Here is a 71,777-nt window from a genome sequence, read left to right on the forward strand (position 1 = left end):
CTAAATCATTTGTGCCAATTTGATTATGCACAGTTATGACAAGAGAGAGAACTTTTTCACTTCTTGTTGAATCTGATCCCATTCTCTGAGTTTCCAAACTAAGCCGTAAATATACTGGTTTGCATTCCAGCCATTTCCCGGTCTCCTTATGGGTTCAGTTGTTTCATAGGAAATGTACTTAACATTTCTCAACTCCTCCAATCGTCCCATGTAGTTTAATATCACAGCTCTCTTAGTAATGTACCGTTAGTCCACATCGTCCTAAATCAACTAGCGCGACGATTCCGCCCGCACTGATTTGTCAGTTGAGGGACTAGCATCGCGTAGGAGTGACGTACGACAACGGTTAGCCCATGTAAGTCACGAAAGCGAAAGTGCATGAAGACTGTTTTCAGAGTTGTAGTTTGACTGGTTGGAGAGGGACACCGTAGGTTTATCCAGCTTATCCAGCTCCCACAGAAGGTAAACGTTACATAACTCCCACTAAAGAATTTAAGCAACTTCTCTGATCAGCCGGTGTTGATGGCATTCTTGCCTGGAAAGGTGTCACCTGCGTGTATCGCGGAACGTCTCCATGTATATAGCTACAGTCACTAGAATGATCAGCTCTTGAAAACACACGCCAAACTCTTTGGGACGGTGGCTTTTCATTGTGCGCATGAAATGTATAATGTCCTGTTTGTGATACTAGTTCAACAAGCTACAGTATGTTGCTGCGGATGTCAGTGGATGTCTCTCTTGTTGCAGGAACATGGGAATAATGTCAGTACAAGGAAAGGCAGATAGACTCATACCCTAGTGATGGAATTTTAAAAACACACGAGATGTACACTGAGTGTACAAAATATTAGGAACACCTTCCTAATATTGAGTTACACCCCACCCCCTTTTGCCATCAGAACAGGCTCAATTCGATTAAAATCCTTCTTTAACCTGTCTCCTCCCCTTCATCTGCACTGATTGAAGTGGATTTAACAGGTGATATCAATAAGGGATCAAAGCTTTCACCTGGTCAGTCTATGTCATGTAAAGAGCAGGTGTTCTTAATGTTTTGTCAACTCAGTGTAGGCCCCTATGTCTCTCACTCTCTTTCTCTCTCCCTCTCTCTTTCTCGCTCTCTTTCCCTCTCGCCTCTCTCTTTCTTTATCTCTCCCTCCAAAAAGGTACAATTGATTTGCATATTTTAAATATATGCATATTTGGTTATTGTTTGGTATGGGTTAATGAGGAAAAATCAGTTCATATAACATAAAGCACAGTTGATGTTATTGTAATGACTTGTGTAAATTACTCTATCCTTTCTCCTTTCTCATTGATGTTGCTGACTAAAAAAAATTAAAGCTCTATATTTGATAAAAACAGATCCTTTTTTGATATTGATATGGTGCATGGATATCTATATACAGTTAGGGAACATAGACAGGTTTTGGGTCTCGTACCCTGCTCTTACCCCTTTTAGTGTGTCAACTGAACCCTAATTGGTTTGTGCTTTGACGGTAGTGGTTCTTTCAACTACCAAAAACTGAGTGGTGGAGTTGAGTGAGAATGGATGAGTAGGTGTCTCTCTCTCTCTCTCTCTCTCTCTCTCGCTCTCTCTCTCTCTCTCTCTCTCTCTCTCCCTCCGTCGCTCAGAGGACACAGTGAGGATTAGGATCTGTTGCCGTCTTCAGATTGAGGTCAATGCGATCTGTCAGGTGAGACTGTAAAAGCCCCGTAAGTACCTTAGAGATCCCACACCTCAATGGAGAAAATACAGTATCCTCAATGTGTTCCACAAGCGTGAGCTGACTATTGTATGTTGTAGAGCCCCTGTAGTCTTTCACTAAACGGTGATGTCAGCCCTGGCATGAAAGGCACAGCTGAAATACAGTGAGCCTCTAAAGCGTAGGACAGTGAACACAGCAGTAACTACCCCTGCCCTGCTATAGACCAGACTAGTGTTTCTACAGACGATAGGAGCTATAGGTGAGCTTCTCATAAACAAGTGATAACATGCTTCATGAACCACACTGATCAACTGTACACCTGGTTCCCTCTTTCTACCTCACCCACTACTTACTGCGGCCTTTTACTCCTCCTGGAACACAGGCCAGTGGGTAAATAGATGTCTTTCTATCTCCCTCACTCTTATCAAGGCAGCTGAGGACAGAGTAGACAGATAAGCACTTGAGCCGATGTGCATCTTCCGCTGAGCACAGCAAAGTCCCCCTAAACCTCAACCTAAAAAAGGTTAGGTCACTCCTACGCCCATGTACCCCCCGGCCTCCCGCTCCCTTTCCCCCTGCCCCAGGAGTCTCCTGTCCTTGTGCCCCATTGGCCATCGCTGATCAGGTGGACAGAGGATGCCCAAAATCTTCCCTAAGACTCAAAAACACGCCATCATTCGCCTCTCCCGCGTTCCTTGGAAGCAGTTGACGTGCCAGCTGCGTATTTGACGGCGCCAGTCGGCCCTCTAGACGATCAGCTAGGACCCTTTTCCCCCGTTTCTCCCCCCGTCGTTTGGTTTTGAGCACTACAGGGCCGAAGCCGGCGTGTGAGGATGGGGGCCGGAGCGAGTGCAGAGGACAAGCACTCCAAAGAGCTGGAGAAGAAACTCAAGGAGGATGCAGAGAAGGACGCCAGGACAGTCAAGCTGCTGCTGCTGGGTAACATCTGCATGTCTGGTCCTCTTGCCCTCTGCTCTGGGGAATGGCCTGGGTTGAGGGTGTTCTATGGGGTGTCTCATCATGACCTGGTATCCTCCAGACTATACACAGTGTATGACGTGTAGACTCTAAGGCCCTATATGACTGTCCAGTGATTGGCTTGTATCTTATCTGGTCAAAGGTCTATTGTTTCCATAGCATGTGTAATAGAAATGTGAACATGTTGTGAAAAGCAACCTTTTGACCCTAAGCGTATAATCCCATGTTTATATTGATGAGTAGACTATACTGTGGATGGGGATAGAGATTGTTTTTTCCTCTGCCGTTTAGCTTTGACAGAGATGAGAAGATAAAGTCCGTGGTATTTTTTATTTGTATTTATTATGGATCCCCATTAGCTGCTACCTTCCTGGGGTCCAGCAAAATGAAGACAGTTTATACAATTTTTAAAAAAAACATTGCAATACATTCACAGATTTCACAATGCACTGTGTGCCCTCAGGCCCCTATTCCACCACTACCACATACCCACGGTACAAGATCCATGTGTATGTGTGTGTGTGTGTGTATGCACGTGGCTGTGCCTATGTTTGTGTTGCTTCACAGTCCCCGCTGTTCCATAAGGTGTTTTTTAATCTGTTTTTAAATCAAATTTTACTGCTTGCATGAGTTACTGTAGTACTGTACGCCTTCCATGATCTGTTTTGGACTTGGGGACTGTGACGAGACATCTTGTGACATGTCTTGTGGGGTACACATGGGTGTCCGAGCTGTGCGCCAGTAGTTCAAATAGACAGGTCGGTGCATTCAACATGCCTCTCATAAATACAAGTAGTGATGAAGTCAATCTCTCTTCCACCTTGAGCCAGGAGAGATTGACATGCAAATGATTAATATTAGCTCTCTGTGTACATCCAAGGGCCAGCCGTGCTGCCCTGTTCTGAGCCAATTGCAATTTTCCTAAGTCCGGTGGTGTTGAATAATTCAGATGTGTAGAAAGAGACAATGTTATCTTGGCTCTTGGTATTATATCATTCATCGTTAATCACCCAGTAACAGTTCCAACAGCCTGGTCTCATAGACTAGACGTAACATAGTAAATGCAAATCCGGGACACTCAAATTAGTATGATAAGTTATGTTTGGTATGGTTACATAAGACAGATGGTTAAGACAAAAACGAAAGCAAGCTGGTTGGTCGGGGTGGACGGGTGAGCATATAATGCGAACTTCCAGCAAACCAAATGTTGCGAGTTCAAATCTCATCATGTATAATTTTAGCTATTTAGCAACTTTTCAACTGCTTACTACTTTTTAGCTACTGTTAGCTAACTCTTCCACTAACCCTAACCTTAAGCCTTAAGCTTTAACTGAACTCCTAAACTTAACCCTAACCCCTAGCCTAGCTAACGTTAGCAAGCTAGCTAACGTTAGCTACCTAGCCACCTAGCTAGAATTCGTAATATATCATATGTTTTGCAAATTTGTAAGATATTATACGAATAGTAATTCTTAATATATCATACTAAATGGGTAATGGACATTCACAAATTAATATATACAATACGAAGCGTAACAAATCATAATAAATGGAGTCTCGGATTTACACACAGAATAATAAGAAATGTTCTGAGACCAAGTTGGTTCTAAAGATGGTCTGAGTCCTAAACCAAGTTGGATTATAATTTAAACTTTACCAGCCTTGTAAACACTATTTTCATTGAAGAGATAATTACACAAATTATTTTTCATGATTTTGTCTTTATTGGGGATGAATCAAGGGAAGTGTCAACAATAATAGGATTACTATGCCAAACACATTTACCCTCTTGTAGACATTTGCTGAAATAATTGACTGAAACTGCTGATATTCAGAGGCACTACATTTTGCATCAGCAACATTGGTGGGACTAAGCATCGGTCTCTATGTAAAGGCCAGAGGCCTAGCTTATCCACCCCTGGCTGTCACACTATTGTTCTAAACACTTTGGTAATTAATCACCTCAATCTCCCGGTAATCCTAAAACAACAACTGTTGCATTACAGAAGGTTTAACCTCACACTACTGCACACACACATGCCCTACAGCCTAATTACCCCCAAGGCAAACCTATTATAGTGCTACTGACCCCAACGTCCACCCTCAACATAACACCCTGCACCAATACTGAACTAAGGCCTAGATTCAATCAGATCAAGTGTTACCCTGCGATAGCAAAAAAAACTAACTCGTAGTGGATATTTCGGAGCATTGGAGCTGTCGAACTGGTGAGCAGCTGCTCTTGCGATCATTGACACGAAGACACTCATTGACACGAAGACACGCCAGCCCGGCTCTCGTCGGAAGTTCAGAACGAGAGAGTGGAGACTACACAGAAATAACGATGCTTAGCATACAAAACCCGTTCATTTCCATTGAAGGACCATGTCATGAGCAAGTGGAACACATGCAGATTCCAGGTGGTGCTGCTGACATAACAACATTCGGCATGTATAGGACTCTGCGCCCAGTTGTCACATTGACACTGTCCCTGAGGGGCCTCCACAACTCATAGAAACTCTAATAGAAAGTAAAGTAGTGAGTGTTTCTCACTGGCCCTGCAAAGAGCAAGCAATGCAGATACAGAAGCACAGTGGCTAGGAGAAACTCCCTAGAAGGCAGGAACCTAGGAAGAAAACTAGAGATGAATCAGGACTTGAGGGGTGGCCAGTCCTCTTCTGGCTGTACCGAGTGGAGATTTAAGAGAACATGTGGCCATTAAGGCCTGATCATTTTTCAAGACGTTCAAACGTTCATAGATGATCGGCAGGGACAAATAATAACCATGATGGCTATAGAGGGCGCAGCAGGAGAGTGAGTCATACTATATCTCCGTGACAAAGTTCTTCCTGTCATCAGCTTTGGAGGGGCTTAGGAGAGGAGTAATGAGCTTGGTGCCCTTGTGTGGATCATCTGTGGGTCAGGGCACACACCGATTCAACGGAGGGGACCATAACAGGGCAGGAAAGAAAACGGAGGGAATAGTAGGAGAGGAAAAGAAAGGGGGAAAGTGAAATGGAAAAGAAGGGAGTACACTTTGGGACCTGTCACTCCAGGTCTAAAATAGTCTAACACTGCGGCCCAGTGGACATCTTTGGTACTGTAAATGTGAATCCTGCTTCCTATATACAGACTGATCGACACACTCCCAAAACCTCACCATGCAGTAGATCACTGTCTCTTACCACAGGCTGCCATTTCTATATACATACCTGAGATCTAAATAATTGTATTGCGTGTCACTAACCCCCCCACACACACTTGTGTACAGGTGCTGGAGAATCAGGAAAGAGCACAATCGTCAAACAGATGAAGTGAGTCTGGTGACACTATTGTACCCAGTGCAATATGTCATAAAACATATTGGTGTCTCAAAGGTCAAACGTCAACTTTATCTGTGGCTGCTTGTCTTCTCGCAACAGAATTATCCATCAAGATGGTTACTCTCTTGAAGAGTCCATGGAGTTTGTCACCATCATCTACAGCAATACCCTTCAGTCCATCATGGCGATTGTAAAGGGTATGACTCAACTCAACATCGGCTACGGTGACACCGCTCAGCAGGTAGCTACTGAACACCGACTGTCTACAGTACACTGTTCAGACAGGTGGATTATATAACATACCCAAGCCAGGCATCATATTGTTTGGGATGTGACATAAAACCCTTTGACAAACTGAGTACAGTGAGCATGATGTGTGATTTTGGTACTTGTGTGTGTCTGTAGGACGATTCCAGGAAGCTCATGCACCTGGCAGACACCATTGAGGAGGGTTCCATGCCCAAAGAGCTGTCTGACATCATCATCCGGCTGTGGAAGGACACTGGTATCCAGGCATGCTACGACAGGGCCTCTGAGTACCAGCTTAACGACTCCGCTGGATAGTAGGTTTACTCTCCTGGACTGGACCGACCCCATCCCTGTTCCCTTTCCCCCCCATCCCTGTTCCCTTTCCCCCACATCCCTGTTCCCTTTCCCCCCCCTGTTCCCTTTCCCCCATCCCTGTTCCCTTTCCCCCATCCCTGTTCCCTTTCCCCCATCCCTGTTCCCTTTCCCCCATCCCTGTTCCCTTTTCCCCATCCCTGTTCCCTTTTCCCCCCTTTCCCCCATCCCTGTTCCTTTTCCCCCATCCCTGTTCCCTTTTCCCCCATCCCTGTTCCCTTTCCCCCCCGCATCCCCCATCCCTGTTCCCTTTCCCCCCATCCCTTCCCCCCCATCCCTGTCCCCCATGTTCCCCCATCCCTTTCCCCCCCCATCCCTGTTCCCTTTCCCCCATCCCTGTTCCCTTTCCCCCATCCCTGTTCCCCCTTTCCCCCCATCCCTGTTCCCCCCATCCCTTCCCCCCCATCCCTGTTCCCTTTCCCCCATCCCTGTTCCCTTTCCCCCATCCCTGTTCCCTCCCTTTCCCCCCATCCCTGTTCCCTTTCCCCCATCCCTGTTCCCTTTTCCCCCCCTCCCTTTCCCCCCATCCCTTTCCCCCCCCATCCCTGTTCCCTTTCCCCCATCCCTGTTCCCTTTCCCCCATCCCTGTTCCCTTTCCCCATCCCTGTTCCCTTTTCCCCCCCATCCCTGTTCCCTTTCCCCCATCCCTGTTCCCTTTCCCCCCATCCCTGTTCCCCCCATCCCCCCTTTTCCCCATCCCTGTTCCCTTTCCCCCATCCCTGTTCCCTTTCCCCCATCCCTGTTCCCTTTCCCCCATCCCTGTTCCCTTTTCCCCCATCCCTGTTCCCTTTTCCCCCATCCCTGTTCCCTTTTCCCCCCCATCCCTGTTCCCTTTCCCCCATCCCTGTTCCCCCTTTCCCTTTCCCCCCCCTGTTCCTCCCTGTTCCCTTTCCCCCCATCCCTGTTCCCTTTTCCCCCATCCCTGTTCCCTTTTCCCCCATCCCTGTTCCCTTTTCCCCCCCCCATCCCTGTTCCCTTTCCCCCATCCCTGTTCCCTTTCCCCCATCCCTGTTCCCTTTCCCCCATCCCTGTTCCCTTTCCCCCCATCCCTGTTCCCTTTCCCCCCATCCCTGTTCCCTTTCCCCCCCTGTTCCCTTTCCCCCATCCCTGTTCCCTTTCCCCCCCATCCCTGTTCCCTTTCCCCCATCCCTGTTCCCTTTCCCCCCCTGTTCCCTTTTCCCCCATCCCTGTTCCCTTTTCCCCCATCCCTGTTCCCTTTCCCCCATCCCTGTTCCCTTTCCCCCATCCCTGTTCCCTTTTCCCCCATCCCTGTTCCCTTTTCCCCCATCCCTGTTCCCCCCCCATCCCTGTTCCCTTTCCCCCATCCCTGTTCCCTTTCCCCCATCCCTGTTCCCTCCCTTTCCCCCCCATCCCCCTTTTCCCTTTCCCCCCCATCCCTTTTCCCTTTCCCCCATCCCTGTTCCCTTTCCCCCATCCCTCCCTGTTCCCTTTCCCCCCCTGTTCCCTTTCCCCCCTGTTCCCTTTCCCCCCCATCCCTGTTCCCTTTCCCCCCATCCCTGTTCCCTTTCCCCCCCCCTGTTCCCTTTCCCCCATCCCTGTTCCCTTTTCCCCCCCATCCCTGTTCCCTTTCCCCCCATCCCTGTTCCCTTTCCCCCATCCCTGTTCCCTTTCCCCCATCCCCCCTTTCCCCCATCCCTGTTCCCTTTCCCCCATCCCTGTTCCCTTTCCCCCCTTTCCCCCATCCCTGTTCCCTTTCCCCCCCATCCCTGTTCCCTTTCCCCCATCCCTGTTCCCTTTCCCCCATCCCTTTCCCCCATCCCTGAAACCATTACCATCATATCCACATAAACAAAGGACTGGTTTTCTAAGACTAAAAAGCTCTTTCAAATTGAGAATCTCCATTGAGAATGCTTTTTAGTCCAGGGCCCCTGACTCTGTATCTGGGAAACTAGCCCTAAGAGCTTTGGACCTCTTGCTAGACTTTTATATAGATACATCGTTAATCCTATATTAGTGTGTTGATGAACCAGGCGAAGGAAGGAGGTTGTTCCTCTCTCTGTGTCCCACCTAGCTATCTGAATGACTTGGAGAGGCTGGTCCAGCCTGGATACATCCCCACTGAGCAGGACATGTTGCGATCAAGAGTAAAGACCACTGGTATCATAGAGACCCAGTTCGGCTTAAAAGACCTCAACTTCAGGTGAGGCTGGAAACACAACAAAGTCTGCATTAATCCCCATTGATCAGAATCCCCAAAACACTGAAAAGCAACATTTCTCTTTAAGTAATCCAATGAGCTCAGATGACAATAACATTGTAACAACATATTAATTACATTGTAATAACATTGGCGAGCAACACAGTGACATCTGCAAGCGCTCCCTCTCTCTCTCCCGCAGGATGTTTGACGTGGGCGGCCAGCGCTCAGAGAGGAAGAAATGGATCCACTGCTTTGAGGGAGTGACCTGTATTATCTTCATCGCTGCTCTGAGCGCCTACGACATGGTGCTGGTGGAGGATGACGAAGTGGTGAGATACATTATCGTCACATTGTAGACGCTAGATTGAAGGAGCCACTGTTGGAACGAAGTGAAGAGACGCCACGATCAAAGAGGGTAGATTGAGGTAGTGACTGTGGCACTGTTGTAGTAGTAGTAGTAGTAGTAGTAGTAGTAGTAGTAGTGTCGTGGTCAAATGAGCTTTTGTGAGATCTCGGACAGATGAATTGCAGAGAAATTTGTTTCATAGGCGTGTTTCATGCAACGCAATCCATTTGTCCCTCTTTTTCTGAATGTGGTTCTCTCATGTAGAACCGAATGCACGAGAGTCTCCACCTGTTCAACAGCATCTGCAACCACCGCTACTTTATTGCCACCTCCATCGTACTCTTCCTCAACAAGAAAGACGTCTTCACCGAGAAGATCAAGAAAGCTCACCTCAGCATGTGCTTCCCCGACTACGACGGTGGGCTCACAACAGCAGATCTGTCACTCAAGCAATGTTCTCTTTGGAACATGCCTTTTTTCCCCTCTCTATGTTCTTTTGATGTCAGGAGCCATGTCAGAGCTCAACTATTGCATACTGTGTTTGTCATCCATAGCCTAAGGCAGCTCTGATTTCTGTTGAGTCTTTTGACAATATAGGTATTATTTCCCTAAATGTTGTTGGATTCCCTGTAGGCCCCAATACCTATGAGGATGCTGGCAACTACATCAAACTCCAGTTCCTGGACCTGAACTTGCGGCGAGATATCAAGGAGGTCTACTCACACATGACCTGTGCCACAGACACAGAGAACGTCAAGTTTGTGTTTGACGCCGTAACCGACATCATCATCAAAGAAAACCTAAAGAGTTGTGGTCTCTTCTAAGAGCCACGCCGTATAGGTGAGTGGAACTCTTCTGGCCTAGACTATGATACTGAGAGATTGTCTGCCTCTGGGATGGTACTCTGCCCATTGAATCACAGAGCCCCGTAGTTAACTGTAGTTCACCCGGAAGATAGCTCACTAGGAATTAGCACGTCATTTCTCTGTCACTCCCCCCCAATGGCCCACGCCGTCTGTGATTTCCACTAAACACTCCTCTGTTTCAGGGTGTTGGTTTACCCTCTGAATCCTATCCCCTTCCCCCTTCAAACTGCGGGTAACAATCTCCTCAAGAAGACCGGACGAAGGAGACCAACACAGCGACTGTCTCTGGAAGCTGCCATTCACAAATTATGATACTACACACACACACACACACACACACAGACATGAATTCATACAAAACGCAGCATCATAACCAAAGACATTTAAGTTCATTTGAGACCTGGAAAATAGGTGTACTGTCAAAGTAAGAGGATCTATACTATACAGATTTATGTTATAAGTCAATCATAGTCAAGCTATCGTCCTTTGTTAAATGTCTTGAATAGGAACTCCTTTTCCATTGCAGTGCTATGCAACCTGTAGTTGAAACATCGGCGCCTGTCAGCAGAAAGCGCTTCTTCCCCCAGACAGTACATTTGAATAGGTGTAAGGCAATGTATCATCTCTATGCTCCAGTAATTGGCATAAAAAGCTATAAGAGATGGCCTCATCACCTGCAGACATATTTCAACTTGCGTGACAACAAGTTACAAAACCCATTCATCAGCAAAAATGGGTTGTATGTGTAGAACAGATATTGAGCTGTACGTATAGTGGGCACAATATGAAAGACCTCAAGCTACATACAGGAGAGGACCAATGACATGAAATCAGACCAATTCATTCTTATATGTCAAACATCACAGAATTGTAAAGTTGAGGGTAACTTGTATCTAGAACTATTTCACTGATGAGCGACTGTAGTAAAGATGCAGTATTTTTATGGATATAGCTTGGTCACATACTAATTTGAATACCTTGTAAGTCTTTGGGCCACATTCGGTACAGAAATAAAACATGAAATGTTCATGTGAAATCAGAAATTAAGTTAAAAGCTTCTGTAGAAAACTAACCTCTGAACTAATTACTAAATAAATTCACCTCAATATTGTCATGTTCTGTACTTTGCATTTATTTCAGACTATTTAAAAAAAAAAAGAGATTTCTGACATGAAGAGAAAACCCATTGTTACAACATGGTCTGAACTGTAGAGGAGAAAAGCATTAGTACAAATTCAAGACGGCCTAAGAGAAGAATGGTTCAGTCCTGATTCGTTTATCAAAAGACCAAAATAACTGAGACGGTTCGAAGACAATGGAGGGCAAAAACAAGATGTCAAGAAGATCATCTTTAACAAAAACCATCGAGAGTTCACTCCCAGAAAAGAAACATGACATTTGTCAATCCCTGAGTTTCCTCTCCACATACAGGAACTTAAAACATTCTGATAGCAGCATTAAAGGGATGGTTGTCGATGGGAAGGACCATCTGCTTCCACATACACATACTGTATTACTACGTACTAAAACTTTGGATATAGAGCTAAGCTAACAGGAGCGTGAACAAAGCCGTACAACCTGCATGCGCAACAGAAAATATATTCCGCATGAGTGTCTGACATGATATAGCCCTTTCTTGAATAGGAATACTACGAAGAGAAATGTATCGTTGTTGTTCAATGGAGACATGACACTCTTACACAGCGACCTTAAAAACATGACACACTTTATGGCTTTGTTCAAACATACAGGTATGACAGACTGTATGTCAGGTATACATACCAGGTAAAGGTAAGTCTGTATTGACAATGAACCAAAAAGCCCAAGGCACTATTGTCCATGTGATTGTGTAAATCTATATCTCACTGTCATGGCACATAAAATGACATGCATACATCTGCCTATTGCAAGGGCCATTGCACGATAGTCAGAGATGCATATATCACACATTCACCTCACAAACGTAATATTACTGAATGGAGAAAAAAAGATAAAAGCTGGATGACTCCGAAGCGGAGGCCTCTGAAAACTTCTCAGTTGAAAACATAAGAACTCTGACATTCCAAAGTGGCCTTTGGAAATCCCAAGCAGTGAGGCACTAGTCCGCTTGTGTAGTGAGATCTATTTTTGAGTAATGCACTTAAAAACTACGCTGTGGACTACAAACCTGTATCTGGATGGCACTGTTCCCCGAACCCAAAAAATATTTCACAGATCAGCTGTATGTTCAGAAAACCTAGCTACAGACCCACACCCAAACACTAAATCCCTCATTGCTTGGTTCATTTATTCCTGAAACAAAAAATCCCAATCGTAATGGCACCAACCCTAACGAATCACAATCAAAACATATATATATATTTTTTTTAAGTCTCCTTTAAAAAATAAATGTCTCCCTCTGTACACTAAGTGATGCATATTATAAGACAATAACGCAAAAAAAAAAAAATTATGATTCAAAGGTGTTCTAGAGAGTTGGTATTGTCCACCTTGGTCCTGAGCAGCAGAAGAGTTTGGAGTGGTGGGGGGGTGAGGTGAGACGATAAGGGTTTATTCCCCTGTCCTATTCGCACAACAAGCTGTGCCTGAGTGAGTCTACTGACTGGGGACCCGTTCACACCAGTGTCCTCCTCCCCTCCAAGAGCTCAAAACAGTCCCACCATGTGATCGATCTGTCTCATGTACACACTCTTCAGAGGCAGAGAATACCTCCGCTCCTCGGGGATCCGGTCACACTGAAAGAGAGAAAGAAGAGGAGAGCGGAAGATTTGTACAGAAAAAAAGATTATACACAAGTAACCTATCAGCAATCTTACTCTGCATATTTCACATATTTTAGCAAAAAAAAAAATTACGTTATTCATTACTGTATATTTTAATCTGCGGTACTTGATCCTGCAGGCAGTGTCATAGTAATATGTATTTATATATCAGAGGGTCATTACGTTGCTATTGTTAGAGAAAGGCCCATTGGAAGTTTCCTGATCTGGTACCACCTTCTCACAGGGGGACAGGTCATTCCACTGCTTCTCCCGAAAACGCTTGTCGATAGGCACTACATGGCCCTCCGTGGTGAAGATGTACTTGTTCTCGGATTTGTGCAAGGGGTTGTCATCGTCAAACAGCTGGAAGGAGAGGGTCATAGGATTAACTAGAAGGAAAGTCAGGTTATATTAGCTTAGAAAAGCCCATTCCAGTTTCTGACCAACAGTGCAGGTCCACATACCAGGTAAAGGTATTTGCAGACAGTGCAGGTCCACATACCAGGTAAAGGTATTTGCAGACAGTGCAGGTCCACATACCAGGTAAAGGTATTTGCAGACAGTGCAGGTCCACATACCAGGTAAAGGTATTTGCAGACAGTGCAGGTCCACATACCAGGTAAAGGTATTTGCAGACAGTGCAGGTCCACATACCAGGTAAAGGTATTTGCAGACAGTGCAGGTCCACATACCAGGTAAAGGTAAAGGTTTGCAGACAGTGCAGGTCCACATACCAGGTAAAGGTATTTGCAGACAGTGCAGGTCCACATACCAGGTAAAGGTATTTGCAGACAGTGCAGGTCCACATACCAGGTAAAGGTATTTGCAGACAGTGCAGGTACACATACCAGGTAAAGGTATTTGCAGACAGTACAGGTACACATACCAGGTAAAGGTATTTGCAGACAGTACAGGTACACATACCAGGTAAAGGTATTTGCAGGTCTCGCTGAGGAAGAAGCTCTCCATGCGATCCTCTTTGGACTTGTCCACCACGTGGTGGAGAGTGGCATACCCACACCTGCCAAATACACACATCCGTTTAGGGAACCCATGTGTGACGTCAAGTCAGTAGAACGAGACATCCTAAGTCAGTAGAACGAGACATCCTAAAACACTCTAAAGTTGTGTTCCTCCCAGATCCGACTCATACCTGACTTTGGCATTTTTTTCTAGGCTCTCTAGGATATCCATTCCAACGTGTAAATAGAAAGGATTCTTGGTTGCCTGGGAGGGGAAATGAAATAGCTCACTCAGAGCAGCTCATAACATTCAAACATTGTGTTTCAAATGAATGTGAAGCACTGGTACCTGGTACAGGAGATAGGTGGACTCCACCAGTTCTGGCCTCAGGGGGTAGAAGAGCACGTCAGGCGCCTGTAGCTGCCAGTTGTACCTCTCCGGCAGGGCCCCGAAGCGCTTCCAAATGGCATAGTAGAATGCATGCAGGCAAATGGCCTCCTCCACATCACCATTCAACACCTGGTCAGAGGTCAACACAAGGTCAGAGGTCAACACAGGGAAAACATCATCATCACAAACAGTAATAACACTGTCAGGATGAACATACAACATTTATTGGGACAATGTTGGCTGATGACATATGCAGGGCTGCGCAGCTCCCCATTCCCAGAGAGAGAGGTGTCTACCAGGAGGCCAGGGAAGAAGGCCTGCAGGGAGTCGATCCAGGTGTTCATGATCTGGCCGTTGAACATGTTCACATTGACGTAGAGAGGAGGGTCCCCTTCTCCTTCGTTACATGACTCCCTCCTGCAGGTTCAACAGGGGAGAAGGTTCTCAGACGACATCATCATACACATTACCTTCACAGAGCGTAGATCAACACTAAACAACACGCCGCCAATATACCAACACACACACACACAAAAAATCAAGTCAATTCAAGCACAGGACTGACCCTCTTCTCAGGTGGTTCTGGATGCTCTCATAAGAAGCTTGGAACATCCGGTAGTCCTCTTTCTCTCCAAACAGGATGTAAGACTTGAGCAGGTACTCGTAGAACGAGTCCATCCCTGCTCCCAGGCCACTCTGCTTGCTAACCCACTGTCCCGTTTGGATGTTCACCACATTCCCTGAGAGTTCAAAGAGAAGAGGTAACCATTTGACGTGCAACAAGAAGGGAAAGACGCTGCTACGCATAGGCAAACATCTACATACAAACATAAGACTACACCAAAAAAAAATTGATCTCTACTCACCTAGCAAGCCCGTCTCATTGCTCCTCAGTTTCCACAAGGCTCGGACAGCCCGTCTGGCCACCCACTCGAACGTGGAGTCGCCAATCAGACGGCTGAGAATGCCGAACTCCACCAGCAGGGAGCCAGCCCCTGCTGTGCAAGTCTCATTGATGCTGTCTGGAGGGACACCACTCTTCAGGTTCACCTGAGGAAATGAAGTGACAGGGCGATCCAGTCACTGAGGAACATTACAGTCATTTCAGTTGTACTCGTAATATATTGTAAACAACAGAGGAAGTAAATGTCAATGAGACATACTATAGTGGATCTCTGTGGTTGTTTAATGGTCTAAGATCTCCCTCCACCCGTTTGGTATTCCCCCCCGTCTACAAAACCAGGACTGTCAAATAGCTATGAACCCAGGCAATATCAGGTAACCCACTATGCAGCTCTCCTCTCCTCTTACCCTGGGGTAGGGAATGCCTGTGCTGGTGTTCTCGAAGGCTGGCAGCAGGCGTACTGCCAGGTCGTGGGCCAGGTGCAGTAGCTCATTGTCATAGTCCACCAGGCCCACGTTGCCGAAGGGATGCTTGGGGTCAGTCAGGAGGATGTGAGCAGAGATCAAGCTACCCAGGATCCTGGAGGGACAGAGAATGAACGAATGAGACAACCATCCAAGTGATGTTAGAAGGTAGTCCTTGGTTAGGCATTTAGATATGCTTCAGAGAAATGCATTGAACTCTGCTACCAACCACTAGATAAGAGCTACCATTGCCCTACTTTTAAACAATACTTAACCAATGCCTCATCTACAATCACAACACTTGTATTGCATCTTTCTTCTTTTTTCTTGCCACTCGTGAAGACAACGAAATGTTCTTTGCGGTTTACTGAAACGTTAGCGGCAACTCCACTGTGGTTGTAAATCTGTTTACACCACCTTTTACATCTGTAACTTGACCCGAAGCTAATCAAACACATTTCAGTCACTATTTGAAAGGAATGACATATGTAATACCTGATGTTAGCCTCAAACACCTGCACAGTGGAGTCCTTGTCGAAAGAGACGGTGTCTATCACCAACTTCACAGCTCTGTGAAACTCCGACACATTCCCCAGTACCTGGAATGAGAGACATTATCGGGATCATTAAAAATACCCTTGACAGTAAACTGTTTTAGCAATACCATTCCCCTTAAAAGCCCACAAAAATAAATAAATCAGGAATACAGAATAAGGCTGCTTACCAGTAAGGTGTCAAGGGTGTCAATGAGTGTCAGGGAATAGTTTCCCAAAACATCATTGATGTTGATGTTTGACCTGAAAAAACAATGAAGCAATGAAAAAGATAACAGGCTTGACAATAACTGAGGGCATGTATATGTAGGCTATATTGCAAGCACCAAGTCATTCATAATGGGATCACATTCAACTTGATCACACGTTGAACAAGTTAAATGGATTGACCGTTTCAGCTTGAGAGAAATTAAGTTTTGTCCAGCTGTGCCTTTTGTTATCAGATTTTAAAGAATGTCAAGGTGAAAAGGCTAAACGTTGTGGTATATGGTCTCACATATGAATGCGGTTTTAGCCAATCAGCACCCAGTATCCAAACTACCTGGTATATAAAGTCAATAATAAACTGGGTGGTTCGAGCCATGACTGGCTGACAGCCGTGGTATATCAGACCGTATACCACGCATATGACAAAAAAAATGTAGTTTTACTGCTCTAATTATGTTGGTAACCAGTTTATAATAGCAATAAGGTACCTCTGAGGTTTGTGGTATATGGCCAATATACCACAGCTAAGGGTTGTATCAGGCCCCCTGATTTGCGTCGTGCATAAGAACATCCAAAAGCCATATTGCTTAAATAGAACCCCCAGCCTTACTGTAACTATATCTATTCAGATATTTACATAACTTTTTAACCAGATCTGTTAGTAAGTCCTGCATGACAGACCGATGCAAATTACACTAACCACAAGACACAGTTACCAGACATCAGTCAGAATAGAAATGTTGAACGGAGAGTGGACACACCTTGTAAAACAGGGTAGTCTACCAACCTAATACGTCAATCAATCCAGCACGTCATCGTGCACACACATACCCGTAGCCTAATAATCAATTTCACGTGAGTGTGACCAGATTGGTTCTAGGCCTAGCTATCGGGCTATAGATGACTCACGGGTTGAGAACGTCAGGCCCTCTCCCTTGACAGTCAATGGGATTCAGCTCATCCTCAGGAAAGGCATATTTCATGTAGTTGTCATATCCAAAGTAGAACATGTCTTTGGCCATGCCTTTCATCTTTATCTTGAGTGTGTCCGGGAAGGAGCTATATCTCCTGTCATACTCGTCCCTGTCCCCCTCAAAGAGGCTAAGGTAAGACTTCTTAGGTGAGTCCTCTTTAGTGGCACAAGAGGTCCTGCATTGTGCGTCTCCATGGCCGTGTATTCGTTGTGACCAGGAATTGGCCTTTGCGGATTCCCCATCATCTTGCTTAAAAAGTTCTATTTTGTGCAAATTGAAATTGAAATTAAGGGGGAAGTTGAACCCCCAGCTAGGTCCCAGTCCAAACGCTAGCCATAGCAGACAACTGACAGTGAGTCTGAGCACGACGAGAGCAACCACTATTGACCTCCATTGCATATTTGCCCTGGATCGGTCTTAAAAACCATAGTTCAATTTGACAATCCTTTGATGAATAGATGGCTGAATTGTCTACTGTGTATTGCTTTCAAGCCACCTAGGCAGCCTGGCTGACAAAGTCGACAGCGCACCACACTCTTCCTGTCAACAAAACCAGCCCCTCCCCGGTTCCCCGGTGTGATTGGAGCTCCAGTCATATCGTCATCGAGAAAGAGGGGGCCGGCGCGTTTCAGCAATTGGCTACCATGCATGTCCGTTTTGCTGTATGTCAAGCAATACAACTTTAGAGCCAATAGAAAATAGCCACAAGCATGAAAAAGTAGTGGGGGCACAGACAGGCGTGTCAGAAAATAACATTCGACCAGAAAAATCACATCAGCATACTTTGCAGTCAGAACAAATGACATCAAATCGTTTTTTGTTTTTACTATCTGACATTTGTTTGTGCATCTGTTTGAGTTACAATCATAGCCTACCAGTCATCTGAGATTCTTGGTACAATTATTAGTCCAATGATGAGTGTAGACTAAATCAAACATTTCCCTTAATTTTTATTACAAACTTACTCTAAGCACAGCTCAACCCTTCTTATCAACCCAGATTTAACATATTTACAAAATAATAAATTGACACCATTAATATCTATCATTTTCAAAAGTGTACCACAGCAAATATTGCAATTTGAGTGCAAACACAACAGTACAATGTCTAAATTAAAAGCATGCCTTTTTATTTCTGCAATATATCCCAGTGGTGTTCATGTTTTATTGCAAAGGTAAGCACACCTTGCATGCTGCTTTACTTCAGGGATGAGAGGTATTACACAAGGCACTTTGAATTCTCTCGCTCTCTCTCTCTCTCATAGACCGCAGAGGACATCATCCCACTGAGGCAAATTCAAAACAAACCACACAACCAACACTACAGCTTTACCTTCAGTACATTCAAACTTTTCAAATATAATCATACGCTCATGTCAGTAAAAATCTTACCAGCTTGATATGTGTACACACCTGGCTGCTGAGCTATTTACTTATTCCTTTGCTCTCATTTCAAAAATATTACAAATGTCCTCAAAATAAAAACATTTGGATTTGGCAATAGCCATAAAAGTTACAATCTGACAAACAGGAGGGGAACCTGGAAGTCCCAATGATGTATATAAACAGGTCTATGTACTTTCTTCTAGCATCATACAGGACTGTCTGGAGAACATGTATCTTGATTAGAGGCCCCAGTGAGTGGCTGAACAACTACAATAGCATACCCTGCACTGGTGTTATAGAGTTGGGCTATTGGGCTTACAGACCTGGGAAACGTCTGCCGTGCCGCCTGGAGGACGCAGAAGGCAGACTGAATCGCTCTGTTCAGGACACTGAAGTAGCCCCTCTTGGAGGAGGTGCAACGGCGATTCTGTGACTCATGGGCCTTGGAATATGATATAGACCAGGGGGTACCATCTTTTAGTAGTGCAAGGGGTTGTGGGGGGATAACAACAACAACAGGGGGGAGGCACAAGCAGCACAGTGCAGCAACTGAGTTGGGAGGGACAACTACACATCAGCGTGAGCATGGTGTGGCATGAGGGTAATATGGCAGATGGAGCTGGGAGGGTGCAGTTCCGGTACATTCAGTTTCTCTGAGATTTTGAGTGTTGGATGAGCCACTGCAGTGTGATATCTGGAAGGCAGGAGAGGCATGGGGGAGGGTGATCAGCGTGAGAAACAGGAGACAGCAGGTGAATGGGTGAAACAACGGACACCTATATAGCCACTTTGGGTGGACAGTGGTGTAGTGCTCTCTCCTTCAGCCTTCCACTGGGACACACGAGACCTGTCACCCTCCTGTCACCATCTTACTCACCCATGTTGTCTTTCTCTTTGCAGGAAACAGAGTAGCAGCAAATCTCTCTGTCTTGAATAGCTGCCAAGTTCCTGTAGAAAGGAAGAGCGGTAAAGGAAACTGATAACCTGCTAAAAACTGTTGAACTGGCCAGCAGAGGGAGCTGGTTCATTGTGAAAACCTGGATCATTTCTAATAGCAGTACGGTACAAGTGACCGAGAAAATAGAATGCAGTGTTTTTTTCCAATGGAAAATGAGGGCCATGGTTCAGTAAGAACGACGCTTCTATATATAAAAATAAATAAAAATGGCAAAAAAATAAATGTATAAATCATAACTGCTCCTCCTCTAAAATAAAAACCATTAGCTCTTTGCTGATGTGAGATTAAGATAGACATGTTTAAAACCTCCAGCAAAGTAGCCCTTTATAAAAGCAAACTTCATGTTCAAGAATGGTAACTGTAATCTTCCAAGATAGTTAAGGTCATAAATATATACACTACTGTTCAAACGTTTGGAGTCACTTAGACATTTTTGTCCATTAAAATAACGTCAAATAGATGGCCAGCATCCCGGAGTCGCCTCTTCACTGTTGACGTTGAGACTGGTATTTTGCGAGTGCTATTTAATGAAGCTGCCAGTTGAGGACTCGTCTGTTTCTCAAACTTGACACTCTAATGTACTACTAGTCCTTTTGCACAGTTGTGCACCGGGGCCTCCCACTCATCTTTCTATTCTGGTTAGAGCCCGATGTTCTGTGAAGGGAGTAGTACACAGCGTTGTACGAGATCTTCAGTTTCTTGGCAATTTCTCGGATGTAAGCGCCTTCATTTCTCAGAACAAGAATAGCCTGACAAGTTTCAGAAGAAAGTACTTTGTTTCTGGCCATTTTGAGCCTGTAATCGAACACACAAATGCTGATGCTCCAGATACTCAACTAGTCTATCAGGACAACATTTTTCAGCTGTGCTAACATAATTGCAAAAGGGTTTTCTAATGATCAATTAGTCTTTTAAAATGATAAACTTGGATTAGCTAACACAATGTGCCATTGGAACACAGGAGTGATGGTTGCTGATTATGGGCCTCTGTACTCTGTATTCCATTTAAAAAATCCAGCTACAATAGTCATTTACAACATTAACAATGTCTACACTGTATATCTGATCAATGTGATGTTATTTTAAAAATGGACAAAAAAAAAATACTTTTCTTTCAAAAACAAGGACATTTCTAAGTGACCCCAAACTTTGAACAGTAGGGTAGATTAAAAAAATAGAAAATGTGACTGAGTCATTGTGTGCGATATGAACGTCTTTCTCCTGCTACCACATTAGGGTACCCGTCTTGAAGTGAATAAGCGCATCCAAGGTCACAGCATGGAAGACAAATGAACAGCTCTTTTGTTTAAATGTTAGGAGGCACAATGTATGCCTAAATCTAGTTGTTGCCATAATCTCTTGTGGAAAGAAACACTTTCCAGCCGTTTGAACCATTTACTTTATCGTTGATATTTGTTTTATTTCATCCTTTACCTTTGCTGTATTATACCTTTTTGACTTCATCAATATCACTTGGAATTGGTTTAGTGAACTGCACTGTTGGTTAAGGGAAGTAAGCATTTCAAGGTAAAGTCTACACTTGTTGTCTTCGGCGCATGTGACAAATAAAGTTTGATTTGAACACCCAGAAACTCTTGCTTTGTTATGCCATTCATCAACTGGAATCTGTGTGACAAACCTGGACATTCTTTCTGTGCGAGTAATGAATTACATTTGAACTGCAACGAGAACAAAACTCTCAAGAATCTCAATTGGGGAAAAGTGTTTGAACTAGTCCTTGTAAAAGCATCTAAAGTAGTGGCCTTTTGAAATGTTAGAACCTAGCCACTACAGGCCCTAACTCACAATGGTAAGGCAAAATGAGAGGGACTCTCCTGTCATTCTGTTAGAATTAGTTGTTAAACTACCTACGCTCAGATGCATCACAGATTACTGCTGTGGGTTTACTGGTAGGGAACGACTCATACCAGTGCTGTAGTCGAGTCCCAAGTCCCCTGTACTCAAGTCCGAGTCACTATGGCTGAAGTCCGGGTCACCAATGGTCAAGTCACGAGTCCATCAATTTATAATAGGTCTTATTATGCAATAGTTTCTAGTCGCCACAGAATGTCAGTATATCGCCACTCCCTCATGAAAACCCCCAACTAATTTACTATTGATCACTACCTCAGTTCTACACTCAATACCTGTGTTTCAATACTTATTTATTACATAAAGGAATGATAAGTCAGGCTTTCAGGTACTTTTTTTGTCCATTTTTTTTTTAGTTGCAGTGCAAACTAAAAGTTAGACTTGATCAAACCTGGCTATGGAATGCAGGGGGGAAAGCAGAAGGGTAGAGCCTACTCTTCTATATTCAAGGGGAGAGAGAGAGAAAAATAGCTAGACTGTTGTTTTACTATTAAAACCTCAGGATGTAAGGTCTCCTTTATAGAGGACCTGCATGGTTCGGGTACCAGTTCCGATCAACATTTTATCTTATAAATCGATCTGTGGATACCGTAGATCCAAATTGTTCCCACTGACACAGCAGAATTTCTTCTGAACATGTGCGACGCACGACGTGAAATCTGAAACCCCTTGAAGCTGGGATGTCCCTCCTACCACTTCATTCACTCTTCCGACTGTCCATCAACTCCTTGCTGAACCCTATATCACAGCCACGGACAAAGCACATTCCTGCAATTGTTACATCATAAGCAGGAGAGAGTCGTTTCATCATGGTAGCACATTCGGAGATCGATTTATAGCCCTTAAATCTAAAATCATTCAGATTTTAAACACAAAAAAAAACACTGTCACAGAGGGACAGGATTACTATGAAATGAAAGGTGAGTTCAGGAAGCCAAGCTAGATCTCTGACGTTCTAAGCAATACGAATAAACGTTTTGATCAAGAGAAACCATTCCAAAATAAGAAACTGTTCTCGAACACTAAACACACAAATATGTACATATTGTACAGTTAAGGAAGTTAGTCGTTTTATAATTAGATTATGCTATATTTAGAAAGCATAGGTCTTATTCATAGTTTTGTTGAATAAGAAATGCACCATAAAATATTTCATATTTTTATCATTTGTACTTGAGCTTGTGTCCTCAAAAGTGAGATTTTAACCTTTCTTTGAGTATGCAGCATTACTAGTTATTGTTTATGGCCCTCTCATGATAAATTATTCATTTTGGGGATGATGTAGATGACATTTAGATATATTTAACTGGTTAAACGCCATACGATTGTTTTCAATTTCGTAAAGCAGTAGGCTGGTGGCTAGGAGAAAGCAAATGTTGTTTGCACAATATGTAGCCTTTGATCGGAGGCGGAGTGGAGCCTGCCTGCCCACAAACATTTCTTCCTTCCCTGGCAACTCACCAGCTGATGTAGGCTGTGTATGCCTGATTTGGCATGTCCTTTCCACTGCTAGAGGACAGAACCCTTGATGCTATGCACAACCCAGTGCTGCTAATATTCTGTGTAACATAGTAGCCCATCCAATCAAAGTGCAAATACCGAGAAGTCACGAGAAGGCATGTCTGAGTCATGGTAGAATCCAAGTCATGAAAACAAAACAACAACAAAAAAATTGGGACTTGAGTATTACAACACTGCCTAATAACTTATCTTCATACTCACAGTTTTTCAATGAGCTGCTTCTCGTCTAGAGCACTGGGGAGATCTCTTTTGTTGCCAAGCACCAAAACCTAAAAAGCATAACAGTTTAGATCTTGTGTGGCAGAAATGTCTGCTGACTGATCATATAAAGAAACTCCCTCATTTACATGTGTTCGTAGCAGTTTCTGGAGTGTAGGCCTACTTACAGGAATTCCTTGCAACTGAGGCTTGTCTAACAAATTGTGTAGCTCATTTCTGGAAGCTTCCACCTTCTCATGGTCTGCTGCGTCCACCATATATCTAAAAGTTTTTTATTTATTTTTTTAAACAGGTCACAAGTTTACAATTGCATCAAAAATCTAAAAGAGCAAGTGTTGTGCATATTGAAAAGGAATGGAAGTGTACAAAACATGCCCATCACAATGTTCAAACACCGACTTGTAGCCACTGAACTATAACCCTAAACAGAACAATCCATCTTCAGCATTTCTGTCCTCTTCCCGCATTTCAAGTTGTACCCATGCAGACTGACAGGAATGGCCAAACTCAGATACTCACACAATTGCGTTAACTCCCCGACAGTAGCGCTCCCACATGCTCCTGAACCTCGGCTGCCCTCCTATATCCCAGATCTGGGAAAACCAGAAGAATGAAAATTAGCCTAGGTATTTTCATTTCCTCATGCAGTCGGTATAGATTGTCACTGCGGAACATTACAGTAACCAACACACTGTAGTGACTGAAGACCTACCTTGATGGTAACGTTGCCTTTTGTGACCTTCCTCATGTTGAATCCGACTGTTGGGATCATGTCTTCACTAAATTGCCCAGACTGAGAAAGAAGAGAAGGCCGTCAAAACATTTTTAGATGTACAAGCTGGGCTGACATAAACAAAACAGAAAATCTAGGTCAAATTGCATGTGATGTCATCTGGAATTGCCACTATACTTACTAAGAATGTCAGACAAACCTAGGCCTCATTGTAGTTTACTAGATTTTGCACATTTCCTGTTATTCCGTTTGAGAAAATAGATAATCACGTGCAAAAGGTTCATGGTAGTTTCACAAGTACCGTTAGGCCTAAAGGCATGTGAAGGTCACAGACTAGATCAGGGGAGGGGACTGAACTTGGGAAACACTGCTCTAGAACTACGAGGTCTGGAGCTTGCTGGTTCTATTCTACCTGATAATTAAATTGCACCCCCCAAAAAAGCTGTGGAACCGACTTCGAAATCCAAAGTTGTCTGAGGGCTCTAGAGGAAATATGTTTGGCATGCAGACCCAATCTTCTATAATAATTCTAAGATCACTGAAAATTGTGTATTTTTAGCCAACCCTAAATCACAGGCTACACTCTTGACGATAGGGCAGGGAAATAATTTCAGTAATTCTGATGTCTGCCCTCTTCCCCGTCTGTGTAATCCAAACAGTATCTCAGCAAGAAATAGGCCGATGCTTTGTCTAGCGCATATACAGTATGCAACAGCACATGACTTAGTCACTTGACTAGGGATAAGAGGAAGTGGGTGCGAAAGGTCTCATGACTGAAGCCGAGCTGGAACCACCACCCACATCCTACTCCTTTTTACTCAAGTCAAACAGATTACAACCAACCACGTGGGCACTTCCCTATCAACGGCAAGTATCTCATTCACTACAGCACTGGTGGAAGAGTTAGGGTAAGTGTACCTATTAAGCCCATGTACCCATTAAACCCACTTCAATCTTTGGATTCAAAAGACAAAAATAAACACTTTCTGCTATTTAATGTTTTAACCAGTTCATTTAGTTGTATCCATACCAGATTTTCATTCTAAGCCAATCAGATGCTTTATTATTAAGGTTATTGACAGTTGTGTAAGTTCCTACTATTGGCCAATTTCAAAGCTGCAAAAAAATATTTGTATGGGGCGACTCAGACATTTTTCAGATATTTGTAGCATCTTCTCAGATAAGTGATCTGGCTTAATGTAAAATTACGAGATTCCTGTGTTGACATATGCACATGACAGTACTTAATACCCATCTAGTATGCCATTTCTTGCCAACTGAAAATGTGTTTTTCATGCTAACAGTACCACATGTCAGTCAATACAGTGGCAACATAACTGGTGAACCACAAAAATATAATAGATCAAGCATTCACAGCTAACATTTAATGCAATTTGTCTTATATTACTGTTAAATTAACCTTGCTTTGTTATAAATAGATGTTTTCTTTTGTCAATTTTACATCTCTATCAGATGGACTTAAAAATAAAAAGTAGCACCCTCTATACAGAATGTAAATAAATGAATATAGTTCAATATTATCAACACTAACTTTGCATAATATTGTAGTATATAGTGTATATTTACACCCCAGACCATTGGTTTCCAAATATTGAGGAAACTTTTCAAAAAATATTTGAACATAATTCATTGCAATCATCCAATTAAGCCTAGTATGCATTGCAACATTGAGATTGTGTGTTGAGAGCATTTCTTCAGATTTAAGTTGATTAAAATACTCAAACTACCATTATGCATATCATGCATCTAGCCATGGTTTCTTTACAAAAACTGAAAGCCTCTGTAGTCTCTCCAAGATGTATGCAGTGGACAGGTAGTCATTGATACAGAGATAAGAATCATGGATAGAAGACCTACAAGTAGTGGTACAAAAAAAAGAACAAATGAGGGACGAGAAAATGGACTACTCATGCAGTTAGGGACAGGACATTGTCATATTGTTGTCCCTCATTCGTCTAGGTGTTTCAAATTTTTTTGGTCCAACAGTAGAGAGGGAGATTTTAAAAACGTCTTCAGACAGGCTTTAGGAAGACAAGTTGAACTACACTGAACAAAAATAAACGCAACATGTAAAAGGTGTTGGTCACATGTTTCATGAGCTGAAATAATATCCCAGACATTTTCCACATGCACAAAAAGCTTCAAATTTTACACACAAAATTTGTTTAGATCCCTATTAGTGAGAATGTATCCTTTGCCAAGATAATCCATCCACCTGACAGGTGTGGCACATCAAGAAGCTAATTAAATAGCATGATCATTACACAGGTGCACCTTATGCTGGGGACAATAAAAGGCAACTCTAAAAGGTGTAGTTGTGTCACAGGACAATGCCACAGATGTCGCAAGTTGAGGGAGCGTACATTTGGCATGCTGACTGCAGGTATGACCCCCAGAGCTGTTGCCAGAGAATTAAATGCTAATTTCTCTACCATAAGCCACCTCCGTCATTTTAGAGTATTTGGCCAAAAGGCCTCAAAACCGCAGGCAAAATTTAACCACGCCAACCCAGGACCTCCACTTCAGGCTTCATCACCTGTGGGATCGTCTGAGACCAGCCATCCGGACAGCTGATGAAACTGAGGAGTATTTCTGTCTCTAATAAAGCCCTTGTGGGGAAAAACTCATTCTGACTGGCTGGGCCTTGTTCCCCAGTGGGTGGGCCTATGCCCTCCAAGGCCCACCCATGGCTGCGCTCCTGCTCAGTCATGTGAAATCAATAGATTAGGGCCTCATGAAATTATTTCAATTGACTGATTTCCTTATATGAACTACAACTCAGAAAAACCATTAATTGTTGCATGTTTCATTTATATTTTGGTTCAGTATAATTAACAAGAATAGGAGTACAGCAAATGTAAATCAGCTTTCAGAAAAAAGAGATGTTTGTGCATGGCATCTTATCCACAGAGGGCCAGCGAGGGTGAAGGTTTTTGTTCTAACCAAGCAGTAACACACATGATTCAACAAATGAACACACCATTGAAGTCTATGATTAGTTTAAGGTATGTACTAGTTGGCAAGAACAAAATCCTAGCCCCAAATTATCTCTGCGGACACCCCGTTATGAATACTTCTTACAAGATGAATAGTAATAATCAATTAATTTTAATAACTTTAGGGGAGATAATTATAATTTAAAGTTACATAAGAACTTAGTTTGAAAAAAAAGATTATTTAAGAAGTGGGCTTATTTGGAACACCAATGAGCTTAAAGGAAACATTCTGTACCGATTAAGTCCAGTCCAAACATTCACATATTTTATCAATCATTTTTATCGCACCGAAAAAAATGAATTCATATTCATCTTTCATTGCATATCCACAGTTGAAGTCGGAAGTTTACACACACTTAGGTTGGAGTCATTAAAACTCATTTTTCAATCACTCCACAAATATCTTGTTAACAAACTATAATATTGTCAAGTTGGGTAGGACATCTACATTGTGCATGACAAGTAATTTTTCCAAAAATTGTTTAGACAGATTATTTCACTTATCAGTCACTGTATCACAATTCCAGTGGGTCAGAAGTTTACATTCACTAAATTGACTGTGCCTTTAAACAGCTTGGAAAATTCCAGAAAATAATGTCATGGCTTTAGAAGCTTCTGGTAGGCTAATTGACATCATTTGAGTCAATTGGAGGTGTACCTGTGGATGTATTTCAAGGCCTACCTTCAAACTCAGTGCCTCTTTACTTGACATCATGGGAAAATCAAAAGAAATCAGCCCAAAAAATTGTAGACCTCCACAAGTCTGGTTCATCCTTGGAAGCAATTTCCAAATGCCTGAAGGTACCACGTTCATCTGTACAAACAATAGTACGCAAGTATAAACACCATGGGACCACGGAGCCGTCGTACCGCTCAGGAAGGAGACGCATTCTGTCTCCTAAAGATGAACGTACTTTGGTGCGAAAAGTGAAAATCAAAGAACAACAGCGAAGGACCTTATGGAGATGCTAGAGGAAACAGGTACAAAAGTATCTAAACTCAGCAAAAAAAGAAAACTTAACAAGTGTAAATATTTGTAGGAACATAACAAGATTCAACACCTGAAACAAACTCAACAAGTTCCACAGACATGTGACTACCAAAAATGGATTAATGTGTCCCTGAACAAAGGGGGGGGGGGGTCAAAATCTAAAGTAACAGTCAGTATCTGGTTTGGCCACCAGCTGCATTAAGTACTGCAGTGCATCTCCTCCTCATGGACTGCAACAGATTTGCCAGTTCTTGCTGTGAGATGCTACCACACTCTTCCACCAAAGCACATGCAAGTTCCCGGACATTTCTGGGGGGGAATGGCCCTGGCCCTCACCGTCCGATCCAACAGGTCCCAGACATACTCAATGGGATTGAGATCTGGGCTCTTCGGCTGGCCATGGCAGAACACTGACATTCCTGTCTTGCAGGAAATCACGCACAGAACGAACAGTACGGCTAGTGACATTGCCATGCTGGAGGGTCATGTCAGGATGAGCCTGTAGGAAGGGTACCACATGAGGGAGGAAGATGTCTTCCCTGTAACGCACAGCATTGAGATTGCCTGCAATGACAACAAGCTCAGTCAGATGATGCTCTGACCCCTCCCCTACCATGACGAGCCCTCCACCTCCAAATCGATCCCGCTCCAGAGTAGAGGCCTCGGTGTAACGCCAGTTCCTTCGACGATAAACGCGAATCTGACCATCACCCTTGGTGAAACAAAACTGTGAATCGTCAGTGAAGAACACGTTTTGCCATTCCTGTCTGGTCCAGCAATGGTGGGTTTGTGCCCATAGGCAACGTTGTTGCCGGTGATATCTGGTGAGGACCTGCCTTACTACAACAGGCCTACAAGCCCTCAGTCCAGCCTCTCTCAGCCTATTGCGGACAGTTGTGCGTTCCTGGTATAACTTGGGCAGTTGTTGTTGCCATCCTGTACCTGTCCCGCAGGTGTGATGTTCAGATGTACCGATCCTGTGCAGGTGTTGTTACACATGGTCTGCAACTGCGAGGACGATCAGCTGTCCATCCTGTCTCCCTGTAGCGCTGTGTTAGGCGTCTCACAGTACGGACATTGCAATTTATTGCCCTGGCCACATCTGCAGTCCTCGTGCCTCCTTGCAGCATGCCTAAGGCACGTTCACAGATGAGCAGGGGCCCTGGGCATCTTTCATTTAGGTGTTTTTCAGAGTCAGTAGAAAGGCCTCTTTAGTGTCCTAAGTTTTCATAACTGTAACCTTAATTGCCTATCGTCTGTAAGCTTAATTGCCTATCGTCTGTAGTGTCTTAACGAATGTTCCACAGGTTCATTAATTGTTTATGGTTCATTGAACAAGCATGGGAAACAGTATTTAAACCCTTTACAATGAAGATCTGTGAAGTTATTTGGATTTTTACAAATTTTCTTTGAAAGACAGGGTCCTGAAAAAGGGACGTTTCTTTTTTTGCTGAGTTTATATCCACAGTAAAACAAGTCCTATATTGACATAACCTGAAAGGCCGCTCAGAAAAGAAGACACTGCTCAAAAACCGCCATAAAAAAAGCCAGACAACGGTTTGCAACTGCACATAGGGAAAAATAACATACTTTTTGGAGAAATGTCCTCTGGTCTGATGAAACAAAAATAGAACTGATTGGCCATAATGAGCATTGTTCTGTTTGGAGGCTTGCAAGCCAAAGAACCCCATCCCAACTGTGAAGCACGGGGGTAGCAGCATCATGTTGTGGGGGTGCTTTGCTGCAGGAGGGTCTGGTGCACTTCACAAAATGTATGGTATCATGAGGAAGGAAAATTATGTGGATATATTGAAACAACATCTCAAGACATCAGTCAGGAAGATAAAGCTTGGTCGCAAATGGGTCTTCCAAATGGACAATGACCCCAAGCTTACTTCCAAAGTTGTGGCAAAATGGCTTAAGGACAACAAAGTCAAGGTATTGGAGTGGCCATCACAAAGCCCTGACCTCAATCCAATCAAACATTTGTGGGCAGAACTGAAAAAGTGTGTGCGAGCAAGGAGGCCTACAAACCTGACTCAGTTACACCAGCTCTGTTAGGAGGAATGGGCCAAAATTCACCCAACTTATTGTGGAGAACTTGTGGAAGGCTACCCGAAACGTTTGACCCAAGTTAAACTACTTAAAGGCAACGCTACCAAATACAAATTGAGTGTATGTAAACTTCTGACCCACTGGGAACGTGATGAAAGAAAGAAAAGCTTAAATAAAATCACTAGTATTATTCTGACATTTCACATTCTTAAAATAAAGTGGCAATCCTAACTGACCTGAGACAGAGAATTTTTAAATGTCAGGAATTGTGAAACTGAGTTTAAAATCTATTTGGCTAAGGTGTATGTAAACTTCTGACTTCAACTGTATGTTAGAAATGTCTAAACTTAGATTTTGGTGGGCTTAATATGTATACCTACCCTACTCGTTCTACATCCTATAAGACATACCTGGAATTATAGGCTACCTGGAAGCTTTAAGTATCGAATCCTGATCCATTTTGGATATCTTTGTTAGCAATGACAGTAGAAAAAGAGATTGTGTTGGTGTTGAGGCAAGCATGCTGCTGAAGGGAGTCAGAGCATGGCATAGGTCATCAAGTTCATTCTGTTCTGTTGGAACTGTTCTATTGGACCTACAACTGCCTTTCACAATCTTTTGATCAACTAGCGTCTTTTGGTCTTTGATCTTGCGCATCCAAACTGCTGCTATGCCAATAAGAAAGGATCACAATTTCCAAAGAATCTGGACAAAGGATCACCATTTTCTGCTTTTGAGAAATCATAGTTGCAACACTAGTGACTGCGTAAGACGCCCTGTCCTGCTTGTTTTACCAACAACTGGTGAAAAGACCGCTTTGGGTCAAAGGGAGCAAAGACAACGACACTGTGGCAGTAGGGGGACCCCGCCAACTCTGGACCATATCCTTGTTTCCTGAACCCAGTTATACCTGTCCATGTCTGGAGTCAAGACTAATTATGTATATTTGACTGCAGAATGTATTCATACCCCTTGACATATTCCTCATTTGTTGTTACAGCCTGAATACAAAATGGATTAAATAGAAATCAGAAATCTCATTTACACAGCACCCTTAGCTGCGATTACAGCTTTGAGTCATTATAGGTATGTATCAGCTTTGCTCATCTGGATTTGGAGATTTTCTCCCATTCTTCCTTGTAGATTTTCTCAAGCTCTGTTTAAGTTAGATGGGGAGCGGTGGTGAACAGCAATCCCCAAGTCTTTCCACATATTTTCAATGGGATTCAAGTCTGGGCTTTGGCTGTGCCACTCAAGGCCTTTCACATAGGGTTGGGTTTCATACAGTTTTTTACTATATAACGGTATTGATGCGTGGACCGGTTACTTTCGCTTCAATAACGGTATTTGAAGGTTTGGTTTGTTAAATGTGATACGCAACTCAGGCGAGTGTAATGTCAGTTTTTAGAGTTTACTCTGTATGCTACTTGAGTCTTCTTTCTACCTCCGCCTGCTGAAGGCCGCTTCCCACACCAAGCCCTGCATCGTCACTCAAGGAGAGAGCAGTTGCTCGACCATGGAGTCATGAACTTTCTTGCCATTCACGCTGCAGTCTCCATGGTCAACATGTTGGTGAAAACTATGCTGGCTTTCCACAATTACCTTGTGTATCTTACTGTCTGCAAGTTTGTATTTTCTTAGCAAGTTGTGACTAAATTAAATCTTGTTAGCTGCTAATGCTAATCGCTAGTTAGTACATTTAGCAAACTAGTTAGACAGCTAAGAGCACAAGTAGATAGCTAATACAGCCTGGTACCCCTAGATAAGCATATTGTTTGTGTAACGTTATCTGAGAGAGGAATAGGTATAACATGAATGTTGGTTAGCTACATGAGGTAAGAAAACATGGAATGTAACACTAATTAGGGTCACCTGGAAACATTGACCAACACTATGGTTCCTACCTTGTCAATATTTCCTTCCTGGTTTATTCATTATCATGTCAAACAACAATGATTTCAAGGTGACGCCCACTATATTACAACTATAGAACTAAAATAATTATTATTATATTCCCATGATTCCAACAGTTTTGCTCATATCATGCAGCCCTGCATGGCACAAGTGTGGAAATACCTAAGTGCAGGAAATGCAGAAATGTACAAAAATGCCAATTTACATTTCTCTTGTTGTTTAAAGTTGGATTAAAACAGTATAGAAATCAGAATGGAGAAAGCCCAATTGAAATCATGTATAATTTGTGTTGTCACCCTAGGTTCATGAACTACTCAAAGCATATTTAAAACTTGTATTAATCAAAAACGTAAAATACCTTAATTCTTTTAAAACATTATATTTTGGCCATAACGTCCAGCCCTACTTTCACATTCTTGTTCTAAAGCCATTCCAGCATTGCTTTGGCTGTATGCTTGGGGTCATTGTCCTGTTTGAATGTAAATCTTCACCCCCAGTTGAAGGTCGTTTGCAGTCGGAAGCAGGTTCTCATCAAGAGTTTGCCTGTATTTGGCTCCATTCATGGTTCCCTCTATCCTTACCAGTCTCCCAGTCCCTGCTACTGAAAAGCATCCCCATAGTATGATGCTGCCACCACCATGCTTCACAGTGAAGATGGTGTTAGAAAGGTGATGAGCTGTGCTTGTTTTTTTCTCCAGACATGGCACTTCGCATTATCTCATCAGACCACAGAATATTTTGCCTTATGCTCAGAATCTTTGTGTTTTTTTTTTTTCAAATTCCAGGCGTTCTCAGGAGTTGCTTCCATCTGGCTAGTCTCCTATAAAGGCCAGATTGGTGAAGTGCTGTAGAAACTATTGTCCTTCTGGTAGGTTCTCCCATCTCAGCCAAGGAACTCTGTAGTCATTGGGTTCTTGGTCACCTCCCTGACCAAGATCCTTCTTGCCCGGTTGCTCAGTTTGTTGGGATGGCCAGCTCTAGACAGTTCCATATTTTTTCAATGTCCCAATGATGGAGACCACTGTGCTCTCGGACACTTAACAGTCTAAAATTACACTTCCCCAGATATGGCTCATCACAATTTTTCCATGGACCTCATGGTCTAGTTTCTGATCTGACACTGTCAACTTTGGGACCTTATATAGACAGGTGTGCATGTCTAACCAATTGAATGGGCCACAGATGGTCTCCAATCAAGTTGTAGCGACATCAATGATGATCAAAGGAAATTGGATACACCTGAGCTCAATTTGGAGTGTCATAGCAAAGGGCTGTAAATACTTCTGTAAATGAGATTTCTGTAACTCATTTTCTATACATTTGCAAAAAAATTGTTTTCACTGTCATTATGTGGTATTGTGTGTAGCAGGGTTTCCTTTATTAAAATGTGGTTCCAGACATTTTAATTTACTGGACATTTGAGAAATTGACCATGCCCATATGCATTGGGTGTGTAACCTGATGAGTGTGTCCACCCGCGGTGCTCAGAATGAAAAAAAAAAATCACATTTAGATGATGGTAAGTCGAGAATGCAATGACTTGTGTCCTTAACATGCACTTTGAAGATGTTACTGTCCACATTTACTTTTCCTCAGCCAATAAGACAATTAACGAACAGCGAAATCACTAGAGTATGCATAGACGGAGCATGAGTTTCAAGTTTGGGGAAGCAAATGTTAACCATAAAAATGCACCTTTATAATAAAGCAATCCATCCATCATCGCATTTGCAGAAGTATGTAAGATAGCCCACTACTCATAATTTAGGCTAATAATATAAACCTCAAATCACTGTTGGCAAAAAAAAATAATTGCATGGCTGAGCGTGTATAGTGTAGGAAATTGCCCCAAAACAAACTTTTAAGTGGCACTGACCCAACATCGGGGCATACAATTTCCTTTTTGGCCCACCAGCCCCTGTGGCAGGAAGATTAAAACAACTACCAATCAATCACTCAGATTTTTTAGCAGCCAAAATATTTTAGTTGAGCTACAATTACATCAACACACAAAAAAACTGATCAGCATGATTTGTAATGTTTCTGCCTGTGAGTGAGTATGACTAGTGGAAGCGTTGTCTTCTCTTCCATATCAGTTGAAACTCAAACATAGAAAACAACCTTGTGTAGATCTCAGGAAGAGAAGATACTGCTTTTGCAACAGCTAATGGTGATCCTAATAAAACAAACAAAAAACTAGCTTGTGAACAAAATGTATATTTCCAAGAAACACAAGGACAAAGTCTCACTTCAGTAAGCTTTCGTGTTAAGTAAATTAGACCAACTTTTATACCTGTGCGCAGCGCTTCTAAAAATTAATCTTTCACTTAGCTCTTCAGACGCACAGCCCCCAGCCAGGCAGTGTTGCAGCACGTGCTGGAATAGGCTATATTAGACTCATAGTTCTTTGACTTTGTGTGATTAATTTACAAGCTATGAAACAAAGCGGAAGAAATACTTTGAAAACATCTACTGCAGCATTTATTTTACTGTAAAATGTGATCATACTTGACTATTTTTATTGACAAATGCAAGTGAAATGCTCGCAATTGGCAGGTGTTTTATCAATCATATTTTCTACTTTTTTTGTGGCAAAAAACAACTAATGGGAACTCTGGTGTGTAGATGGGTGAGAGAAAAAAATATATTTAATCTATTTTGTATGCAGGCTGTAACATAATGTGAAATAAAGTCAAGGGGTATTTATACTTTCTGAAGGCACTGTAGAAAACCCTGGATTGTTGATGCTACGTATTGGCCAATTCAAGGCATTGAAGCCACCGGTCCTCATATTGGCAATTCCTCCTCATGGGAATGAATGGAATTCTACAGTAATTCAATAAAATGTTTCAAGGACAAAATTAGAGTATTTTAGTATTTGTTTGTTGTAGTGGGGACAGTAAGATTAGTATTAAAAAATACTTTAAAAAGGTAGTTATGACATACAGTACCAGTCAAATGTTGGGACAGATACTCATTCAAATTTTCCACATTGACTGACATTCAAGTCTTAAAGTAATCATGGACTGTCATTTCTCTTTGCTTATTTGAGCTGTTCTTGTCATAATATGGATTCGGTCTTTTACCAAATAGGGCTATCTTCTGTATACCACCTCCACCTTGTTAATTTGTGGAATTTCTTTCCTTCTTAACTTCTAACAAGGCACACCTGTTCATTTAAATGCATTCCAGGTGACTACCTCATGAAGATAGTTGAGAGAATGCCAGGAGTGGGCACAGCTGTCATCAAGGCAAAGGGTGGCTACTTTGAAGAATCTCAAATATAAAATATATTTTGATTTGTTTAACACGTTTTTGGTTACTACATGATTCCATGTGTTATTTCATAGTTTGATGTCTTCACTGTTTTTCTACAATGTAGAAAATAGTAAAAAATTAAGAAAAACCCTGGAATGAGTAGGTGTGTCCTAACTTATGACTGGTACTATAGATGCAGAAAGTAAACAGCATTGTGGGTCAATTTCTGCAACAAATAAGAGTGTTGAGGGGCCAAACCTCTCCGCTGTTTAGGTCGGATACAGCCTCAGAGGCCGTGTGACAGCCTCAGAGGCCGTGTGGTCTGCACAATGTTCAATGTAGCCGAGTTTCTCAACTCCATGGTGTACATCAATGGGAAATCCACCTCTGTACAATGATGCCACCACAATAAATATCATCATCTGAAATCTACTGTAGTTCAAAACAACTGGGAACTCGGAAAAAATCATTTTGAACTGTCATCCAAATCGGAATTCCAACTTGGTAACTCGTGCCACTTTCTAGAGCTCCGACTTTCCGACCGGAACATTACTGACGTCATGGTTTGACCACCTATTTTCCGAGGTCCCAGTTGTTTTGAACGCGGCATAACACTTGACAGTCTGTGATGACCAACAATTGGGCCTACTCTCTGGGAAGATAAGGGCTAGGCAGCTAACTAGCTAGCCAAGTTGTAAACATGAAAAGTTGACAGCTAACGTGGCTAGCTAGTTAATCCAGATGTTTTAGAAAGAAACCTAGTCTAGGGAGAAAAACATGATCTGTACTGTAGCCAAATTCCAATAAAGTGGTTAGCTAGCTAACGTAGTCCTCTGCTTCTAATCGCCATCAAACAAATATCAACATACATATAACGTTAGCTAACTAGCTAGTTACCGGCTATAGCTAGCTAACCTCACAAACTAGTACAGTAAGTTTAAGGTATAATAATTAGCTATGCTTAATTGTACGTTAACGGTGGCTAGCTGGCTAACTTTACGATACTAGCTAAGTTGATATTGCATATCGCTAGCTAGTGCTAACATTAGCTAGCACAGCAGCACAATAAAAACTTACAGCTATCACATTAACAAATGTCGTTTTCCCCGAGTATTGAAGTCCAACCAGGGTTAACTCCATCTCCTCTTTCCAAAAGAGGGACTTAAACCAGTCCAAAAGCCGGTTTATAAGTGTCAGCATCTTGAATTTGATATTCCCACTCAATTTCGGCAGAAAGCTGGCAGTGGGAGGATTCGATTATGCTGAGCGGTGGGGCACCGGGCGTAAGCGGGGAGGGAAGAGTGCCCTTCTCATTTTGTCAACAAGGCAGCATGGTGCGCTTTACAGAAACATATAGCTCTTTTCCAGAAAGTAAATGTTAGAATCTTCTATTTTTCATTTTTCATTCATAAGGCAGATACAGCGTTTTTATCAAAAGCAGAATTCTACTAATTACTTATTATATGGTTATATTGGCGATCACACAATGTAATGGAAACATGATTCTCCCAAAACATTTTTTAAAAATAAATAAATCAAACAACTTTTCTGTTAAAAAAAAACAAATAAATAAAACAGATATAATCGCTACACAGGCTCAAGGGGAACCTGAGAGGGCAGGTCTTCTGACGCCAGCACGTCTCCTTGCAAGTCGTTCGATGTAAAATCCTTGAGTCCCAGCCACAATATTGTCTAGTTTCTTTGACTTATTTGAGACTTGTGCTGTACAGTTTTTAACTGTGAAAATGAATGCAACAAAATCCACCCTTTTAACACACAAGGTATCTTTTGTCTGGCAGCAAACATTTACTACAGACTGTGGTGTTTCCAGTACCATCTCTTCACTAGCTTCACTTGTTTTCTCATTTCTATTAATCACCTCCACATAGGAGATTCAATTGACCACTCTAACTTTTGCCACCTCAATTTCCTTCACATGGCACCCCAGGAACTCCGGATAATGATCCCCACCAGATCCCCACTCTGTTCGTCTGCACACATTTGAAACATGGCCAAATCCTTTACAAATCTTACTCTGCTTTGGTTTTGGGACGAAAGCTTTTACAGCGTATCTTACATAACCAAGCTTCACATGCAGGTATTCACAGGTATTCAACCTGAACATCCATCGTCACCCCTGAGATGACTCCTTTGACGGGTGCTCTACTCCGAAGTTCAAAACACAAAACCTTTAATGTCCGGATTCTTTTGAGGCCCACAGTAATCTTCCTCTGCTCTTCAGAAATACAACGAAACAAAATAAGACCACTCTTGGATCACTCTGACAGACTCTACCTTTCCAAGGGCATACTTCCCCATTTTCTACACCTCAAACGGGTTTCCCACATATGCATCCTTACTCAACAAACCCATCCCAACAAAACGCGTTTCATTGTAATTTACACAATTATTTTCCACTTCAATTTTAGACAATTTCCTTTTTGTTCCAGTTTTCGATATTGCTGTTGTCCATTCAGAACATTAATCTTCACCAAATGTACTTGATGCACTGCTTAATTCGAACTCAGCATCCACTTCCCTACTAATTACTACACGTTCTAAATTGTTGTGAGCTTGGGAGGCAGCCCGGTTCCAAATCAAATGTAATCAACTTTCAGCCGATGCAAAACACGCTTGCACAGGCACCCAGCGAGATTAATCAAACCCCCTCAGTGTTGGGGCCAACGATGGGAATGAATTGACCACTTAGAGGCTTTGAAGCCACCAGTCGGCCATATTTGCAATGCCTACTAGGAGCAGTCCTCCGTAGGAATGAATGGAATTCTATAGTATTCAATTAAATGTTTCAGAGACAACAAAAAAATACATATATTTAAGTATTTTGTTATAGTTGGGACAGTAGCATTAGTAATTAGTATTTTTTTCTGTGTATGTTTAGCTCACATAATATAATTTAAAAGTATGCATTAAGGTGTCTAATAGAATACATGTGGCAAAAACGAATGAGGACATTAATACATGCATTTCTACAGCTTTCAAAATATATTTTTTACACTGGTGAAGGAGTGCCAAAATGAAGGCACAGTTATTTCAACACAGCACACCCTATAGTGTATAGATAAATCATTGGTTGTGGTGTGTGTAACATTATAACTTTAGACCGTCCCCTCGCCCCTCGCTCTGCACACATCAACAACAGTCACCCACGAAGCATCGTTACCCATCGCTCCACAAAAGCCGCGGCCCTTGCAGAGCAAGGGGAACTACTACTTCAAGGTCTCAGAGCAAGTGACGTCACCGATTGAAACGCTATTTAGCGCGCACGGCTAACTAAGCTAGCCGTTTCACATCCGTTACATGTGCACCACTGGTTTGCACAAGTGTGCACTGTCATATGACTTGCAACTGCTAACGACCAATTAGCTTTGTATTCGTGTGTTGCATTTCGCAGGTCAGAGTGCGGATTAGACAATTTGGTCTCTAAAAAAAATGTATGCAAAATGGTTATGAGAAAATCTTTAAATACACCAATATCTAAACCTTCGCCTATACACTATCCCCCAAAAAACACCACCCCATCCCACACTAAACAATCGTACACCAGGATTTTGGCCTGGGAGGATGGAACCCCTTCTCTCTAAACTTCCTGTAGATCTTCTGCACTAAAATCTCTCACACCCAAATATTTAACTCCTGCTGCAACTACCATATCTAATCACATTCTGTGATTTCCGCTCAATCAGTGCATTGCAGTTGATCACCATGGCTATAAATGCAAGAAATACAACCTTACTAAACCTTGTCCTCTCTGGATCTCTCTCTTCAGGCCTAGTCGACTCCCTCACCTTTGGCCTGTCCTCTACTCTCTTCACTGGCTCAGCATAGGAACATTTCTGCCCCACTCAAACTCTGGCATTCTCCACCTGTCTTTCTCTCACAGGGCACTTCAGATCCCCAGCTGCGTGGGTACCCCCACAGTTGAGGTAGAGTGCTTTCTCTATTCAACCTGTACACTCCCTCTGACTATACCTTCCTGCACATTTATCAAATTGTGGGATCTCCCTTCTACGCACTGTTGCAACATGTCCGAATCCTTGGCACCTAAACAACTGTAGCATGTTTGGAACATAGGCCTTCACTGAATAGCAAATATAACCTAACCTTATCAGGTTAGGTTAGTGTCGAAGCTAGACAAGGCAGACAGGGTATTCTCAGTCTTGCCATTGCCACTGGGACTACGTCTGAACAAACGGCCGGAGTCACAAACAGTAGGAATATTATTTTTAATTTGATCCACATAAAGCTACACCACTGATCACCCCTTTGCTCTCCCTGCTCCGGAGAGCAAAGCACAACACAGGTTGAGCCCCGAGACCCCAGATTCGAAGCGCCCACTTCCTCTGGGCAGCGGATACACAAGAAATCTAAACAATTTCACTTCTCGAAACTTTCCCAGATGTAACCATTGCCAGTTTGTCCATTACCCAGCTTGACACAACATATGGGTTGCCCAAAAAAACAGGAATCTTACTCCTACCGGTCAAAAATCATCTCTGGTAGAATTCTCAGGGCAAACGTTTGAAGTCTCGGACAAGGTGACTTTTATTAATATGTTTGCCTCTATTTACCCCCCACCACCCCCAAAAAATGAATGTCACGAATACCACCGAAGGTGAATCCCCTTCCTGCTCGGGTGGCGCTCGGCGGTCGTCGTCGCCGGCCTATTAGCTGCCACCGATCCCTTGTTTTCACTTGTTCCTTGTTGGGGTTTTGGGATGGGTGTTATTTAAGTTCGTTTTGCCCGCTGGTGTTTGTGCGGGCTTGTTGGTTGTTACGTTTGGTGATTTATCGTGTTTTGGTTTGGGTTTTCGCTGTCCAGTGTGTATCTAGGTTTTGGGTTGGTTTAGCGCCAGTGTTTTGGGCATTCACCCATGTTTTTGACCTGTTACGTGTTGAAGGACATTAAAGCGTTTTCCCGTTCATTTCGCTCTCTGCATCTGACTCCTCACTCATTTCACTCACCCGCCGTTACAATGAAATGCTAATTAGCTGCTAAACAGAACTGCGAATAGCTGTCTCAATCTTCACTTCACTCACCAGGGCCATGATGATCTGTACGAGAATCGAGGCAAAGGTAAGAATCTCTGGATGAACTATGACTAAATTTAGTAAATAAATTGGCTGAATTTGTTTAAATTGACAATTCTGTGAACTTTCTTGGGCAAGTTTTAAATGTACACAATACCTGTTATCTATCTAGCTAGCTCAAGGTGAACTAGTTAGCAACATTAGGCTGACTAGATGGCTACATTAGCAGTCTATTTGTCCAGCCATTGTCTAGCATGAGAAAATCATAAAAACGAGTTTAGCTTTCTTTGGCTTTTATAAACCAACAGTCTAGCCTGCTAGTTAACGAGCTAGCTAACTTAGATGGTGAAGCTATGCATTATTGATAATGTTTGTTTGTGTCTGTGGGTGAGGGGTGACTTGTAGCTACCCTAGATAGCTGTATTATTTTGTTCTTGATTAGCATCCTCTCTTGAGTCAACAGTTTCCTTACTCTACTGCAGGACAGCAGATAATAAGTATAGCTAGTAGGCAAGGTTATATAACCTTATTTAGTCCTACCTGCTATGATGGGTTTGAAATTAAATGGAATTCACATATTTGTTTTTGTGGTAGAATTACTGTTATGTTATTGACGCCAAACCTTACAAACCTTATTTGCACCTCCTCTATTCCAAACCAATGGGTGTGCCTCTCAACTAGGTAAGCTGGAACCTGTTTCAACCTGGAACACTATTCTCCTGCTTTGGTCTGTTTTAGTCATTGCAGGAAGTCAAATTAACGTGACTCGTTTCAAGAAACTAGGCATATGTTGTGGGTCACTACTTCACAGGAGAGCCATTTGAACATAAACTTTTTTTTTAAAATCAAAATGCGTTTTTGTTCAGAAATGCCTTCTTGAACATGTGAACTTTCATGTGCCTTAATAAAAATGTGTATGCTATCTGTAAATACGGACAAAATTGTTCAATTACGAGCCTAGTTAGTTTACCCACAGAAAAAGTCAGCAACCTTCCCGCTAGCCATGATTGGCTGAGATTATGAGTGGGCTGGACATGCCGAGAGATTAGTTCGGATTGGTTTGCCATGTAGCACACTTCTGTCTGTTTGAGCTAGTAAGTATGTGTAGATTTTAAAATATATATATTGTGTAGAAAACTGCATAAGTGTTGCTCTCCACTCTCTGGAGGACCGAGTTTTGAAATCAGTGGAATTAGAGTATGATAGCTAAGGAGATGGAAAAAACACCTGTCTCCGGAATTACATCGTCAAACTAAGGGCAACCATGGCATCCGTGACAGGGAAAAGCATCCATCCATGATGTGTAGGGGTAAGATAGTCTAGCTAGCTACATTTTCAGATATTAAAAGTTTCTAATTTTGACAGAAAGTTGTTTTCATTTCAAGTTAAAGTGTACTGTTAGCTAGCTAACGTTACATGTATGATCTCTGTAGTAATATTATTCGTATCTCAGAGCCATTTGCTTTGCTAGTTATAGCCTAATGTTAGCTAGCTAACATTGAACTTGGTTGGTTAGCTACCTGTAGATTCAATGAGGGTAGTAACATCCTGAGTTGGAATTATGGTTCATTGTTTACCTAGCTAGCCACTATGCAAGTAACCATTGCAATAGAATGTCACTGTGACAACTGTTGATAGACGTAGCTGGTAAATTCACTCTGGCTATCAACTCTGATTTTAGAGCACTCTCATCTGAGTGTAACAGAGCGCAGAATAACTGAGAAATTTACGAATGCTCAATGCCCGTCGAATACGGCCGGTGTCAGTAAACGTTGGCGTAAAAGCATAAATTGTTGCCAGCAGCACAGTTGCAGTCACTAACTCTCTGGATAACATATGACAGACAATTAAAAGTTTCTGTGAGCTGTTTTCTCATTAGTGTCTGGAAGTAGCTAGTCAAAGTTAGCAAGTTAGCTTGGGTGCTTGACTGCTGTTGTTAGGACAGAATGCTTGGATCAACCCTTAAAGAGATGGGTGGGGGTAAAGCTTAAGAGGGTGTGAATGATGCTGAATAGGTGTAGACAGAAGAGCTCTCCAGTATATACCAACATATTCAAAGGTCATTTTCTTAAAAGCGAGGTTACAAGTTTATCAACCTTCAAAGCAGAATTACTTTCCCATTGTTCCTCAACTGTAGTGTATGATATACTTTTTTTCTAGCTCTGAGTCTCTACTTTTATCCAATGTAGAAAACACTATTTCAAATTTTGCTACATTAGACCGAATTGAGCTGGTCGGCCACAAACTGCATTTGTCACACATGCCGAATACAACAGGTGTAGACCTTACTGTGAAATGCTTACTTACAAGCCCTTAACCAACAATGCAGTTTTATGAAAAATAAAAGTTAAGAAAATATTTACAAAAGTAAAAAAAAAATATATAATTACACAATAAAATATCAATAACAAGGCTATATACAGGGGGTACCGGTGCCAAGTCAATGTGCGGGGGTACAGGTTAGTCGAGGTAATTTAAGTAATATGTAGGTAGGGGTAAAGTGTAGGTAGGTGTAAAGTGACTATGCATAGATAATAAACAGCGAGTAGCAGCAGCATAAAAAAATGGGGAGTCAATTTTATTTTTTTATTTTACTAGGCAAGTCGGTTAAGAACAAATTCTTATTTTCAATAACAGCCTAGGAACAGTGGGTTAACTGCCTGTTCAGGGGCAGAACGACAAATTTGTACCTTGTCAGCTCAGGGTTTGATCTTGCAACCTTCCGGTTACTAGTCCAACGCTCTAACCACTAGGCTACCCAATGCGAATAGTTTGGGTCGTCATTTGGTTAACTGTTCAGCAATTTTATGGCTTGGGGGTAAAATCTGTTAAGGAGCCTTTTGGACCTAGACTTGGCGCCCCGGTACCGCTTGCCGTGCGGTAGCAGAAAAAACAGTCTATGACTAGGGTGGCTGAAATCTTTGACAATTTGTAGGGCTTTCCTGACACCGCCTGGTATAGAGGTCCTGGATGGCAGGAAGCTTGGCACCAGTGATGTACTGGGCCGTACGCACTACCCTCTGCAGCACCTTATGGCAGAATGCCGAAAAGTTGCCATACCAGGCAGTGATGTAACCAGTCAGGATCCTCTCAATGGTGCATCTGTGTAACTTTTTGAGGATCTGTGGACCAATGCCAAATCTTTTCTCCTGAGGGAGAATGTGTGTGTTCGTGCCCTCTTTACAACTGTCTTGGTGTGTTTGGACCATGATAGTTTGATGGTGATATGGACACCATGGAACTTGAAGCTCTCGACCTGATCCACTTCAGCCCCGTCGATGTAAATGGGGGCATGTTCGGCCCTACTTTTCCTGTAGTCCACGATCATCTCCTTTGTCTTGATCAGGTTGAGGGAGAGGTTGCTATCCTGAGACTACACTGCCAGGTCACTGACCTCCTCCCTATAGGCTGTCTCATCGTTATTGGTGATCAGGCCTACCACTGTTGTGTCCTCTGCAAAATTAAGGATGGTGCTGGGGTCGTGCTTGGCCACGAAGTCGTGGGTGAACAGAGAGTACAGGAGGGGACTAAGCATGCACCCCTGAGGGGCCCCCGTGTTGAGGATCAGCGTGGCAGATGTATTGTTGCCTATCCTTACCACCTGGGGGCAGCCCGTCAGGAAGTCCACGATCCACTTGCAGAGGGAGGTGTTAAATCCCAGGGTCCTTAGCTTAGTGATGAGCTTTGAGGGTACTATGGTGTTGAACGCTGAGCTGTAGTCAATGAACATGTAGGTGTTCCTTTTGTCCAGGTGGGAAAGGGCAGTGTGGAGTGCAATACAGGTTGCGTCATCCGTGGATCTGTCAAGGCGGTATGCAAATTGGAGTGGGTCTATGTTTTCTGGGATGATGGTGTTGATGTGTGCCATGACTAGCCTTTCATAGCACTTCATTGCTACAGAAGGGTTTTGTCCCAGCCCAGCTCTAACACCTGACTTAAAAAATCAACGTAACGAATCATGGCGATAGGCTATGATTTGTATAAGCTTTTTGGAACAAAAGCTTATACACACTCCTGCTATTCGGATCTGGAGTTGTCCCCCCTTTTAAATCATTATTCTGTACAGTGGCAACCGGTCATTTAGGGCACCTGTTTTGAGCCCCACATGTTTAGCTATGTGGGGGGCTTACCTGTTTTTAACAAACGCATGCAAATATGGTCTCTTTTTGCTTTCTTCAGTAAGGTAGCTCCAAAATACAGGTGTTTCATTCTAGCTTAGTGCTTTCTGTGGTGGTGGGGCAGCCAGCGCAAATATGGAGCGAAGGTGTTGGTAATGTTCTTTAGTTGCACCATGATTAGCTCAGTGTTCTGTCCCTAGTGGGGACAGTATGTCACCGCCAAGTCTAAGGGTCGACCTCGAAAATTCAAGCCCATTGGTTGCAGCGATAGAGTTACATTAGAAGTGTCCATCCAAGAAGGCTCAAGATCATTGCCCACAGATAAAATGATGTAAAATCACGTTAAATCTACAGTAACTTTGAATAGACTGATCATGTTAACATCATACTTAAAAAATCTTAGCTAGCAGTCATCATCATGAATCAAGTCGACAATGTACTGGCAAATCCTTTTTAATTCTTGTCATATGAAGAGAAATAATGAAGAGAAATTATAGACAAAACATATCGATGCTCATTGGACATAAACATTAAACAACAAGTTGGAAATCGCAAATTCAATAATGAGTGGTTTGGAAGGAATCAGTGACAGTAGCTAACTGCAAGCATTGCAAAGCAATCACTTGCCTGCTATTCAGTGGAGTGGCTGTGTGGTCCCAAATCTGGGATTAAGTGTCTCTTTTCCAAGTGTAATATGATAAACATTGACCATGCTGTCAATGAAGTCTGATTTGTGCCGAGCTCAATACAACTGTTAACTCGGAACTGCGAAAACTTGACTTCAGTGAGTTCAAGTCAACTGGGATTTCTGGAAAAAAAACGAGCTCTGACTGGGAAATATGTTTTGAATGGTAATCCAACTCGGAATTGTAAGTCAGGAACTCGGGCCTCTTTCTAGAGCTACGACCTGAAGATCAATGACGTCATCATGATTCAACCTTGTTTTTTTTCCCGAGTTCCCAGTTGTCTTGAGAGCACCATAAATCCAGAGAATGCCAGACTTTAATGACAAAATTTGCCCCACGAAGGACCGACACCCCACCTTCCTGTTCAAGTGACAAGTGAGCACAGCACAACAAGGTGAGTCCAAAGATGCCTTCTATGCTGTTGCATAAATTATGTAATATGCCAGGGAGCTATGTATACTGTAGCTAAGAAAGTAATACTAAGTGTATGTTGTGTAGTAAGCTGTTAGTAGGCCATGTGCTTCACCCTTATAATTTTGTCGATTTATCCCTCTTAGTTTCTCCTACTGTTCTGACTTGGTGGCGCACATGTAGCCTATAACCTGTTTTAGAAAAATGTAATAATCAAATGTTGTAAGAGCTTTCATTGTCTGCTTACATGCTCTCTTTATTTATCCTACGGTTCTGACTTGGTGTACACGGAGAACACTGTAAGACCGGCCCAGGTTCTGAATTCTATCACTGTACATTTCAAAAGTGCTAAACAATTAGTTTTATTGACTACGTCCGACCTAGCTCGCTCATTAATGTCTTAATCAAAATTACGGATTGCCTCTTATTCGCTTGTTGTCCCCTTATGCCATAATTTGTACATCTCAATTGTCATTAGAAACCACATTTGTTTAAGCAAGTCAGCCATTTCAGCTACAGTATGTTTTTTTTAAAGGCAGTAAATGAGACTGAATGAACTGTTTTGCTGCCAGGCAAGGCTTTGCTGATAGCCAGCTGTAGCAGTGGTAAGATGTTGGGCCTGCTGTTGGAACAGCTTTATGTAGGCCCTAACAGTTTGTGGGCACCGTTTGTCACTGTTATAGTACAATTCATGTGTTGTTTAGTGTTGTGTTGTGTAGTGGCTTTGCTGGCATACATCCTACTTTTATTTTTTATTTTGCCCCACCAAGATTTACATGCTAAAATTGCCACTGTTTCTGTACTATGTGTTAAATTTGGAGGGTGGGATACATTTAGATGATTTTGATATACACTGAGTATACAACACATTAAGAACATCTTTACATGACAGACTCACCAGGTGAATCCAGGGGAAAGCTATGATCCCTTATTGATGTCACTTGTTAAATCCACTTCAATCAGTGTAGATGAAGAGGAGGAGACAGGTTAAAGATATATTTTTAAGCCTTGAGACAATTGAGACATGGATTGTGTACGTGTGCCATTCAGAGGGTGAAGGGGCAAGACAAAATAAGTGTGCATCGGTTTGTGTCAAGAACTGCAACGCTGATGGATTTTTCACACTCAAAAGTTTCCCTTGTGTATCAAAAATGGTCCACTACCCAAAGGACATCCAGCCAACTTGACAGAACTGTTTGAAGCATTGGAGTTAACATGGGCCAGCATCATAGGAGGTTGGTGGCAACTTAATTGGGGAGAATGGGCTCGTGGTAATGACTGGAGCGGAATTAGTAGAATGGTATCAAACACATGTTCTGCCTTTCCATTTGCTCCGTTCCAGCCATTATTATGAGCCGTTCTCCCGTCAGCAGCCTCCTATGGCCAGCATCCCTGTTGAACACCTTGTACAGTCCATTCCCCAACGAACTGAGGCTGTTCTGAGGCAAAAGGGGGGGGGGGGGTGCAACTCAATATTAGGAAGGTGTAACCAATGTTTCGTATACTCAGTTTATAATGCATGCTCCACTCTCAAGTTGAATTAGTTGACTGTTAAGAAGGGAGCAACTGCGGACCAGAAGATTGCACCACCTGCCCTGTCTGTCGTATTGGTTGGTACTGTGGGGGGAGTTCGCCCAGGGAGCCATACAAGCTACAACCGCCACTGTCAATCATAATGGAGAACAACAAAGGACTAATCACACTTCCCTGGGGGGTGGCAGTTTTGTCTAGATGGGATAAAAAATGTACTATTCGTAGCAGGTTATGAGAACTTTACGCAGCAGCTTAGGAGAATGAACGTAGCCGGTTAGGAGAATTAGGTTTAAGTTAAGAAAAGGGTTAGGGTTAAGGTTAGCGTAAATGCAAAAAAAATCTACTTTTGACGATAATTTGACAAGAGCTGTATTTCTTCTACACATGACCCGCATGGACACTTCAATAAATGCATGCTCTCTTTCCTTTCTTCTGTCCACCCTTCCTTCCTTGCCCCTTTTCCTATGCTCCATTCTGATGGTTTCTTTCAATCCATCCATTTTTTAAAGATTTGCAACACTGTCAGGATGTTCAGCAGCCTATAGTCCACTCCAAAGAAAAACCTCTACATGTAGGTTATAAGCCTTTTTAAAAGGTCACTTTTCATAGGCTATCATACCAATTTATACAGTTATTTGACACAATAGCCTACACATTGTTAAAGGGATAGTTCAACAAGATTACAAAATGACACATTGGTTTCCTTAACCTGTAAGCAGTCTATGGACAAGGTAGGACAGCCATTCATGCTTGGGTTTAGTTTCTCTGGCACTGTTTCCACATGCTAATGTTTTGGCATTTGTTGCACAAAACCCATTGAAGTCATCGGACCCATATTAGCATTTTTGGCACATGACAAAATAATTTGATAATGTCAAACATTTATTGTGAAACTCAAGTCATTTATTGATGTTTTGAACATGATGCCCCAAAAAAATGCTAACCAATGTGTCATTTTTCTAATTTTGGGTGAACTATCCTTTTAATGGAACTTTAAGTTAATATTGGGATTCTTTAGAAAGAGTAAAAACTGCATTAATTGTGCAAAAAAGTAAGAAAGCTATATAGAATCATACTTAGTATTGATGAAAAGACTGCACAAATAAAGGAAATAGCAACAAACAAGATTACAAAATACAAATTATAGCAGGCTAACTGCAAAACAAATTGTAGAAGTAGCATTTGGTCATTCAGGACTAGCTGACATGCTACCCTGCAATAAAAGCACTCCTGCAAGCAGATGTAAGATATCACACAGTGGAGATGCTCGCCATGGACAGCAGAATCTGGCTGGCATTGTCCTTGGTTTCAGCCATGTATACCTGGAGAAGTGATGGAAAAACTTGTTGCAGGGCAGTTCACTGAAGGCTGTTTTTAACACATCAGTACTTGAACTTGAACTTTACATCTGAATACTGTAATTAATTTGAGAATAAATTGTAGCCTATGCTATGTGTTCCAAAGTATTCCAAATAGACCGGGACACAGTATCAACAACTTAACCAACTCTGTGGTGTTGTTGGGTCTTGTTCCCAGGGAAAATCACAACAATTCCATGTGTACCACACTTGTTTGTGACCAGGTATTACAAGCTATTTAGAAGCCTCTAAAAATATTTCACACGATAGAGGAATTGGTGTTCTTACTGTGTCAATGGTTTGCAGTGGTGTCTTTTTTGTTTTCTTGAGTACGCCAGCTCCAGGTGTTTCAGTCTAGCTCAGTGCTTTCTGTGGAGGTGGGGCAAGCCAGCAGAAAATACAGAGCGTTGCGCTGTGATTGGATCAGTGTTCTGTCACTCATGGGTACACTACATCACTGTGATTGGCTCAGTGTTCTGTCACTCATGGGTACACTACATCACCGCGAAGTCTAACGGTAGATATCGAAAATTCTAACCCTTTTGGGTGCTGCCATAGAAGAGTCAATCAAAGAAGGCTCAAGATCATTGGCCATAGATAAAATGACGTCAAATCGCGTTTTATGTACAGTTTCTTAATTGGACTGATCATGTCAACATCATACTTTCAAAATCTTAGATGGCAGTATTGGTGCTCATCGGCCACTGGACAGCAACATTATACAACAAGTTAGAAATCGCAAATCCAACAATTACTGGTTTAGAAGGAAGTGAGCTTCTATGATTAGCGTGAGGCACATGGGCTACTAACAGCTTACTACCTAACATACACGTAGTATTACTTTCTTAGATACAGTATACATATCTCCCTGACATTTTTGGACTCATCTTGTTGAGATATGTATACTGTAGCTAAGAAAGTAATACTATGTGTATGTTAGGTAGTAAGCTGTTAGTAGCCCATGTGCCTCACGCTTTTCTCCTCTTAATTTTACCTACTGTTCTGACTTGGTGGTGCACATGTAGCCTATAGCCTGTTTTAGAGAAAAGTAATCATTGAATATTGTAAGCGCTTTCGTTGTCTGCTTATATGCCCCCGTTATTTATTCTATGATTCTGACGTGGTGTACAGGGAGAATACTGTAAGAATGGCCCATGTTCTGAATTCTGTCGCTGTACATTTCAAAAGTCGTGAACAAATAGTTCTATTGACGTCCATCGTAGCTCGCTCATTAATGTCTTAAACGAAATTACGGATTGCCACTTAATGGCTCGTTTTTCCCTTATGCCATAGTTTGTAAATCTCAATTGTCAGTAGAAACCACATTTGTTTAAACAAGTCAGCCATATCAACTATGAATTTTAAAAAGGAAGTAAATGAGGCTGAATGAAATGTTTCGCTGCCAGACAAGGCTCCGCTGATAGCCGGTGTAGCAGTGGTTAGGTGTTGGGACTCTGCTGTTTTGGACAGCTTTCTGTAGGCCATAAGAGTTTGTGGGTGCCGTTTGTCACTGTTATAGTGCAATTAATGTATTGTTTAGTATTGTGTAGTGGCTTTGCTGGCATGCATATATTATTTTGGGGGGATTTGTTTGCCCCACCAAGATTTCCATGCTAAAATCACAGCTGAAAAGGGTACACTGAAAAGCAGACTGGGCTGACATACACATGACTAGGGGTGTGGGGGTCATTAGATTTTGTCACCCAGTGATTGTCAAGCAAATAACTGCCAAAAATGTTTGCACGTTTATTAAAAATTAAAAACGGAAATAACTTATTTACATAAGTATTCAGACCCTTTGCTCTGAGACTTGAAATTGAGCTCAGGTGCATCATGTTTCCATTGATCATCCTTGAGATGTTTATACAACTTGATTGGAGTCCACCTGTGGTAAATTCAATTGATTGGCCATGTTTTGGAAATGCACACACCTGTCTATATAACGTCCTACAGTTGACAGTACATGTCAGAGCAAAAACCAAACCATGTGGTCGAATTAATTGTTTGTAGAGCTCCGAGACAAGATTATGTTGAGGCACAGATCTGGGGAAGGATACCAAAACATTTCTGCAGCATTGATAGTCTCCAAAAACACAGTGGCCCCCATCATTCTTATATGGAAGAAGTTTGGAACCACCAAGACTCTTCCTAGAGCTGGTCGCCCAGCCAAACTGAGCAATCGGGGGAGAAGGGCCTTGGTCAGGGAGGTGACCAAGAACCCGATGGTCACTCTGACAGAGCTCCAGAGTTCCTTTGTGGAGATGGGAGAACCTTCCAGAAGCATAGAACAAGAAGGCCTGCACACTGTTAAAGCTCCCAATTCACTGTTTTATTGACAACATTTCGATTCGAAACAGATCTTCATCAGGTTCAACACACTGAGTGTTCACATCCCAAAATATAGACATTTCATCTCACATGACCATTGCGGACATGACCTATGGCGGGTGCTATTTTTTTTAAATATATCTCTAATAATTAAATAACAATGAGATGGGTACATGTAATGGTTCCATAAAATAATATATATTTACAAAATGACCAAATGGGTAACCTGGAAGGAAAGACAAATCAAAGTAAAGTAACATATTCAGGTAAGAAATGGTCTGATCCCGACGGTAACTCTGACAGAGCTACAGAGCTCATCTGTAGAGATGATAGAGCCTTCAAGACAGACGTCAAGACAGTGTCCAGACGGAAGCCACTCCTCAGTAAAAGGCACATGACAGCCCGCTTGGAATTTGCCAGAAGTCACCTAAAGGACTGACTATGAGAAACAAGATTATCTGGTCTGATGGAACCAAGATTGAACTCTTTGGCCAAGTGTTATGTCTGGAGGAAACCATGCACCTTCCCTACAGTGCAGCATGGTGGTGGCAGCATCATGCGATGGGGATATTTTTCAGCTGCAGGGACTTGGATTCTAGTCAGGATCGAGGGAAAGATGAAGGGAGCAAAATACAGAGAGATCCTTGATGAAAACCTTCTCCAGAGCGCTCAGGACATCAGACTGGGGCGAAAGTTAACCTTCCAACAGGACCACAACCCTAAGCACACAGCTGACTGCTTTGAAGAATCTAATTTATAAAATATATTTTGATTTGTTTAACACTTTTTTGGATACTACATGATTCCATATGTGTTATTTCATAGATTTGATGTCTTCACTTTTATTCCACAATGTTGAAAATAGAAAAGTAAAGAAAAACCTTTGAATGAGTTGGTGTGTCCAAACTTTTGACTGGTACTGTGTATATATACAGGCCTCAACTACTACCCTGAGAGCACTTCATTCAGCATATCATGAGGCCCTCAGGTTCATTACCAATCAAAAACGTCTAGCATGTCATTGTGATCTCTACTGCGCCGTTGGCAGGTCGTCATTGACCTTGCGTAGTCTTAAACACAGGTATACACTGATTTAAAAGGCCATATTGGGTATAATGTCACTATCTCTGTTCTTTTTTAATCAGGTCAGTAAATAAATATAGATTACGGTCCTATTCTCATTTGCTTTCTTGCAGTACCAAGAATTAGAACAGGTCATGGTCGAAATAGTTTTAGTTACTCATCTCCGTTGTCCTGGAATTATCTCCTGAACATTTTAAAATGAGATGATCTAGTCACGTTGGTGGAGTTTAAACACTTGGTCGATGTAAATATCATAAAGTGTAATTGTCATTAGGACAGCTGTTTTTTAGTTATGACATTTGTGTTTTTTTATGTAATATGTAATTGTGTTACTGTATGTGTGTTTAATGTTTTGTTAAATGTTGTAAGATGTTTTGCCTGAAACTTTGTCCCCCCTGTAGCTGTTGGACCAGGTCTCTCTTGAAAAATAGATTTTTATCTTAATGTGAAAAAACCTGTAAAAATAAAGGTTATATAAAAAAAGAAAAATGTTGGGATTCTTTAGAAAGAGTAAAAACAGTATTAATTGTGCAAAAAAGTAAGAAAGCTATATAAAATAATACTTAGTATTGATGAAAGACTGCACAAATATACGAAATAGCAACAAACAAGATTACAAAAGACAAGGAAATTATAGCAGGCTAACTGCAAAACAAATTGTAGAAGTAGCATTTGGTCATTCAGGACTAGCTGACATGCTACCCTGAAGTCAAAGCACTCCTGCAAGCAGATGTAAGATATCACACAGTGGAGATGCTCGCCATGGACAGCAGAATCTGGCTGGCATTGTCCTTGGTTTCAGCCTGCTGGATGAGCTGGCTTCCACTCTCCTCTTTTGACAGTGGGAAGCCATGTATATCTGGAGAAGTGATGGAAATACTTGTTGCAGGGCAGTTCACTGAAGGCTGTTTTTAAAACATCAGTACTTGAACTTGAACTTTACTGTAATTAATTTGAGAATAAATTGTAGCCTAAGCTATGTGTTCCAAGGTATTCCAAATAGACCGGCTATCATCGACTTAACCAACTCTGTGGTACTCACTAGCGTTAGGCTTGTGCCTGATTCTCCTGATGCAGGCATAAGTGAGGAACACCAAGAGGACGACAGCAAAGAAGAAGAAGCCAATGGCCAGAATGTAATGCCCGTACTCTTTGTTTCCTTGCTCTGATAAACAAACAAAAAAGATTTACAACCCAAATACATTTCTAATACCTATGAATTGCTTGACTGTAATTGCCAACATACCATGTATACCACATTTTGAGTTATGGGTCTTGTTCCCAGGGAAGATCACAATAAATCCATGTGTATCACACCTGTTGGTGACAAGGTATTACAAGTTATTTAGGAGCATCTAAAAACATTTCACACAATAGAGGAACTGATATTTGGCTATTTTTCAAAACTGTGTTCTTACTGTGTCAATGGTTTGCAGTGACCCTGTTCGGTGTCAGAGTATGTGTTATTAGGACATGGGACACATTTCCAAGTGTATTCCCTGGAACCTGCCATTGGAAAACATACTTTAAGTTAGCAGTAGTATGGACATGGCTGTTGATCCTTTCGCTACATTTGTAAATATTCAGTGACAAGTAGTGATGAAGGAAAATGAATGAATGTCTTACCTGTTCTCTTCAGTTCCTCTCCCTTGCGGCATTTCTTTTCCTTTTCACAATTTGAGCAGACATGGTCTGAGCACAGGAAACCAGAGCCACACAAACAGTTTGCGTTTGCGGTTGAGGTGCATGCTCTTGCATAGACTGCCCAGAAGAGCAAAGAGAGAAAGAAGACAACAATGACATGAACAAACAATGACATGAGAAGTGTGAGCCCCAGAAGCTACCACTTTCCTGACATTCTTTCTTTCCTACAGTATCATTACTTGTTTTGACCATTTGAGGGTCCATCAACAATCAAAGTATAGGACGCTAATATTTTTCAGAGCTAGATTTTGTTTATGTCACCTCTCATCTTAACCCTTACCCTGTTGGCATTTGAGGCATGGTTGACAGTTCTCTACGCGGTCACTGAACTCAGAGTAGGAGTCCGCTGGGCAGTCACCACAGTCGGTTTTGGCATGAGTGGTGCAGTGCTTCTTCAAAAATGTGCCTATGAACCAAGACAGGATTGTAATATCATAATCACTACTCACAGAATCACTCATTCAATATTTCTTTATATGTCTTATACATCAAGCAATCATCACACAGGGTCCAACTAACATTTGCATACATCATTTTTCGTAATAATTATGAATAAAACATTTTTTTTAAGGATTTCAATTGGTATAATAATTTGATATCATATGTTCAGTTGTTTAATCCCATGGTCAGTAGTCTACTGAATTGTCGTTAAAGGCTAAAAACAAACCTGGTGGACAAAGTTCACAACATCTGCCATCTTTTTCATACATATCATTGCATCGTAGATCCGCTGCTAAACCCATAGTCCAAAAACAGAGAAGACATATGACTGTCATCTGTATGTATTGAGTGTCCATAATGTTAAGCATCCTCTCTCCTTTCAACCGTGGGGGTTTTATTTGCTGTGCACAGTGACGTTGCACAGTGGCGTCAGGTATATATCTCTCTCGCTCTCTCTCTCTCTCTCTCTCGGTTTGCCAGTGTGGTGAGCTTTTCTGTGAAAAGGTACAGTGAAAGCAGACTCTGCTGACACACGCATGACTAGGGCTGTGGCGGTCATTACATTTTGTTAGCTGGTGATTGTCAAGCAAAAAACTGCCGGTCTCACGGTAAAACTTGAGCACATTTGTGACCGACCCCTCAAATCGGTCTTATGTAGCAAAATTTGAGATTGTTTTTTGTACATTGGATTAAAGTAGAGACTACAACATGGTATATCATACATTACAGTTGAGGAACAATGGGAAAGTTATTCTGCTTTGAAAGTTGATAAACTTGTATAGTCACTTTTGAGAAAATGGCCTTTGAATGTTTTGGTACTACTACTGGAGAGCCCTTCTTTGTCTACACCCATTCAGCATCGTTCACACCCTCTTAAGCTTTAGCCCCATCCATCTCTTTAAGGGTTGATCCGAGCGTTCTGTACTGACATCAGCAGTCAAGCACCTAAGCTTACTTGCTAGATACTTCCAGACACAAATAAGAGAACAGCTCACTGAACATTACTCGCCCTCGCAGAGCTGGTTAGGCTGTTATGTTATCCAGAGCATTGGTGACTGCAACTGTGCTGTCCAATTGTCCAGAGCATTGGTGACTAACTGTGCTGCCAGCAACAATTTAGTTACGCTTTTATGCCAACGTTTACTGTCACCGGCCATATTCAACTGGTGTTGAGCGTTCCTAAATTCATCAGTTATTTTGCACTCTGGCACACTCAGACGAGAGTGCTCTGATATCGGAGTAGATGGCCAGACTGCATTTACGAACGCACCCAAAATGGTTACTTGCATATTGGAGTTTTTTGTTAAGACGTAACTAGCTAGCTAAACAATGAACCATTATCACAACTCATGATGTTGCTACCATTTATGTCGCAGTGACATCTTATTGAAATGGATACTTGCACAGTGGGGTCCCCAGCTAGCACAGTGGATCTGGGCCGATTCCGGCTTAGAGTCTGGGCACTCGGCTGAGAGTCAGACTCAGCCAACGTCATGTGGCCTGAGTCTGGGCTGCCTCCGGCACTATTACTTGTGGCTAGGATGTGAGGATTGAGCTCGGTCCGATTCCGGTGTGAGTTATCTGGCCCAAATGTATTACTTGGAGCTCGGGTCGATTGGGGCGACTCTCTGGCAGATGATTACAAGGGCTGATTTATATAATTAACATTTCAGTATTTATTTTTCCACATTTTCCTAATTGTTTCTGTGATTAAAAAAATACAATTAACATTTAAATTAAATTCTTTAAGAATTCTGCGTAGTATTTTAGTTGTTTCATATGTGCAAGGCAATTGATAAGCATTAAAAACTTTGCGGATGGAGCCTTCACAGTGGCGCAGTGGTCTAAGACACTGTGTTGCAGTGCAAACTGCGTTGTTACAGATGCTGGTTCAAGACCTGTGCCGGTCGTGTTCTGACTGAAAAACAGCTTCTATCTCAAGGCCATCAGACTGTTAAACAGCCATCAGTAACATTGAGTGGCTGCTGCCAACATACTGACTCATCTCTAGCCACTTTAATAATGAAACATTGATGTAATAAATGTATCACTAGCCACTTTAAACAATGCCACTTTATATAATGTTTACATACCCTACATTACTCACCTAATATGTATATACTGTACTCTATATCATCTACTGCATCTTGACTATGCCGTTCGGCCATTGCTCGTTCATATATTTGTATGTACATATTCTTATTCATTCCTTTACACTTGTGTGTGTATGAGGTAGTTGTTGTGAAATTGTTAGGTTAGATTACTTGTTAGATATTACTGCATGGTCGGAACTAGAAGCACAAGCATTTCGCTACACTCGCATTAACATCTGCTAGCCATGTGTATGTGACAAATAACATTTTATTTTATTTGGTGTTTCCTCCGACACAAAATGTTTTTGGGGGATTTGTATAATTTGGATGTATAAAATAGTAATATTTAAAATGACTAAATCAGGTAATTTTGTATACATTTAATTAAATGTGCATCGGGCTGCTTCTGGGAGGATTCTGGTAAGATACCGGCAAAGTCAGCTGAATTCCGGTAGATGGAAGCGGCCTGAAGGTACTTGGGCCGATTCTGGGCAGTCATTCATTTTGATTCCGGGCCGAGTCCGACACCCGATTCTGGGCCAATTCAATCTGTTCTGGCCCCCCGTAAGAGGGACGCTTCTGGGCCAATTCCTCATTGCTAGATGGGTCTTTGTTCAGACATGTAGCTAGCTAGCTAAACAATGAACCATAATCACAACTCACGCATGAATCTACAGGTAGCTAACCAACCAGGTTCAATGTTATCAAGCCAAGCAAATGGCTCTGAGATACGAATAATAATATCATGCACATAACGTTAGCTAGCTAACATTACACTTTAACTGGAAATTAAACCACTTTCTTACCTGTATACATCATATATGGATGAGTCTCCTGTCACGGATGCCATGGTTGCCGTTAGTTTGAAGATGTCATCTGGAGACAGGTGTTTTCTCCAACAGATTTTCAATCCTGTGCTGCTTGTAACTACCTTGGTAGTTTGACTGAAAACCTGATCCAGATTGCAGGCACCTGTTACAGTTTGAGGCTTTTTCTTGAGTGAGCAGCTTGATGAATGCCAGTCTATATTTAAATCACCCAGAAAATCTTCCTCTCTGTTGACATCACATACATCATCAAGCATTTCACACATATTATCCAGATACTGACTGTTAGCACTTGGTGGTCTATAGCAGTTTCCCACAAGAATGGACTTTAGGTGAGGCAGATGAACCTGTAGCCATATTACTTCAACAGTATTTAACATGAAATGCTCTCTAACCTTTACAGGAATGTGGTTCTGAATATAAACCGCAACACCGCCCCATTGTCATTTCTGTCTTTTCAGTAGATGTTGTAATCATGTTTTGCTACCACTGTATCATCAAAGGTATTATCTAAGTGACTTTCAGAGATAGTCAGAATATAAATTTTACAAGCAAGTAATTGACTTCATGAACCTTGTTTCTTAGGCTACATATGTTAATATGGGCTATTTTGAGCATTTCTGGTTTGCTTGTTTGTTTTTAATGTTTTACTGGGAAGCTTATCAGAAGTAGACTTGCTCATGTTATTTAAAGTGCATTCGGAAAGTATTCAGACCCCTTGACTTTTTTCACATTTTATTAGATTACAGCCTTATTCTAAAATTTATTTAAGTAATTTTATCCTTCATCAATCTACACACAATACACCATAATGAAAAAGCGAAAACAGGTTTTTAGACATTTTTGCAAATGTATTAAAAATAAACAGATACCTTATTTACATAAGTATTCAAACCCTTTCCTATGAGACTCGAAATTGAGCTCAAGTGCGTATTGTTTCCATTGATCATCCTTGAGATGTTTCTACAACTTGATTGGAGTCCACCTGCGGTAAATTCAATTGATTGGACATTATTTGGAAATGCACACGCCTGTCTACACAAAGTCACACAGTTGACAGTGCATGTCAGAGCAAAAACCAGGCCATGAGGTTTAAGGAATTCCGTAGAGTCCGTAGAGCTCTGAGACAGGATTATGTCGAGGCACAGATCTGGGGAAGGATGCCAAAAAATGTCTGCAGCATTGATGGTCTCCAAGATCACAGTGGCCTCCATAATTCTTATATGGAAGAAGTTTATAACCACAAAGACTCTTCCTAGAGCTGGCCGCCCGGCCAAACTGAGCAATAAGGAGAGAAGGGCCTTGGTCAGGGAGGTGACCAAGAACCCGATGGTCACTCTGACAGAGATCCAGAGTTTCTCTGTGTAGATGGGAGAACCTTCCAGAAGGACAACCACCTCACAGCACGCAACCAATCAGGCCTTTATGGTAGAGCGGCCAGATTGAGACACTCCTCAGTAAAAGGCACATGACAGCCCGCTTGGAGTTTGTCAAATGTCACCTCAAGAACTCTGACCATCATAAACAAGATTCTCTGGTCTGATGAAACCAAGATTAAACTCTTTGGCCTGAATGCTTCCCTACCACGAAGCATGGTGGAGCCAGCATCATGCTGTGGGAACTTGGAGACTAGTCAGGATTGAGGGAAAGATGAACAGAGCAAAGTACAGAGAGATCCTTGATGAAAACCTGCTCCAGAGTGCTCAGGATTTCAGACTGGGTTGAAGGTTCACCTTCCAACAACAGGACAACGACCCTAAGCACACAGCCAAGACAATGCAGGAGTGACTTCGTGACAAGTCTCTGAATGTCCTTGAGCAGCCCAGCAAGAGCCCGAACTTGAACACGATTGAACATCTCTGGAGAGACCAGAAAATAGCTGTGCAGCGACGCTCCCCATCCAACCTGACAGAGCTGGGGAGAATCTGCAGAGAAGAATGAGAGAAAAATCACCAAATATAAGTGTGCCAAGCTTGTAGCGTCATAACCCAGAAGACTCAAAGCTGCCAAAGATGCTTCAACAAAGTACTGAGCAAAGGGTCTGAATACTTATGTAAATGTAATATTTCAGTTTTCTATTTGTAATACATTTGTCAACTGTATTAAAAACATGCCCACGTCAGAGGAGATACCTATTTAGGCAATCCCTAGCTGCTGGGCTGCTCAGTCTTGGCCGTTAGGTTCTGCCGTCCTGTGGGTTGTCCCTCTGGCCTTAGACAAACACACCGGAAACTAATAATGAATCAGGGTGGTGGACCCCTAGGGACACGGAAGGGCAACCCAGCTATTTTGTGTGCAAGTTAAAGGAGCTCTACCAAACTATTAGACCTATGAGATTAATTATATGGAGGATTTTCTATTTATGTGTTAATGTACTCTACCATTCAAAAGTTTGGGGTCACTTACAAATGTCCTTGTTTTTGAAAGAAAAGCAGATTTTTTTTGTCCATTTAAAATAACATCAAATGTATCAAAAATACAGTGTAGACATTGTTAATGGTGTAAATGACTATCGTAGCTGGAAAGGCAGATTTTTTATGAAATATCTACATAGGCGTACAGAGGTCCATTATCAGCAACCATCACTCCTGTGTCCAAATGGCACGTTGTGTTAGCTAATCCAAGTTTATCATTTAAAAAGGCTAATTGATCATAAGAAAACCCTTTTGCAATTATGTTAGTACAACTGAAAACTGTTGTCCTGATTAAAGAAGCAATAAAACTGGCCTTATTTCGACTATTTGAATATCTGGAGCATCATCATTTGTAGGTTCGATTACAGGCTCAAAACGGCAGCTTTATTAAATAGTACTTGCAAAACACCAGTCTCGACGTCAACAGTGAAGAGGCGACTCTGGGATGTTGGCCTTCTTTGTCAGATTGTCCGTTCATAAATTCAGAGCGTTTCGATCTTGGAGAGTTTTGTGAGCACACTGGACGCTCTGGCCGAGGTGTAGAGTTGATCCAAGCATTCTGACCTAACAACAGCAGTCAAGCAGCTAAGCCAACTGGACAACATTGGCTAGCTTGCTAGCTACTTCCAGGCACAAATTTTGCTCTCCCTAGCAGAGCTGGTTAGGCTGTTTTTATTTTTTATCCAGAGCGTTGGTGACTGTAACTGTGCTGCTGTCAACAATTTAATTATGCTTTTTTGCCAATGTTTACTGACACCGGCCATATTCAACAGGTGTTGAGCATTCGTAAATTCATCAAATTTACCAGCTACTGTATGTCTATCGACAGTTGTTGCAATGACATTATGGATATTCTATTGAAATGGTTACTTGCATAGTGGAGTCTTTTGTTTAGACATGTAGCTAGCTAGCTAAACAATGAACCATAATCCCAACTCATAACAGTACCCTGCATGAAACTACAGGTAGCTAAACAACCATGTGCAATGTTAGCAAGCTAAGTAGCAATGCAAATGGATCTGTGATATGAATAAAATAACTACACAGATCTCATACACGTAACGTCAGCTATCGAGCCAGCCAGCTAAAGTCAGCTAGCTAGCAAACAGTACACTAACTTGAAATTAAAACTAATTTCTGACAAAATTACAAACGTGTAATATCTGAAAATGTAGCTTACTCGACTATCTTACCTGTAAACATGGATGGACACTTCTCCCTCTCTGTCACGGATGCCATGCTTGCCCTTTGTTTTAGGATGTGATCCGGGGACCAATGTTTGATACAACAGTGTGTTCTCTTTTCGAATCCGTCTGCATATTTGAAATCAAACATCAGAATTTTCTCCATCTCCTTAGCTATCATACTCTATCATACTCTAAAACTTGGTCCTCCAGAAAGTGGAGTGCAACACATGCAGTTCTACTACGTGATATTTTTAAAAACAAAAGCTGCTTTAGAAAGGATTACCGACACACACTGACCAGCTCATGTTATAGACAGAATCGTGCTACTTGGCAGACCAATCTAAAATCATCCCTCGGCATATCCAACCTACTCATTATCTCAGCTAATCATGTCTAGCAGGAAGGTTGATTACTTTTTCTGTGGCTAAACCAACTAGCCTCATTATTTAACACTTTTATTTGTATTTACAGATGGCATACACATTTTTTAATACTGTACATGAAAGTTCATATGTTCCAGAAGGCATTTCTGCCAAAAAAAACACACATTTGGATTATTTTTGAAAGTTTACGTTCAAATGGCTCTCCTGTGAAGTAGTGACACGCGACATACGCCTAGTTTCCTGAAATGAGTCACATATTTAATAATGATCCCTTACCTAGCTTGATGACTGTGGGCATTTTTTCTTACTTTTTGTTCTAAATAGAGACCGCATATTTGATTGTGTAAAAATGCATGAAATGAGCTGAAGATGCCCAAAACTATTCTGGGGAAGGACAGCAGGTTATGTCCCCCCCACTTTTAAAACCAAAGTGGCACCCATGGTGCTGTCACGCCCTGACCTTAGAAATCCCTATTATTCTCTATGTTTGGTTAGGTCAGGGTGTGACTCGGGTGGGAAAGTCTATGTTTTCTATTTCTTTGTTTTTGTCATAGTGTGGTTACCAATCAGAGGCAGCTGTTTATCGTTGTCTCTGATTGGGGATCACATATAAGTTGTCATTTTCCTTTTGGGTTTTGTGGGATCTTGTTTTCTGTTTAGTGTCTGTGCCTGACAGAACTGGTCGCTTTGGTTTTCGCGGTGTTATTTTGTTTAGGTGTTGTTTGAATAAAAGGAATCATGAACACTTACCACGCTGCGCTTTGGTCCATTCTTCCTACCATCAACGAGAGCCGTTGCAGGTGCTTAATAGGAAAGGAAAGTTGAGAAATAAATATAGTAGGCCTAGCCTATAGAAAGCTGATGGGATCCTACTCTTTTCAAAGTAAGATTTATTAAGAAGCACAGGTGACAATCAAATCAGGCTACTGTACAACATTACAGGAGTGCAGTATAGTTCATTACTATAACAGGTTAGGAAGGCCTGAATGATACATGTCAGTCACCAGTCTCAGCAAAGCTTGCTCTCCCCTTCCCTGTAATGAACAACACGTTGGTGAAACTTCTACATTTTCGGTCTTCAGTTTCAAGGTCACTGACCAAGAGTAAAGCTGGCTTTGTAACACGTAGTTTGACCAAGGATGTGCATTTGGAAGAACAATGAGCTAGTTGCAAGACTATGTTTGATGTAACATCCACAAACAATATATCATGATTTTATATCTACAGTAACATTACTGTGGACTGTGAATACAAGTTCCCGAACCCCCGTCCCTGTATTCCAAACAGGGCTAGATTAAAAATCATAAACCACATGTTTTTATAGACTTAATCTACAGTTCTTTAAAACTATTGATCTGTGAACATCATCACATTCATGTTTTTGTATCAATACATTGTGTTAAGTTACTACCGCCACACCGGAAGTCGCAAGTCATGACGGCAGTCAAATTCCATTTGACCGTTTAGTCACGGTAACTAGGCTTCTCCAAGCTCTGATTGTAAGGGTTTTCCTGTGGTGAAGGAGAAGCGGACCAAAATGCAGCGTGGTGGTTATTCATGTTCTTTAATAAAGGAACTAGACATGAAATAACTAACAAAACAATAAATGTGCGAAAACCTAAACAGTCCTATCTGGTGCCAACACAGAGACAGGAACAATCACCCACAAACACACAGTGAAACCCAGGCTACCTAAGTATGATTCTCAATCAGAGACAACTAATGACACCTGCCTCTGATTGAGAACCATACTAGGCCGAAACATAGAAATACCCAAAACCTAGAAAAACAAACATAGACTGCCCATCCAACTCACGCCCTGACCATACTAAATAAATACAAAACAAAGGAAATAAAGGTCAGAACGTGACACTGATGCTGCTGATGCTCATTAGTAGCCTACCAAACTTGTTAACTGCCTGGTACTCAGCACTCTATTGTCCATCTAATCACTCTGACATCAATGCAAATGTTTCAAAAATCTAATCAAACACTTAATGAGAGCCCATGTGCTCATGTTGTACAACATTTCTATAGAGGGGGGGGGCTATATGGAATTGTTTTAAGCAGGTCACACCAAGGATCATTTTACTATTTGATTTTGAATTTTTAGACCCCTTGATGCATTAAAAAATATGTTGAAAAAATATTTGATGAACAATTATTTTTGTCCTTACAGCTTTTAGGCCGTACAGATGCATTGAACAACAAATTCACTACCCAGAACAACAGATAGTCCCCCCCGAAAAAATCTAAAGGAAGTTGTTCTGAAGTGTCTGTCCTATATCTGAGAGATTTAGGACAGATGTATTTAATGAACTATTATTTGAAGTGAAAGAGATTTGCACCAGTATGTATATGTGAAATCCAAGTGTGTCTCTGTACACATTACATTATGTGTTCTGATGGCAAGACCATTCTCAGCCTGAGTCAGAGGTTCATGCATACCCCTGTGAGCTAATTGATATTAAGTATTGCTTGTGGGTAACACTCAAAAAATGTCACGAGGCAATCCCACACGCCTACTAAACTTCTCTAGACAGCCTTCTTTAAAGTCTCTGTCACTCTTTCATTCCTAACCAACCTATATTGACTGCATCAACTAAGAGCCAAAGGAACACATCACAACTGTCACATCGCCTCTTCAATGTGGTGTCGACTGCAGATAAAGACCACAGATAAGACGAAGTGTGTGGGTGGGTGGGTCACAATAACCGTCACAATACTGTCACAGCCTATATACACTGCAGTAGTTTCCCTTACTGAAGCCACTCTGCCAACAAGAGTCAGGGCACATATCACTTACAGCCATCACAACCACCCACAGCATCACACATCACCTGGTTTACTCTATCCTGTAGTGGAGGAGTCTCACATGTTAATTAACCTTTGACGTGATCAAGTATATTGTTTCTCACAAGTGGTGATTTCCATGTAAAAGTACCCATGAGTACATTTATAGGAGCATATCAAATTTGATGTCAAATGAAAGCTAAAAGTGGGAAATTATGGGAATTTATGGGAAGTTTATGGGAAATTAAGTCATAGGTACGTTTTTCAACCATTTTCCATCCTAAAAATGTGGAATACGCAAAAGCTTTGATTTCTGGTCACACAGATGGAAAAGGGGTCTTAAAAAACATCTAGCAAAGGTTGGTAAAACTGTACGTGACACTCCGCATCATAACATGATATGTCATGACAGCTGACCTAACTTGTTATAACCTGTTATAACCTGTTATAATATGGTCATAACACTGCCACAATATATATATTTAGACCTGTTGTGACTTATGTTGCATTATTTTATGGCTGGTTATGACATCTACATAAGAATGTCAAAACCCACAAAACCTACCACACAAGGCAAAACATTCCATTACATAGCCTACGTGTCAACATTTTTTTTAATTGACCATGTTAAATTAGCACTGTAATTGCACACACATTGATGTCAGACAAGCACCTACCCCAATGCTCTGTTGCTGATGACTGAGATGAATGCAGGAGCAGATTTTTAGGAGCAGGACAAGACACCCTCTTTTTGACTGATATAAGGGCATGTATGTGACAGGCCTATCTGGCTTATATGATTATGAATGGTCATAATGCTTCATGGCAGTGTCATAAAGTGTAAGTTATTTCAAATACGATGACAAAAACGTGACTGTAAAGAATTCATTACAACAACAACAAAGGACTTAAGAAACAAACTTTCGAACGAAAGGAAACTTCTTGGCAGAGAAAAAAACTCCTTTGAATAAACGTGGGTTTTGACACTCTTATGTAGGTGTCAAAATCAGCCATAAAATAACGCAATATAAGTCACAACAGGTGTAAATATATGGGTCATGACACTGTCATAATGTGTTACCGTATGACACTGGGTGTCAAGTAAAGTGTTACCCAACATTTGTATTTAGTTTTGGAGAATTTATTTGCCTTCTGTAAGTTTAAGAAATATCGCCTAATGTCTTGTCATTTTGTTAGCAAAAACCCACATCTCTTTAAGATCGTTTCTCTCATTTCTCTCACTTACGAGGAAGGAGGATTATGAACGTTCACAGAAGTAACAAGTAAAGGTAGACCTACCAATTACTTATGGTGTTTTTACTGATAATGTTGTTTATGAATTATTAAGTGATTAAAACACATCCCTCTGTTACCAAATCAGTAACAGACTGACCACAAAATCTGTCACATAATGACTGTAATTGAATTGGCCACAATGGGAAATTATAGTAGTCACAAACCAGAGTTTCAGTAGAGCACAGTATAGCACAGTAGAGTATAGTACAGTACAGTATAATGTAATATACTCTACTGGACTGTACTTTACTGTACTGAAGTATACTATACTCTATATTTCTTTACTCTATTGTACTGTGCTGTGCTCTACTGTATTGTACTTTACTGTGCTCTGCTATATTGTACTATACTGAACTAATCTCTACTCTACTTTTCTTTACTTTGTTGTACTGTTCTCTACTCTACTCTGCTCTTCTGTACTCTACTGTGCTGTACTGTGATGTCCAAACATGGATGTTTATGCTTGGATACAGATTTGGTATGGCCTGGACCAACCACATTTGGTCTTGTTTGGGGGCCCGAGCTCATTCAAAAAAATAGGCTGTGTGAATAATACCCAAACATGCAAAGGAGGATATAAAATGTTTCTACTTTGGGTACCTATTCAGGATTCAGCACCATGATGAAAATGACATTCATATGCATTTCTGTATAGTACAGATCAAGGACCCATGATGTCATTCTGTAACTATAATTCTGTTATCGGGTGTTGATCCACTTCAGTTACTGTAGTTCAATACCCAAAACAGATTTTCAAACTCAAGATGTCCTATCATAGCTGGCACCGTATTCTTTCTGAAGACAACTTTGAATCTTAATTCGGAGTAGATATTTAACACTTTTTTGAAAACTTGGTCACATAAAAAACTGAGGGAGAATTGAATGTCATTTACCAAACTTTGTGTCTGCATCGTTCCTAAAGTAAATGTGTTTTAGTAAAATATTCAGTGGCAATTGTTAAAAGTAGACTTGTTAGTCCTGTGTGGCCCACTTGGTAGAGCATGGCACTTACAATGCCAGGGTTGTGGGTTTGATTCCCATGGGGGACCAGTATTAAAATGTATAAACTCACTACTATAAATTGCTCTGGATAAGTGTCTACTTAAATGTTACTCTTTACAATAGTTCATTTTTGCTTGGCATACATTTTAAAGTAAAAAAGTATGTCTCAGCGTCATTCTGTTTCTGTGGAATTGCCCAAGTACAACAACAGGTTGATTATGTTGATCCAACTGGAATGATCTACAAAAAAAGATTTACAAAAGTGACACGAACAAAAGTCTGGTCCCTCTTTGCTGCTCCCAAGAGAAATGTTTATGAATCCAGTGATGCAGTATTTCAGTGATAGTAGCCTTTGTAACTCTTGTCATGGATTTTGACACATTTCTGTAAGATTATATTTTTATAGAATCTCACGCAGTCATCATCAGAAACAGTCATCATCAGTGTTGCAGAGATGGATTGTTTTCAGACTCAAGTAATGCTCACTGCCAAGCTGATGTATTGTTTTCAGACTCAAATAATGCTCACTGCCAAGCTGATGTATTGTTTTCAGACTCAAGAAATGCTCACTGCCAAGTTGATGTATTGTTTTCAGACTCAAGAAATGCTCACTGCCAAGTTGATGTATTGTTTTCAGACTCAAGTAATGCTCACTGCCAAGCTGATGTATTGTTTTCAGACTCAAGTAATGCTCACTGCCAAGCTGATGTATTGTTTTCAGACTCAAGTAATGCTCACTGCCAAGCTGATGTATTGGTTTTCAGACTCAAATGAAATGCTCACTGCCAAGTTGATGTATTGTTTTCAGACTCAAGAAATGCTCACTGCCAAGTTGATGTATTGTTTTCAGACTCAAGTAATGCTCACTGCCAAGTTGATGTATTGTTTTCAGACTCAAGTAATGCTCACTGCCAAGTTGATGTATTGTTTTCAGACTCAAGTAATGCTCACTGCCAAGCTGATGTATTGTTTTCAGACTCAAGTAATGCTCACTGCCAAGCTTACTTGTTGGAAACATTACGGTATGTTTGATGTTTTACTGTGTATTTGATTTTTTTCATAACCAGAGAGCTATTGTTACAGGTCCCAGTTTTGGGACGGGTGCAGCAGATAATAGTTCCTGTAACACAGGATAAATGATAAAACAGGAGAACGTGGCTTCTCTTTCAAAGGTTCTCTCAATTATGAGAACACACAGGTGCAGGATCGCGTATAGTCCCAGTGTGAAAGGAACACATCTCACAGCCTCCTACTGGCCAACAGTAGTATAAGTGCATTGCATTGGCAAAACCTCGGAGGACTGACATTTCAGCAAAAGCATTCTTCCCCAATGCAAAGAAACAATGCATAAACACAAATGTGACCATACATTGTGTGTGCATCACAATTCTGTACTGTTTTTCTAATCCCCATAATTTGTTATTTTCTGTCAAGGTCTCACAACCAGTATAATTACCAATAATTCAGCACTTTTAATTAAAGACTACCACTCATGCCACTGTTTAGAATAATGTTTCTTGAAAATAAAATCATTATGTGGCTTCCGTAGTCTAACTGCTTGACAAAGAGCAAACCGTTGTAGTCGTAGGTCTACTGTGGTGTTTCTGAGAAAAGTCTTACAAAAGGAAGCTATACATCTCTCAGATCTTGTTGGCTGGCAAATGCATGAATTAAGCAGAGTCAGCTATCCTTGAGCAGTAATTGAACGGGAGACCACTGCCCTTACAAAGGTGAATTTTGAACATTTCTGGCAAATTTGCTGCAAACTAAATAGTGTGCCACACAATGTTGCTAGAAGTTGACAAAACGTTTGCCACTGGTGGTGAATCTGTGGCAAACCTTTGGCAACAACGATATTTATTGCCACTAGTGGCAAACAGTTCACCAGAAGTCGTTTCTGATGAACACATGAGTTCCAAGAACAATAACTGTTGATGACCAATCAAGAGGATTAGAAACATGTGTTGGAAAATAGAAACCAAGCTATCTAGCTAGCTACAGTACTGTCATGACTTTGTCCTGTTGGGTGATTGTCGTAAAAAAAATCTTTCCCTCTCTTTCCCACCGGTTTATGACCTGCCACCCACCGGTTTATGACCTGCCACCCACCGGTTTATGACCTGCCACCCACCGGTTTATGACCTGCCACCTGCCACCCACCAGGAAGTAGAGAGTTCAGGGTAGCGATACTTTTAATACACCACACCGGTGAAAACAACGCCAACCTAACGCTCCTGAGATCCAGTTTTGTGAAAAACTGGGCTCCGTGAAATGATTCCACCACCGTAGCGATGAGAGGTAGTGGGTAACTAAACCCCACTGTGATGGCATTTAGACCTTTATAATCAATGCACGGTCGCAGACCTCCCTCCTTTTTCTTCACAAAAAAGAAACTCGAGGAGACTGGTGAGATGGAGGGCCGAATGTACCCCTGTCCCAGAGATTCCGTGACATATGTCTCCATAGCCAATGTCTCCTCCTGGGACAATGGGTACACGTGACTCTTGGGAAGCGCAGCGTTTACCTGGAGATTTATCGCACAATCCCCTCCCGGTCGATGAGGTGGTGATTTAGTCGCTCTCTTTTTACTGAAAGCGATTGCCAAATTGGCATATTCGGGGGGTGCGCACCGTGGAACCCTGGTCTGGACTCTCCACCGACGTGGCACCGATGGAAACTCCCAGACACCATCCAGAACACTCCTCTGACCACCCCTGGAGAACCCCCTGTCTCCACGAAATCTTAGGATTGTGACTAGCCAGCCAGGGAATCCCCAGCACCACTGGAAACGCAGGCGAATCGATAATGAAGAGACTAATTCGCTCCCTATGATTCCCCTGCGTCACCATGTCTAGTGGAACCGTGGCCTCCCTGACTAACCCTGACCCTAATGGCCGGCTATCTAGGGAGTGCAAGGGGAAGGGAGAATCTATCGGCACGAGCGGAAAACCCAGCTTGATGGCGAGTCCGCGATCCATAAAGTTCCCAGCTGCACCTGAATCGACTAGCGCCTTGTGCTGAGAAGAGGGGAAAAAATTAAGAAACAAAATCAAGACAAACATGTGATGGGTGAGTTTGGTGATGACTCACCTGGGGTGAGTAAATAAAGCCCAACCAATTAACCTAACTCAACACAGGTGCAACTAATAAACAGACAAGGGGGAAAGAAGGATCAGTGGCAGCTTGTAGGCCGGTGGGAGTCGTGACCCCCCCCCCTAAATACCTTTCCCCTTCTCTCTCCACGACAAAAATTGACTTTTGAAAATCCTTTGTCACCACAGAGAGAGACTGTGCAATACAATAACATCAAGAGGTTGGGAAGAAAAAATATTTCTGTAATCCAACCAGTTGAAATTATCATTGGTACTATTATCATTGGTACTTAAAGAATATGATGTCAGATCAGTTGTTGTCTGGGACAAAATTACTGATGACAGGACAACATGAATTGTATCTTGGAAAGTCTACACCTTCTAGTAATCAGATTCACATGTCATTGTTGTGTAATTTAAATGTGTAAATATGAAACTATTTGCAAAAAATTAAATGTAATTTTAGCCTTCCAAATGAGAGAGTTGTTTTCATAAGTCATTTTATGCTCACTCAGTGGCCACGCCCAAGTGAACAGACATTGGTTGGAGAGGGATGAAACACGCCCTTCTCTTCGCCAGCATAAAGCCCCCGTGACCCAATTCATGTCAGACTAAGCAAACCCCAGCGTGAGCTGTGGTTGCGAATGGTTGAATATCCACTCTATATAACTAAATTTACACGAGACTAGATCACGTGGAGGTGACGATCACCACGCTGGAAGGATGAATTTCTACTAGACCAGCCAGAATTCAGCGCGAGCTGATTATGGCAAAGTGGTATGAACTCTGAACTTGTATTCATTAAAGAAGAAGTGATACATCCTAGAAGTCGTGTTATCAGCTGCAGCGTTAAACGTACGTGACCTAGGAAAGGACATACAATCTCTTAATAAGAATGGCAGGGTACAACATATCTGCCTTACAACATTACGACCAGAAAGATTCTTCAAAGGACAATGGCGACCTCTGCTGGGCAAACCAGTCTTCCATCTGAGCGCAGCTCAGTGTAAATATATATTTAGCATTTTCCTTTTCCGAATGGAGGGTTATTAGAATGCATAAGATTCTGTATTTACGGTAGCATAGCTTCTCAAGGTCCGATAGAGACCAAATCCCCTGTGTCTCTCAATCTTCCCGCTCTTTCATTCAAACCCAACCCCCTTTCTTTGTGTAACCAGCCGTCATATCAGTTTCGTCCGCTAGGGACTTTTTCTTTTATGACATGATTAGTCGTCAATGTATGATCCATCCTGTGTATATGTAATTCTGCGGGATATTCAGGTATATTCAGGTATTGAGTAAATAATTAAGTCAACATTTTTTGCTGATTCAACTTATTCAGATGAGATTGTATAAGGTGATGATTAATAATTGACAGCTATTGATATAAAAGATCTTCAGATCTTTAAGAGTTTATTCGGAAGACAGCAGCTCTATAAACACTCTTCCGTGGTGCCCCAGGTTATTAAAGAGTTAATTGTTGCATGGTTTAATTCAATCATGTAATCAATCAAGCGTTATGTAATCAATTTTATAAAATAGCCTGTCATATAATTTATTCAGTCAGAGACACGACAGTACCTTCCAAATTTTTCCGGTGAGTCTGTAACTTATTCACTAAACTTCCTAATAAACGTAAACATTATATGATCTAAATGATGCCTCGTTAGCAATGTCATGTTTTATGAGAGAGTGAAACAGATTCTGTCAGTGCCACTGACTATTTTTCTAAATTAATATGAAAGGTAGCTAGCTAACTAATAATTTGCCTAAACACTTATCTTTTTAGGTGAATACATTGCTGTCTTTTAATACCAATATGCATATCAATATGCTCACGGTTCAGTATCATGTTAGCTAGCACAACAGCTAAGGTAGCTAGCTAGCAACAATATGAGTTGATTTGAGATCAGAGCAAAACATCACTTTTGCAGATGATACCGTTCTCCTACCTGTGGTGTTGAAAGATGCTATATTGGGGGGAGGATGCATCAACACACTGGAAATGTGTTTGTGGTGTACTCACTCATAAGACCTTTTTAAAGTAATAAATTTGTGTATTGTCTTCGGCCTTCAATCAAACTGAGGACAGAGAAATATGTGTGCACCAGACAGGCCAAGGCTTCTTGCATACATGGCTTTGAGATGTAAGTTACACTCTAAAAATGTTGGGTTGCTTAGATGACCCAATTGCTGGGTTGCAGGCATCACAATAGTTTGGTTATTTTCTGTAAATACAGAAATGATGGGTTGTTGGTGCTGGGTCATTAAGGTTGGGCTATGGATATTTGACCCAGCCATTGGGTTAGTACTCCTGCCACCAGCACATGAAGTCCACCAGAATACTTGGAAGTATAGTAGTTCAAGTGCGACTGAGTGACTGAAGAGTGGAAAATGGCTAACAGACTAAGGGTGTTATGGCTGACTGAAAACAGTAAGTAACAAACGTTACAAATTATGAATTTGATGGTCATTCAGGTTAAATAGGTTATTCTATCATAGTTATGCAGCTAGCTAACGTTAGCTTGAGTGCTAGCTAGCCATTTACTGTGCTAATATCTCTGGCTGTGGTAACATTAACTAGCTAGCTAACGTTAGCATCTTGACCATGCTCGATAGCTTACTGAAGTGTTGTCACGGAATATAACTGTCTGACACTTCTTCTGGACTGTCTCGGACACTGTTTCACTCATAAGCTAATGTTAGCTAAGTTAGCTGGCCAGCTAACTTACCATAGCAAGATTTAAATTGTTCTCCACCTGGGTTAATATAACCAAGGTATTTGGCAGGCTTATCTCATGCTTTCATGGTGATTAATTGAGTTAGTGTTACTGTAT

The 71,777-nt window shown here is 41.8% G+C and overlaps 4 protein-coding genes across 5 annotated transcripts; 1 reads left to right on the top strand and 3 right to left on the bottom strand.

Moving 5' to 3' along the window:
• Positions 1-2,361: 2,361 nt before the first annotated feature.
• Positions 2,362-11,115, top strand: LOC112254238 (guanine nucleotide-binding protein G(t) subunit alpha-like). Its single transcript, XM_024426604.2, has 9 exons — positions 2,362-2,645; positions 5,956-5,998; positions 6,107-6,248; positions 6,413-6,570; positions 8,661-8,789; positions 8,989-9,118; positions 9,400-9,553; positions 9,769-9,975; positions 10,184-11,115. Exons 1-8 carry the CDS (start codon positions 2,540-2,542, stop codon positions 9,957-9,959), a joined length of 1,053 nt encoding a protein of 350 aa, XP_024282372.1. The 5' UTR covers positions 2,362-2,539; the 3' UTR covers positions 9,960-9,975; positions 10,184-11,115.
• edem1 (ER degradation enhancer, mannosidase alpha-like 1) lies at positions 11,113-17,888 on the bottom strand. 2 transcript variants are annotated; one of them, XM_024426603.2, is made up of 12 exons: positions 17,155-17,888; positions 16,209-16,281; positions 15,980-16,083; positions 15,428-15,599; positions 14,983-15,166; positions 14,682-14,856; positions 14,413-14,533; positions 14,075-14,245; positions 13,917-13,990; positions 13,688-13,784; positions 12,998-13,126; positions 11,113-12,736 (listed from the first exon to the last, which is right to left on the bottom strand). In XM_024426603.2, the coding sequence occupies exons 1-12, from the start codon at positions 17,616-17,618 to the stop codon at positions 12,647-12,649; spliced, it is 1,854 nt and encodes a 617-aa protein (XP_024282371.1). In that variant the 5' UTR covers positions 17,619-17,888; the 3' UTR covers positions 11,113-12,646. The 2 variants fall into 2 exon arrangements, with proteins under 2 accessions (XP_024282371.1, XP_024282370.1); XM_024426602.2 differs by having other exon boundaries at positions 12,947-13,126; positions 17,155-17,805.
• Positions 17,889-18,152: 264 nt separating this feature from the next.
• LOC112254239 (ADP-ribosylation factor-like protein 8B-A) lies at positions 18,153-36,424 on the bottom strand. Its single transcript, XM_024426606.2, has 7 exons — positions 36,220-36,424; positions 23,887-23,967; positions 23,694-23,767; positions 23,342-23,435; positions 23,157-23,224; positions 19,482-19,552; positions 18,153-19,298 (listed from the first exon to the last, which is right to left on the bottom strand). Exons 1-7 carry the CDS (start codon positions 36,340-36,342, stop codon positions 19,249-19,251), a joined length of 561 nt encoding a protein of 186 aa, XP_024282374.1. The 5' UTR covers positions 36,343-36,424; the 3' UTR covers positions 18,153-19,248.
• A 15,050-nt stretch (positions 36,425-51,474) lies between these two features.
• Positions 51,475-54,237, bottom strand: tnfrsf18 (tumor necrosis factor receptor superfamily, member 18). Its single transcript, XM_024428430.2, has 7 exons — positions 54,080-54,237; positions 53,693-53,818; positions 53,335-53,469; positions 53,127-53,214; positions 52,955-53,025; positions 52,751-52,873; positions 51,475-52,567 (listed from the first exon to the last, which is right to left on the bottom strand). The coding sequence occupies exons 1-7, from the start codon at positions 54,219-54,221 to the stop codon at positions 52,449-52,451; spliced, it is 804 nt and encodes a 267-aa protein (XP_024284198.1). The 5' UTR covers positions 54,222-54,237; the 3' UTR covers positions 51,475-52,448.
• Between the last annotated feature and the right edge of the window lie 17,540 nt (positions 54,238-71,777).

Source organism: Oncorhynchus tshawytscha, linkage group LG07 (genome assembly GCF_018296145.1).
Source record: "Oncorhynchus tshawytscha isolate Ot180627B linkage group LG07, Otsh_v2.0, whole genome shotgun sequence".
NCBI classification, from domain to species: Eukaryota; Metazoa; Chordata; class Actinopteri; order Salmoniformes; family Salmonidae; genus Oncorhynchus; species Oncorhynchus tshawytscha.

Coding starts and splice junctions, on each gene's coding strand:
- LOC112254238 (XM_024426604.2), top strand. CDS start 2,540: ATGGGGGCCGGAGCGAGTGCAGAGGACAAGCACTCCAAAGAGCTGGAG. Junction 5,999..6,106: donor ACAATCGTCAAACAGATGAA/GTGAGTCTGGTG, acceptor TTCTCGCAACAG/AATTATCCATCAAGATGGTT. Junction 9,119..9,399: donor TGGTGGAGGATGACGAAGTG/GTGAGATACATT, acceptor TCTCTCATGTAG/AACCGAATGCACGAGAGTCT.
- edem1 (XM_024426602.2), bottom strand. CDS start 17,618: ATGCAATGGAGGTCAATAGTGGTTGCTCTCGTCGTGCTCAGACTCACT. Junction 16,084..16,208: donor ACACCCTTGACACCTTACTG/GTAAGCAGCCTT, acceptor CTCTCATTCCAG/GTACTGGGGAATGTGTCGGA. Junction 14,246..14,412: donor CCTTCTTCCCTGGCCTCCTG/GTAGACACCTCT, acceptor ACCTCTGACCAG/GTGTTGAATGGTGATGTGGA.
- LOC112254239 (XM_024426606.2), bottom strand. CDS start 36,342: ATGCTGACACTTATAAACCGGCTTTTGGACTGGTTTAAGTCCCTCTTT. Junction 23,968..36,219: donor CATTTGTTAATGTGATAGCT/GTAAGTTTTTAT, acceptor CTTCTTTCTCAG/TCTGGGCAATTTAGTGAAGA. Junction 23,225..23,341: donor CTCAGTTGCAAGGAATTCCT/GTAAGTAGGCCT, acceptor TATGCTTTTTAG/GTTTTGGTGCTTGGCAACAA.
- tnfrsf18 (XM_024428430.2), bottom strand. CDS start 54,221: ATGCTTAACATTATGGACACTCAATACATACAGATGACAGTCATATGT. Junction 53,470..53,692: donor ATGCCTCAAATGCCAACAGG/GTAAGGGTTAAG, acceptor TCTTCTGGGCAG/TCTATGCAAGAGCATGCACC. Junction 52,874..52,954: donor CTCAAAATGTGGTATACATG/GTATGTTGGCAA, acceptor TTTGTTTATCAG/AGCAAGGAAACAAAGAGTAC.